The sequence below is a fragment of the Semicossyphus pulcher genome, unplaced genomic scaffold (assembly GCF_022749685.1).
Source record: "Semicossyphus pulcher isolate SPU_LCO1_2020_fin unplaced genomic scaffold, fSemPul1.0.p SCAF_4, whole genome shotgun sequence".
NCBI lineage: Eukaryota > Metazoa > Chordata > Actinopteri > Labriformes > Labridae > Semicossyphus > Semicossyphus pulcher.
In genome coordinates this window covers 31,944,987-32,014,873 of record NW_027211715.1, presented here as the reverse complement: position 1 = coordinate 32,014,873, position 69,887 = coordinate 31,944,987, and the positions used below count along the sequence as shown (strand labels likewise).

The 69,887-nt window shown below is 41.3% G+C and overlaps 5 protein-coding genes across 10 annotated transcripts; 4 read left to right on the top strand and 1 right to left on the bottom strand.

Moving 5' to 3' along the window:
* Nucleotides 1-31,365: 31,365 nt before the first annotated feature.
* Nucleotides 31,366-37,435, top strand: LOC138607017 (leukocyte elastase inhibitor-like). The gene is made up of 7 exons (XM_069679542.1): nt 31,366-31,754; nt 33,057-33,245; nt 35,403-35,540; nt 35,959-36,076; nt 36,180-36,322; nt 36,461-36,628; nt 36,846-37,435. The coding sequence occupies exons 1-7, from the start codon at nt 31,584-31,586 to the stop codon at nt 37,251-37,253; spliced, it is 1,335 nt and encodes a 444-aa protein (XP_069535643.1). The 5' UTR covers nt 31,366-31,583; the 3' UTR covers nt 37,254-37,435.
* Nucleotides 37,436-39,064: 1,629 nt separating this feature from the next.
* Nucleotides 39,065-44,106, top strand: LOC138607364 (GDP-L-fucose synthase-like). 2 transcript variants are annotated; one of them, XM_069679951.1, is made up of 10 exons: nt 39,065-39,141; nt 39,487-39,644; nt 40,204-40,318; nt 41,040-41,168; nt 41,250-41,323; nt 41,407-41,540; nt 41,727-41,858; nt 41,942-42,021; nt 42,984-43,083; nt 43,178-44,106. In XM_069679951.1, exons 2-10 carry the CDS (start codon nt 39,487-39,489, stop codon nt 43,231-43,233), a joined length of 978 nt encoding a protein of 325 aa, XP_069536052.1. In that variant the 5' UTR covers nt 39,065-39,141; the 3' UTR covers nt 43,234-44,106. The 2 variants fall into 2 exon arrangements, with proteins under 2 accessions (XP_069536052.1, XP_069536053.1); XM_069679952.1 differs by lacking the exons at nt 41,942-42,021; nt 42,984-43,083.
* A 170-nt stretch (nt 44,107-44,276) lies between these two features.
* Nucleotides 44,277-48,936, bottom strand: bmb (brambleberry). Its single transcript, XM_069680516.1, has 12 exons — nt 48,679-48,936; nt 48,088-48,216; nt 47,820-48,005; nt 47,518-47,740; nt 47,109-47,225; nt 46,826-47,005; nt 46,355-46,561; nt 45,292-45,442; nt 45,115-45,176; nt 44,879-45,006; nt 44,666-44,787; nt 44,277-44,562 (listed from the first exon to the last, which is right to left on the bottom strand). The coding sequence occupies exons 1-12, from the start codon at nt 48,934-48,936 to the stop codon at nt 44,433-44,435; spliced, it is 1,893 nt and encodes a 630-aa protein (XP_069536617.1). The 3' UTR covers nt 44,277-44,432.
* A 1,358-nt stretch (nt 48,937-50,294) lies between these two features.
* pycr3 (pyrroline-5-carboxylate reductase 3) lies at nt 50,295-57,318 on the top strand. Of its 2 annotated transcripts, none has more exons than XM_069680117.1 (7): nt 50,295-50,380; nt 53,396-53,489; nt 53,574-53,638; nt 54,401-54,580; nt 54,671-54,883; nt 56,752-56,844; nt 56,937-57,318. In XM_069680117.1, exons 2-7 carry the CDS (start codon nt 53,402-53,404, stop codon nt 57,132-57,134), a joined length of 837 nt encoding a protein of 278 aa, XP_069536218.1. In that variant the 5' UTR covers nt 50,295-50,380; nt 53,396-53,401; the 3' UTR covers nt 57,135-57,318. The 2 variants fall into 2 exon arrangements, with proteins under 2 accessions (XP_069536218.1, XP_069536217.1); XM_069680116.1 differs by lacking the exon at nt 50,295-50,380 and adding an exon at nt 50,540-51,197.
* A 1,621-nt stretch (nt 57,319-58,939) lies between these two features.
* On the top strand, nt 58,940-69,311 carry eef1db (eukaryotic translation elongation factor 1 delta b (guanine nucleotide exchange protein)). 4 transcript variants are annotated; one of them, XM_069680014.1, is made up of 10 exons: nt 58,951-59,024; nt 62,351-62,408; nt 63,279-64,558; nt 65,041-65,158; nt 65,449-65,520; nt 67,450-67,543; nt 68,301-68,413; nt 68,519-68,728; nt 68,835-69,029; nt 69,180-69,311. In XM_069680014.1, the coding sequence occupies exons 3-10, from the start codon at nt 63,279-63,281 to the stop codon at nt 69,216-69,218; spliced, it is 2,121 nt and encodes a 706-aa protein (XP_069536115.1). In that variant the 5' UTR covers nt 58,951-59,024; nt 62,351-62,408; the 3' UTR covers nt 69,219-69,311. The 4 variants fall into 4 exon arrangements, with proteins under 4 accessions (XP_069536117.1, XP_069536115.1, XP_069536118.1 ...); XM_069680017.1 differs by lacking the exon at nt 63,279-64,558; XM_069680016.1 differs by lacking the exons at nt 62,351-62,408; nt 63,279-64,558 and having other exon boundaries at nt 58,940-59,024.
* Nucleotides 69,312-69,887: the final 576 nt, after the last annotated feature.

Genomic DNA, 69,887 nt, shown 5'->3' with positions numbered 1-69,887 from the left:
AAGTTCCTCAAAGTAGCTTTAAATAAAAAGTCAGACAAAAACCTTTAAAACTTATACAAGTTATGTCTGTTTTTAATCGCTCTGTGTGCTAAATATTTGCTTTTATTCATGACAGACATTTTACAGAGAAAATATGAATGAATGAAAGAAGTCATGTCCTGGCGTTAGCAGCAGCTCATGGACCTGGAACACCCTCGAAAAAACGAAAGAATTGGCTTCTCCTCCACCGTTGTTATTCACAAAGTTAATATTGGAAGTCCCGCCCCTTCTTGAATTTGATTGGTCGGTGAGGGAGAAGAGACACTGACGAGCACGGCTCTGTTCCAAAAGTTTAACTATTTTCGATAGAAGAGCAACATCTGACGCAAGCTGATGCAGCATTATAGCTCTTCAGGTGCCAGAGGAGCTGATTGACAGACCCTCACAGATCTGGAGCACCTGGTCCCATTGTTCCACAGCTTTCTGTTAGACTCCTCTCTCTCTACCTGAGCACCTGTTGGTTTGATTTAGTCTTTTGTGTTAGTTCTCTCCTCACTCCAAAAAGCTGCATGTTTGCAAAATGTCAGCATCATTAGGCTCTGTGGAGTTGCAATAAGGAAGGTGCCTTTCTGTCTTGCTACCACTAGATGGCAGGAGAGGACAGCAGACCCATGCCTCCCTCTCTAAAGACAAACTCCTGATGACCACCTGGGACATGGAGAAAGGGTCAGACTCTGCTGTTCTCTTACTTTGAACCCCGACCTACTAACCCGTCTGCACACACATATTCACACGCATCCAACTAGTTAAAGTTTGTGACGTCTGATCTACTGTACACGCTGACAGATCATAAACAGCAACTGCAGTCTGATCTCACTCTGCCTGCTGTGACTTCATGTTGGCCTCAAGTTTAATTCAGCTTCATTTTCATGTCTGTAAGCGACACGTCCAGATCCTCGTATCCAGAGCTTCAGCTATTTAAACACAATGATTTCACTTCATGAACTCTTCACATAATGTAACAGGCCTGTGGCAGGCTAATGGCAATCAAGCACTTGCTGCTGTGTGTGTGTGTGTGTGTGTGTGTGTGTGTGTGTGTGTGTGTGTGTGTATTAGGCAGCACCACTATGTATCAGCTCCGGCTGGTAATGAGTTATGCAAACGGCTGAAAGTGGACACCGGCCGAGAGGCCAAAACAGCACATTCCCCCGGTGTCCTCATACCAGAGAGACGGACAGAGGACGAGACGGGGAGGAAGACCAGGTTTCATTGTCATTTTGTTTTTTTAATCTAATTCTCTCTAATTTTCTTTCAAATCACACAGTCTATGTGAGAGACTAAGACACTGTCAACTTTACGATGCAGTATGCACATTTATAGTAAAGACAGGATTAAAAAGAAATGCCTCTGCGACGCTCAACTATATGAATCTTGTTTATAGAGTTTAAAATAACGTCTTTTCTTCTGCTTCTTGTTCATCAAATTAAGAGTATAATTATTTGTGTTAAGGCTGCACGGTGGTGCAGTGGTTAGCGCTGTTGCTTCACAGCTAGAAGGTTCCTGGTTCAAACTCCAGTTCGGACGCAGCAGGCCTTGTTTGCATGTTCTCCCCGCGCATGCGTGGGTTCCCTCGTTCCCTCATTAGGTTCATTGGTGACTCTAAAATGGATGGGTGTGAGCATGAAAGGTCAGCCCTGTGATTGACTGGTGACCTGTCCAGGTGTAACCTCACCTCTCGCCCAATGACAGCTGGTATAGGCTCCAGCCCCCCAGCGACCCTGAACAGGATATGCGGTTTAGATAACGGGTGGATGATTTGTTTTAATAGCCAGCTGTCTCACCATGTTTTCTGGACCTTTTAAGTTTTCTTTTAGATTTTGATCTCTCACTACCTTTTGTTTATCTAAATAAACCCTTTGATTGGTCCTCTCCCTTTGTGTTAAAACCCCCGGGTATCTTTACGGGTTAGTTCTTCATGCACCTGTGAGTTACACTTGTAGGTAAATAGATGTTAAAATGTTTACATCAACAACCCTTGGGAAAATACGACTATGTCCTGAGTGTAATAAGAATCGCTAAGGATTTATTGATTATTTGATTAATTGTCAGCTATTGTCACCACATCTGACGGTTTCAGTTTCTTGATTGATTTGATGCTTTCCCTTCTGTGACACTGAAACACGATTCTTTGGGTTTTACGACTGTTGGTTGTTGACTACGTCCCACTGAGCTTGAGGAAATAATGATGAACACATATCAAACTTTATCCCTGTTTTAGACTAAATGTCTAATCTTTAAATAAGCAGAATAATTGATGATAAAAGCACTTTTTTTTAAAAGGTTATTTTTTGGCCATGTTTGCCTTTCTTGATAGACATATTGGGCGAAGAGAGTCGGGGATGACACGCAGCAAAGGGCCGAAGGCAGGAGTCAGACCTGCAGCTAAGGCGTCAAGCGTCACGCCTGCTCTGCCGACTGAGCCAAACCAGCGCCTCAAACACTTCGTTCTTTTAATACAAAGTATAATAGATATTTAAAAAAAATAAGGGCATCAATTTGTTTGCTAAACGGAATAATTTCAGAGACCTGAATGCTTTCATTGCACCAAAATTGCAGCTGTTTATGCAGCTTTATTTCTCATCTTAAACATCAAATATAAAGTCTTACAGATTTATATGAAGATTTCCAGTCTTTTGTCTTTTTAACTACAAAATGCCTCCATTGAATGACTCCTCCTATCTGGGAACTGCAGTTAAAACGTGATAACAAACACATAACAAAGACACATTATTTTGAAAGGTCATCCTTGTCTCGTTAAATCATCTAATCCCGTACATTAAGCTATCAGCGGCTCTGCTCCTCCGTCCCTCCTCTGTTCGTCTGTGTGCTAATTTGGTCTGAGCTATGTGAGTGTGAGAATCTGAGGCAGGAGAAGCCCTTCTCACATTAGTCATGCTCACGCACATTAGCACGAGCTGCAGTTTACTCTGTGCAAGCCTCAAACCATTTGTTTGTACACTTTGTAAGACATGCACTGGATTGACACCAAACTATTTTAACAGCTGAACCCTTCTTAATGACACAAACGCACTCGTGTGCTGAATCAAACTTAAAGTAGGTTTAAAAACTGCTCCTCCTGTTGCTCCGTAGCTTCTGTCACCTCACAGTGAGACATTTCAAGGGTAAAACGAAGCCTCAGCGCTTCTGTGTGTATTTAAATGTGTCCACTATTTGGTTTAATAAAAAAGGTGACTCCTAATAGAATCATTGTCTGTCTCTATGTGTCCGCCCTTGATTGTCTGGTATCCTGTCGAGGATGTACCCCACCTCTCGCCCTGTATCAGTTGGATCTGCTCCAGCCCCAAGTGACCCTCTGAAGATCGGCAGTATAGCTCATGTGTTGTTAAATTTCCTGCAGCCGATCTGTTCTGGATCAGCAGAGTGGAGGAGGAACGGCGAGAGGAGACGTAACTAAAACAATCACTGCAGTCACTGAAGTTCCCATACCTGTGATCGTCTGCTTCAGACCGCTCTCAGATCCCATCGGTTACAGTGGGACGCCGGTGAACGTGCCCGGCGGTAAGCGATAATCGACTTCCCTCCAAAACTTCCTTTTCTGCCTGCTGCATCGTTACAGAAAGAGAAGCCGTTCTCTTGTGATGTACTTGTTATTAACGGGTCTTACCAGATTTGTAAGAAGTAAAAATACAAGCTTTGTCAGGTCTGTCCTCAAGAGTCCAAAATGCTCGTTTGTTGAAAGGAGGTTGGATCGATCTGATGCATTCGAGGAAGTCAGGAAGTCAGGAAATCTGAACGCTGAACGGCTTTTGTGTCACAGCATCAAGGAATTTATCTCAAGTTCAATTTTTGATCTAGAGCAGATTGTTAGCTGTTAGCATGCAGATGTCTGTTTATAGAGATTAATAAGAAGCTAATCATCAGATGGCGCTGATGGGAGCCGGGATGGCATTACGGTGGATTACACTCCGCCTGCTTTTGCTCTCCACACGGACTGTTTATCCTGCATACGCTGCAGCCTGCTGATACGTGATTGGTCAATATTACTCGGACTACAAATTCAAATGGAAACCAGAACACTTGTCTTCCCAGAAATCCACGTCCCTGCCTACAGATTCTACATTTCTATCTGTAAATAGAGATCAGCTTCAGACCAACACAAAGAAGCTGTTCTGCTGTTAAACACGCCGACGTGTGGGAAGTTCAGTGTGCGTGTTTTGGTTAGCTGAAGTGGCTATGGCGGCTCCACTTGCTGATCTCTACTGTGCAGCTCTGGTTCCAAATGACGTCACCATCGCAAGATGGCAGCGCCTATCACAGGGTTATTTTGCCCTAAATTATTCTATAATGAGAGCAGATGGAGACGCGTTGTCCACCTTTACATACAGTCACTGGTTTCTCCTCACATAGATATAGTTTTTCACAGATGCTGAAGGCTAAAGCTGGAGCTGAAGAATAAAAAACCTTTAAAAGGTAGTGTGCTTTGGCATGAATGAGACAAAGCGACAGACTTTAAAGTAAGAAATCAGAAGTCAGGTAAGGAACAGGGATGTTTCAGCACCTTGGACACATCTCACTAAAACAGGACAAACATGTCTGATCTGTTATTCACACTATTTTATTGAGGTTAAGCTTGTGCTGGTGGACACGTTTAGCCTAAAGGGATTATATTGTCATGCATTAGAGCCCTAAACAGGAAAGAGATGATTTCAAATAAGAATTAAGAAAAACACCTTCATGCAGTCTTTTCAAAGCTGCACAAACAAAAGTAATAAACTTGTAATCATTAAAATAAAACATCTTCTCTGTCGCCGTCTGGCACAAAAAACACGGCGTAGAAAAGATAAATAGAGTTATAAATCAGCAGTAATGAGCTCGCTGTCAGCTGAGACAAGAACACTGAGACTAATAAAATGGAGCGAACACTGACAGCCTGTAACTGCTCAAAGCGCCACAGCTCTCAGGCTTTATGAGGAGTCAGTTACATCAGCTTCATGCTGGATTACGGTAACATAATAAACTGTTTTATACTGGACACGGTGTGCGTAGCCTCAGCTGGATGGTGCGCTGGAGTCGAGTGCTATCTGACAGAATTTAGATGTCACTGCTGCTGACAAGTTTGTGACGCAGGAAAAGGTGACGTGATGTTTTCCACTGGCTGCCGTGAGCGCACACACGCTGGATAGAGATGGGTGAAATACTGCCAAAAGCAAAGAGTTCAACCCGACAGCAGAGTCACAGGGATACCTCAGGTTAAAGGTTTACTGCTAGTATGTCTTTAATTCCTAGGAAACAGCTGCACACAGACCAGGGGCCGGATTCACAAAGCATTAAAGGACAAAAAATATGCTTAAGTGCAATTTTCTTCGTAACTTTAAAGTAAAGAGAAGATTATATTCCTGAATAAAGCTCTTCTGTTTTTTCCCCGAACTTTCTGTTTATGTTTCTTCATAAGGAAAAAGTTAAGAACACATGAGATTGTTGAAACAAAAGTTCTTAAATGTCTTCTTCAACTTTAAGATGACCCTACAAGTCTTAAACTTGTGACAGTGAAAAGGTTAGCCTCGACATTCATTCAGTTAAACATATCAATCGATCGAGTCACTGAATTTCAGTGTTACTAGGTTCACTTACAATAGCTGCGTTTATTCTAAGCTTAATCCAAAGCATGACCTGGATGACCGAGAACCTTCACAGACATTCTGTAGCTACATTTAGTTAAACATTTATGTAGCAAGTTAGCATGTCACTGTTGTTTTTGGTGAACATCTCATATCTACTAAAGTTAAGCTAACAAATGTAACATTTATAACAAATGAAATAACATTTTGGTCCTTTATAGTCAATAACGACGCCTAATTTACACACACAGCTCATCTCATATAAGAAGTTCGTAAGAAATGAGACTTTAATAGTAGAAAATAATTCTACTATTCTCACATTTACTCACGTATTTGTATATGCTCATTATTGTAATGTTGCACTATCCGCTTTGCTGCTGTAACACTGAAAATTTCCCCATTGTGGGTCGAATGAAGGATTATCTTATTTTATCTTATCTTATCTTAAGAACTTCCTACATTTGTTCTTACGAATCTTCCTCGTCTGATCTTAAGTTTCATCTTCAGAATCTGTTTGTGAATCCGGCCCCGGATCAGTTAATGATGCTCGACTTCATCCAGGAGCAGCCGAGTTCTGAAGCATGTTCACATCAGCAGAAACGACTTCTCTTCTCGGAGTGGAAGCAGACAAAAGACCCCCCAAAGACAACAGCAGCACTGCTGAGTGCTGAGCTTAGGGAGAGCTTAAAAACCAAGGATATGATAGTGAACCGGCAAAATGCAATTCCAAGAAGTCCTCCGTAATTTCAAGAGGTGTGGAGGCTAAAATGTAGAGATGTTCCAGTATCATTTTTTCTTACCGATATCGATTACAAGACCTGAACTCTGATATTTTGCTTGCTTACACTCTCATTTAACTCTCAGGTAGCACTGCAAAACAGTTTTTAGTTACAGTCAAATGATAATTTACCTGAAACCAGTTGATTTGTTGGGTTGGGGGGATTAGAAATTATATCGGATTGTGGCGTTGTTCGGCGTACTTGCCGGTACTTGAAAGCAAGAAACTACCTAAATGCAGAAAAAATACATGTTTTTACTGTACAATGATTTATAAAGAAGTCATATAATACACACAGATTCTAACGCTGCACAACCCTCTTCAACGCTTTTCTTTCTGATATCCATCTTATTGATAGTCCAGAAATATGTGCAAAATAAAAAGTCTGCTAATCTAAGTTAGCATGAACATCTGCGCCGAAACACATCGTGGTGTTTCAGCCAGTTTCTCTTCAAGTGTAATACTGATAAAACTCAGGGAATTTTCCAGCCCACTTTGGCGAATCTTTCTAACCAAGTGTTTCAACTTTCCTGCTCCTAAAGAAAGACAAACAAAATCTCCTTGCCGAAGAAACCAAGCACAAATAACAGTTTCGGTCGAGTCTTTAAAAGTTGCTGTACAAGAATGTCTCATCATTTCGTCGCTGTGGCATTAAGACGGCATTAAAGCAGGTGATAACTTGATAACATCCATTACTTCCGGTTCATGTGGGCCTGCAGCTTGTCAGCACCCTCCATAATTTACATCACGGCAGCTGAGTACAGTAAACAAAGATTTCTTCATTTACTACATTTTTTACAACCATTCTACTTTTAATTCCGCCTGATTGAACTTCTGGTGTGTTCCTAAATCCACCTGTGCACATTCTCCGGCTGCGTTACCTGTAAGTCTGCAGGCGATGTGGTCCTTCCCCTCTTCTTGACGGAGAATAATTTCCACAGACGTCCCCACAGGAAAGTGGCCACCAGACAAACACTCCCTAATATCCAAATATCTTTATCCTTCAGGAGATTCTCCATCTTCCTGTCCCTGTTGTCCTCCTGCCCTGACTCTCTCTGGCTCACTTCAGGCTCACTGCCACCTGTAGCGAAGGACTCTCAGGTGGCAACAGGTTGTTGACATGGGGCGAGACAGCGGGTGTTGATTATGAAATAGTCGGGCTCCTGTGTCTCTGCATTCAATGCTTAATCTCCTGCTCACTACAGGCTCAGACAAGAACAGGGTCTGTGCTGTGAAGCTGCCCACCCAGCCAACCAGTCACCCTCCACCCGGCGTCCTCCCTGCCTCCCACCCTGGGACCTAAAAGGAGAGGACACGCTGTCTCTGAGACGAGAACGGGACAGGTGGTGTTGGGTTCAGGGTGTCGTTGCTGTACGCAGAATCAGATGCCTTCTGCTGCTGCTGGTATGTTAGTGAGACCCTCGCGGTATCCTTTAACTTCAGACACAGCACTTCACGCATGCATGCATACTCCTAAGTATATCTGTCCTGCAGGAGAGGCTTTACCTCTCTATACCTCTCAAACACCCAGAGACTGTCCTGTGCATGAATCATTGCAGATGCATACAATGGCATACAATCACGCACGCATGTAAACAAACACCTGCATGTGTGTGGGGCTAAGTTTATCTTTTCAGTGGACACATGCCGCTGCTGCTTCTGTACTTGTTTTTAAGATCGCAGCACAGAGAGAGAGAGAGAAAGACAGGAGGACTTTTAAATTAAACATCTGGTATTTGTGTCAAGAATAAGCGAGAGACACGCAAAAACAAAGCAAAATGTTTGGGTGTGTAAAATAGTAAATGACATCTACAAAGAACTTTCTGCTGTTAAAACTGGAAAATTCAATCTAAAAGCACAAACAATGTATGTTCCTCCATATGTGTCTGAGTCTACAGCAGCATTAGATGCTCCTCTGTGAGTGAGACAGCTCTTATCTGCTAGGATGGAGCCGACGATTCATACTGGATAGTGGAACGTGACCGCTGCAGGAGAGCAGATCAGATCCCCCCTCCTCTCTCATGATCTGATAAACATGTTGGTGTACAGTTTGAAGGACCTTTACAGTTTACTGCTGAAGTTATAATCTCCATCTAAAGATTTTCGTGTAAATAAATGTCTGTAAAGTCTCTTTCTATCGCTGAATGAGGTAACACAATGGTGATTGAGCCTATGGCCCACTGATGAAAGCCTTTACATTTGCAATATTACAGACTGGGTGTCTGTGGCGACTTTCGCAGAAAAAAATCACAAGCGGCGCCCAGTTAGTGACGCGTTTTCCATCAGCCAGCAGTGGTCGGTCTGCCAGAGAGGGTAGGCGGAGCTAAGCGGCTGCTTTTCCGCTCTCTGCAAGTGTTGCGAGTAAACAGTAATCTACTATGGCTGAACAAACAAAGAAAAGATGGATGACTACAGATACAACTTCAACAAGAAGTGAAAATCCAAAGAAGAAGAAACAAACTCGACGCTCAGATGAAGCAAACAGTCTGAAAAGGAAAGCGACCGTCAGCCAGGAAAATCAAGAGTTACAACCGGAGCCAACCGTGGACGTCACACATGCAGCACTGTCCGCAATTACCGTTTATCACCATAGGTGCCGCCAAAGAGAACGAAACTGAGACCTCAAGATTATATTTTTAAGAAGCCTGATTACATGATATTTTTCATTGTTTATTTTATGTTATTTAAGTGTGGCAATGGCAGAACTATTCACTTCCTATTTTATTCTATTTCTGTGTTTATTGTTATGCACCGAATCACAGACGATGTCCTTGCATGTGTAAACTTCCTCAGCAATGAACCCCGTTTCTGATTCTGAGACACTTTTTGTGTTCTTTTAGGGGATTTTTTATAGATTATTAAGAGAAAAGATTAGCAAGAGAAAAGGACAAAAGGTTTTCCGAGCAGCATTCTTTTTTTGCTGGTGTCTTCAGAAATTCCTTTTTTTTATTTTTAAGATTCTTTAAAGTAGTTATTTTAGTTCGGTCCACTTTACTTAAACAGGCAGCAACAGCTGTGTGGCGGTGGGGGTTCAAGGGTCAGAGAGGTTGCAGAGCAGGATCCCTGTGAGGGAAAATATTCCACAGGGGGAATCTGAGGAGAACCTCTGCAGAGAGCGGAGGGCCGGCAGTGACAGCATTTGTTAATGAAGCCGGAGGATCTGATGGCAGGCCGGCGTGTTTCTGATAACAGCGTGGAACAGTTTGTAGTCGTCAAACTACGAGGAGAGTAAACTGGAGGTGTGAGGAGGACGGGGAGAAGAAGAGCAGACGGACAGGTGGTGGAGCAAAGGTGCATCTGCGGTCAGAGTTCAGAGATAGAGCGGGAGGTGAGAGAGCTGTTCACTGGCTCTGTGACAGGTTGAGGGTCTTACATTACACACAGGCCCCCCCACCGTGGAGCTGCAATATTTCCCTGAGCGCCTGGTGGTCGCTCGGAAAGCGCCGCTGATTTATTATTTTGACGAGACAGAAAACAAACAAAACAGATCATGTAGAAATGTTCACAATGCAAACACTTTCTGAAACTTTCTCCACCTGCTTTAATGGCCGACTGTAGCTACAACCTTTTATATATGTAGAGCATAACATGTACAACTATTGAAACACATTTGACTTCATATTTTATATTTAATAACTCTTGATGGGTGGGGGTGGGGTATTAAGAGCCCAAGAAGAAATTGATTTTATATTGATTTGCATTGGAAAAATAAATGTCCTGCGAGGGCCTCCGTAGATCGGACTTGTTTGTCCAGCACATCCCACAGATGCTTGATTGGATTGAGATCTGGGGAATTTGGAGGCCAAGTCAACACCTTAAACACCTTAAAGCACATTATCCTGCTGAAAGAGGCCACTGCCATTAGGGAATATCGTTTCCATGAAGGGGTGTACTTGGTCTGAAACAATGACCCCGTCTTTGGTTCACCGGTTTTCCTTCCTTGGACCACTTTTGGTAGGTCCTGACCACTGCAGGCCGGGAACACCCCACAAGAGCTGCAGTATTGGAGATGCTCTGACCCAGTCGTCTAGACGTCACAATTAGATCCTTGTCAAAGTCGCTCACATCCTTACAGTCGCCCATTTTTCCTGCTTCCAACACATCAACATCAACGAGGACTAAATGTTCACTTGCTGCCTGATAAATCCCATCTACTGCCAGGAACCATTGTAACAAGTTAATCAATGCTATTCACTTCTACTGTCAGTGGTCATAATGTTATGGCTGATCAGTATATATGCCTATAAATCATCCAACCATCCGTCTATTATCTATATATGCATCTCGGGATATGATGGGTGCATCCTCCGTGGCCGGGGAAATGGAGGCCGAGGGATTGGGACACGGCTTTCAATCATGTGAAGAAGGTTGAGGCCGTTCTAAACAACACGGATCATCCACTTCATGACACCTCGATGGACCAAAGAAACAACGGTGGTGGACGGCTCCTCTCTCTTCTCTGCAGGACAGAGAGATGTAGAAGATCTTTTGTGCCCACAGCCGTCAGACTTCTTCATTCTTCAGTAAATGGTAGATGAGATGCCAGACAAGTGAATTTCCCTTTTTTATTGTTAAAAATGTTTTAACATAATATCTGACTGTCACTTCGATTTCCTAAAAGTGTTTCTACTTTTAGAACCCTTATAAAATCATTATATATTTTAAAATGAGATGATTACTGATATAAAGCTAATTTAAAGTGACCTCAAAGCTGCAGGGTTGTATGGAATAGTTTGCTGATATCACTTCAGTTTCTTCTCATGGTTACTGACATTAAGAGCGCCCCATGGACGCCATCGTGTGGCCACAACATCTGTGCGCTTTGACAGAGCATGAAACATGTAATTCAGTCTCCTGTGGGCTTACTGTGAGTGGACGAGGTTCAAACAGACACTATAAAACAAGTACAGGTCTGCAGCTCCCTCTAGTGAGCTGGTAGCATTCCACCTGTCCTGGCATGTTGTGTGTGCCAACAGGTGCAGAGAGCTGGAATAGAGTCCGCTGTGAGTTATTTTAGTTCCCTTCATCCTCCCCTCTGCACTGACTGATGACTGTAGCTCAGGTCGGACACATGGCAGTATAACCATCAGAGTCATACAGGCAGGGTCTTCCATAAATACCTGCTGTATGATGGAGCTCATAAGTTTAGCATAGCTTAACATATGCGTAGTATAGCTTCAACTAGAAACACAGCGATAAACTTTATTCTTTTGATACAGCATCAAGCTGAGTGTGATGTAGGAGGAAAGGTGATGTTAAAGTTACCTGCTGGCTCCCTCCCTCCAGCTCCACGTGCTTGAGCTCCCAGAAGCAGCGCATGGTCTCCACCTTCTCCAGGTGCCTGTAGAAGGCCAGTCGGCCCAGGCGCAGGCTGTTGCTGCGGTTGCGGATGGCCTTCAGCCCCTCCATCTTCTCGACGATGGGGGACATGGGGATCGGTGGAGGTACGGCAGAACATGGGGGTTTGCCATTCTTCTTGCCGGAGACAGACTCGTTACACAGAGTCTTCTTGTCTGACCTGAAATTACAACAAATGTGTAGTGTTAAAAAAAGCGACTCTAAAATTGGCCGTAGGTGTGAGTGTGAAAGGTTAGGCTTGTTCGAGATGATCGGTCTGCGCAAAATCGACTTGTCCGATTTGCTCTGAAGACAACGACTGCGCGAGGATTTGAAGTCCCGCGGGAGCGAGGTGGCCGCAGTTCTCAGGGCCAGGCACCGCAGTTGCTCTCCACCGACTGCATCACTCCGTGCATGATGGGAAACGACTCGCTCTGGTTTGAATGAAGCGCTTATTGGCTGAAAAATGCTTTGACACCCCCCACAAGGAACGGATGAGACTTCTGTCTTATTCATCATCATTCATTAAACTTCCTGAAGTGTCAGACTGACACCAAACGGTTTTATGAAAGTACCGTCATTCACAATGTCATGCTTTACTCATTCCTCATGAGCGCTGTCTTAATAGACATAAATCCAGTGACGTTTGTATCGAAATAACAATCAAAAGCCCTGAGTAAAATATGATGAGAAATTAATATTAAATCCAATTAAAATAATAATGATAGTAATAATAATAACATATTCACTTGAATTGGTATTATAGATGCAGCAAACTTGTCAACAAAGAAATGTCTGACTTCACGACTCCTCCCCGACTGCAATCGGCTACTCTCGCCTGTTGTCGAGGCGAGCCGGCAGTCATCTCGAACGAGCCTAATGTCTGTCTCTGTGTGTCAGCCCTGAGATTGACTGGCGATCAGTCCAGGGTGTGACCCCGCCTCTCGCCCAATGACAGCTGAGATAGGCTCCAGCCCCCCCGCGACTGTGGACAGGATAAGTAATTGTGGCATCACAGCAGCAGGTTATCAAGTTATCCAATATTTTCTGACATTTTTCAGACTAAACTTGCTGATTCATTTGTAAATAAAAGTACTTTTTTATTGCAAAATTTGTTGGAACTTTGGTGGTAAACTTGTGTTTTGGACTGTTGATTGGAACAATGGAGAAACTAGTCTGCAGAATAATACAAACATTATCTTTTGTTTCAGCCATCAGACGCATATAAGTAACCTAATAGTGTAAATCTCTTAACACTAATACGGTGAATTAATTACTTTAAATATAAAGGTATTGCATCACATTGATGCAACAGTCTTGTAAATCCACTCCGACATAAAGCCGTCCTTGCCGCTGCTCTGCAACATAGTTTTGCTCTTGCCTAATGCAAACAGTGAATTAAAGGGATTTCTGAGTTCTCAGAAGCGGTATAGCAAAATCTCTCTCCTAATCTATCACCAACTTTAATGTACACCGTTGAAATAGCTGTGCAGTGAGTGCACTTCATATGCTTTGATCCAGCCGTGCTGGCCACCAGCACAGTCCGAACTGGATGACTGATGATGTGGGGGAGAAATCCGCCCTGACGCCTGCTGCGACAGCTGGCTTTCTGCTGCGCTCTACCTGTTGAGCCTCAGGGGGAGTCACGGAAGATCACTGGGGATATTTATACCTCCAGAGTGTAAATGTCCAACGTTTGCTTGACAATTACTGAGGTCAGAGCGTGGCTGTAGTTTCAGCACAGTGCTTGAGCTATAGCAGCCAGGGCCGTTCTTCAGCATCAGGGGCGTTCTCAGGGTAGGATTTCAGCAGCAGAGCTAAAACTGAAAGAGTGGACAGGGATGCACCTGTCACCGCTCCTTAAGGAGGCTTTTTTTAATTCGGACATTTATCTACAGATGTTGTATTTTTAATTTGTATTAGATTTTTCTATGAATAGGAAGGTGTGGCGTTAAATTGTGCAATCAAATTGTATTAATGTATATTGTTTAAAACAAAATACATGCAACAGTGAAGAAGATGATTTGAGTTTTTCCACCTGCATGACAACATAATCAAACAATTAGAGTTCCTGAAGGAAAGCCACAAAAATGTCTGAGTAAAGTGTGAAAATACTATAAATATTTGTGGAGGAAAGTCATAAAATCTTTACGACATGTAGCAACACTTCTACACTCAACAAGTCTAACATGAATGTGTAAACTCTTTGAACAGAATTGTTACCATGAGAGGCCTAATGAGGCTTGCAGAGATCCACAAGAAGATATCTCTGCAAAGTAACCAGACTCCAGTTAAATTCAGTAGCTGTCAAAACACAACATAACTGCTCAGTGGACTCTTAACAGTCAGATTGACCAACAATATGTTGGATTATAAAGACATTGGTGGATGCTTTTATCCAAAGAATCATGGCATTGTGTGCAACCTTCGCAAAGGGCATCTGCAATGACCCCAAATTGTGCAACAGACGACTGGAAGCAGAGCTTCAAACTAAAATGCTGCTATTACTCGAGTGCTACGTCAGCACAGTTTCAATAGCTGCAGCTTCATTTTCCACATTATAGCAGTAGAAAAAAAAAGAAAAAAACATGGGACATCAGAAAACACACTACATTTGTTAAAAGGGCAATAAATAAATAACTAAATAAATTCATTTCATAAATAACACCTTAGGCTGTTTAAAAGGCTAATGACAGTCTTGTCCTGCATGCCGGTAGCACGTATCTGCAGCCAGACAGGAGCAACAGGAACTGAAAGAGACCTCTTCGTTGTAGCTTTATACATCTGACATTAATTGTCTCTTCCTTTGAGGAGTGTGTAATCTTCAAACTAATCTCACTGCACAGAAATCACCTCCTTTTTTCTTTGCTGTTGCACGTTACTGGCACCTGTATAATGTTTGATACTATTTAAGGGACAATTCTGCACAGTGATTAGGATATTAAAGGACATTTTACGAATACATTTGATCTTTAGGGTTTTGAATACGTGCTTGTTTTATTCGAACTAATTCTACATTTAAGTTATCTTCTTCATATCTAGTAAAGAAGCTGACTACTTGTTCCATCACTTCCTGAGACACAACAGTTGTCTGACCTGACCAGCACTCAGCCTTTCAAGAAGTCTGGTGCCTGTTTTGACGGTGTCGGCTGCAGCTGAGATGACTTGCAGCCCTGGAGAGACCTGTCACCCTGCAGGCCTGGTGACCCTGGGTCGCTCACTTTAAAGGGCTTTATTTTGGGTGCTTCGGTAACACAGGGCGAGGGTCAAGGGTCACGCTATCACCAGAAATGGAAAACCTCCATCGGTGAAAAACCATTAGGAGGCAGGAGCTGTCACAATGCTCGTTTCCAGACGGACAGGAATTAAGTCTGAAGCGAGAGCTTTACGTCGTGGTCACTTTGACTCACTGTTGCTTTAACCACCCGTTACATAAGGGTCTGTGTTTAATGTGTGCATGCTCGCTAGTAGCCAGTGTGTCGCTGCCCAAGCAATGCTGTAGTTTGTGTGTGTTTACTTTGCTTGGTGGCCCCGAGTAATCCCCCTCTATAAAACGTCAAGGGGGGGTTCCTATCTGTCTTCTCCATCATAATCCTTCCGTGTAACTGATAGGAAGATCCGCATGTGTCTCATAACTCTTAAAGTAGCAATGAATCCTGCCGACCCTGAGGACCGAGAGTGTGTGTGCTGATGAGTAAAGAGCAGCAGAAAAAAACGAGGGATCCCCTTTAATGCCAAATGTGCCACACGAGTAAAGTGATGAGAGGGAGCATCACTGTAAAACTCGCCGACAAGCAGAACATAAAAATCTGCTGGCCGTCTGTGAGGGTTACTAAGGGGATGAAAAACACCCATACGCAGGATGAGCGTTGGTTTGTGGGGATGTTTCTGCTATTTCAAAATAATGTATGCATGTTCAGGACTGCAGCCAAATGCCGTATCAAAGTCCATACATAGCTGTGGCTTTATTGTCACCAGTTAATTGCACAAGGTACAAGCTGTGGACAATGGACAGTGTTAAAGAGAGACACTATGAAAGACAGACGCAGCAGGTGGAAATGCAACAGCCCTCTCTGTCACTCTTCTTTATGTCCTGCAAAGGAGCCAAAATGGTGCCAGGGTCATAAAGTGAAAATATACCAGATATACTAAAATAAGTGCTGCCTTTGCAGCTGATGTAACTGTCAGTCAGTGACTGCAGTTTATTACAAATACAGTTTAAAGGAGCCAAACTGGAATCTGTCGTGTGAAAACACCTGACACCTTTTTTAAACTTCATGGTAAAAACGTTCTCATTTATTTGCATTTTACGACATTTTTTCACATAAGAAAGACAAAAATATTCAACTAACTGAAATCAAAACAACTCAGCGATGCCAACATTTATAAAACACTCGTACTTCCTGTCTTAGATAACAAGAAGAAAATCTGTTTCATATCCATCCAGCAAAAACTGAGTCTTTGTCTTTAGCCTAGCTTAGCTCAAAGACCGCTATACAGTGTGGATTAACAGCACTAAATATGCAGCTGTTTGCAGTGAGAGCTCAGCTTTCCGCTCGTACCTAACATTAAAAATAATGTGGATCTTGTTTTATTGGTATTGTTTTTGTAGCTTAAGATGTAAATAAGTAAACAAGAGAGTTTGGGGCTTTTTCAAAGGTGATTTTTTTAAAGAAATTAGCTTTTAATGCTTTCAGTTTTTGAGATAAGCTCGGCGACACATATGAGTCGCTCCTTACCTTAATAGAAATATGTGTTAAAGGCTTTATGTTGTTTGATGAAAACAAAGAAGAGCAACTTTCTTTATGAACCAGTAAAGGTTTATGTAAGGCAAGGCAGGTTTATTTGTATCGCACATTTCATACACAAAGGCAACTCGGTGTGCTTTACACAAATAAAAACAACATGCTTAAACAAATTGAATATTGGAATGTTTAAATATAGTTAAAATTATTCTAAACGATACTGAGATAATTTTAAAGAAATATAAAAATGATCGACAGAGGATAAAATACTCCACAATTACATGACAATTACTCACAGTGGTAAAAGCATATTGAAACTACAGTAGAGTAAGAATAAAGTGCAGGTGCGGGTTCATTCAAAGGCACATGAAAAGATTTTAAAAAGTCTGCGTTTGGAGCACCTCTAATCTCTAGTGGCAGTTTGTTCCAGTTACAAGCAGCGTCGCAGCTAAACGCTGCTTCACCATGTTTAGTTAGGACTCTTGACCTGAGTCAACACATCGAAGATTCCTGTTGGGTTCATACTTTTTCACATGTCAGAAATATGTTCTGGGCCTGAAACGTTCAGTGACTTGTGAACGAGTTGAAACACTTAAAAATCTATTCTGTAGTAGATTTCAAAAGTAGGACATAATGGTATCATTAAGGTTTCTGTATTGTGCAATTAACAAACTAGATTTAAGTTAAAAACAACTAGAAATCATTAAATTTAAAGTGATAAATCATCTCAACATTTAAATGTAAATTATTTATTTTTGTCCGACGCAGCGGGCGGCCTGTCAGTCTGCATCTGAGCCGGTGTAGAATAACAAGCCAGGCTTGAATATTGCACAATGAGTCGGAGTGATCCGGTTCTGCACACTCAAAACTTCATGTCGTGAAATGATATTTAAGATATCATCTCACCTTCAGCTTTCACCTCCAGCTGCTCGCTAAACAGTCATTGCAGTCACTCCCAGCTGAGATAACATGAAGTGGTGAGGGGAGACAGTGCTGCTGCATGCATGTTTGCATGTGTTGTGTGCATGTGTGCATGAATCCCTGTATATTGTACATACTGTTGTAAAAGTGTGCAGCTCAGGTTTGTTTGTTTCATGGTACAGAAACAGCAACAGGGCAGATTAGGGGCCTTTTTTTAGGTATCAGTGTAGGATGGGGGGTCCAGTCCCAGACGGCCTCAGTAGGAGGGGCGGCCTCGAATGGACAGAGGGTGCTATCTCTCCCTCCGGGCCTCTGTTGTCCTGGTTTAGTAGTCGCATGGAAACAGCCATCAAAGCCTATAAACCATAGGAATGTGGGGGAGGTGTCCCTGAGTGTTGCTGCGTGCGTATGGAGAGAATAGACGACTACAGAACATTATCATCAGATCACATTTGTCTCCGAGCTGAGCTCAAGTAAAGCAAGCGAACATCAAAGTTCAAATATCAACAACAAAGGTCGGTAAATGAGTTTTATGAGGGCCTCAAGTAGATCTCCAAATTATGACTAAGGGACAAACTGTCCAACCACAACCTCGATCACCAGAAGAAGAATAACTCTTCTTCATTAGAGGGAATCCTCAAGTGACCACATAAACTTTTCAAATTAATAGGCGTCATACTGAGCATGTTGACTGCCCGACCCGATAATATCAAGTGATCAACAGGTTTATTTTTCTCCGTCTAAACCCGGCATTCCCTTCTCTCCGGCCGTGCCAGCACGCGGCAGCTTGAAAGCCAAGTCATGATCAACGTATCATCACCATTTCTCCCTGGAGTGTCCAATGCAAATAGTTGGACTGAGGATGTTAACGAACCCGGGCGACCCCGAAATTCTGCTGAAGGCGCCGTATACAAAACATACACTTAGATACACTGACACACAGCGTCCTGTATGGGAACAGTAGCATGCTACAGGCTTCTCCATTACATACACACGCATACATATCCACACTAACAAACATATTGAGTGCTCACAGCCCCTCCAATCCTTCGCACTGACAACAGCTCAGCAGCCTCTGCAGAAGTGTGTAACTGAAGAACTTCCATCGCTCAGTGTACTTTTCCATTTCGCCAAGAACAAAGCACAGCTCTTATTTTAGTCTGCAGCAGAGAGAGTTGCCTTCTGCTTTAAGCCAAAATAATGCATGAATAACTTTAATCTAAGAAGCCTAAAATTAATGAAATAATTAGCTCTTTATTTTATTTTGTTTTTAACAGGACAAGAAGATGCATGTTCTCGTCCAGTTTGTTGCTCCCCTAAACGCCTAAAAATGACACAAAGAAGGTCATCTTTTATCTGCTGTTATCTTTTAACAGTTTGAAAATTGGAACAACAAATTAAAGACTTCTGATTGTTTTGTTTTTATCTTCAAACACTATTTAATTTCTTTTTCTAAACTGATATTTCCAGCCGAGCCCAGAGTGAATGACGCAAAGTCAATCAGTGTGCTGTGTAACATGACAAGTGGCACCTTGCACCGGGCGTAAGCGACACCACAGGAAAAGAGGTGTTAGAATGCAAAACACGGTCATTATGCAGGTTCAGGATGGCTTTGCGTCTCTGAAGAATAACACAATTAATCATTGTAAAAATACCCCTTTTACCACTTCAATTAGGCAACAGTGAAAGTGTGTGGGAAGTTTGTTTAGAAGTGTAAATGTAGACGACTCACCCTTTGTAGTTGGGCACATTTGCAATCACCAAAAGCTTCTTCTCCTTTCCTCCCATGTCTCTCATGGGTGTGATGGAGTCCGTCTCTCCAGGTTTCCCCTCTTCCTCCACTGGTTTGTGCTTTTTAAGGTCCAGGTGCTGGATGCTCTGTTCCTCCTTGCACGACTAGGCAGCCGGGACAAACTGATCCAGAGTGACTCACAAACAGATCCGGACAGACAGCTCAATGGGAAGCTCTGGCTGCTTGTGGCTCTCTGCAGTGGGAGCCACAGACGCCCAGGGATAAGCACCAGATGGGGGCGGGTGAGAGACAGAGAGGGTGTGTGGGTGAAGGGGGGGAGGTTGGAGGGGAGGGAGGGGGGCAGTTTTGCTCTGGGACCCAGGGACCACAAGCAGGGACAGAGCGGAGGAAGTGTTCCAGGGAATGTGGCTTGTTATAGTGGAATGAAAGGAACGCCAGAGTGCCATGTGTCTTTACAAGAGGAGGGATGATAGACTGAGAGGGGGAGAGAGATACAGAGGGGGGGAGGCAGAGGGGGGAAAGATAGAGATTGGGATTTTATAATTAAGCATTTATATGTTGTTATTTTTTCTTTAAACTGTCATTAACAGTTTTTTTTTTTTTTCACTTTAAAGCAGTGAAAACAAACGGTAAATAGGAAATCTGAAGGAAATCTCAAAGTTCACTTATTATTTTTGCCAAAACCAAATACATTTCTAAAGATAATGGCATAATAAAAAAAATAACAGCAATTTAATGTCATGTTTGTGAACAAAAACAAATAGAAACATCGATTTTGAGCGAAAACATCATTGGGTGATTATTCTGCTCTTAAAATAACTTTCTCTAATCTTGCTTCTTAAACTTTATTATATATAAAAGGGAAAGTTCTTCTTTTTTAATGGGATGTATGTTTTTTTTTTTTCTTAATATAGAGTTTATTACCGACAGCAGATGGCTGTCAGCCCTGTTTGAAGAAGCCAGCTGGAGTTATGGCACAGAAGCTAGCCTACTGCTGCCGACGGTGTTTGGCACAAAACATTTTTTAGCCTCTAAAGAAATATCTGTGCTGTCCAAACAAAGAGAGTTCTTGTAGGTATTTTTATTTCATTGTGTTCTGTTGAGTAAAAATGGCAGCCACAGAAGTTTCCCCCTTCACCTACCTCACTTCAAAGACCCCCTCCAGTTAAACTCAAGTGTTTAACCTTGTAAACATCTCCATGTGGTGTTCTTCATGTGCTACAAGACACATCAGGGACAACATCAGCAGTCATCTCCATGGCTGGGCCTGTCTGCTTTTAAACTGCAGTGTACCAAGGACAGGCTGAACAACACGTTTTCAGATTGGCAGGTTTGAGACGTCACAAACCTAAGGAGCCAATCCTGTTAATGGACGTGGTGACGCTATGCATATCATTATGTGTAACCTATGGCAACCACTTTGGTGATGTGTGAGCCAGCTGTAACCGTCATCTTAATGTCTGCAAACTCATGACTGACTACTAAAGTTAACGTTACTACTACTAATTACTACATTTCAAGCCAACTGAGTTTGAACAAGTTGCCACTAAAGGATGGCAGAGACGTGTTTAGTTTTCGCAACGGAGGGAGTGGCTGAAAATTTGCATAGTGGGTGGGGCCTATGTAGATTCAGGAATTTTTAATGAGGGAGATGGAGGATTTTTACGAGGTAATTAAACTTATTTTGCAGAAAAAAACAGACACAATTTATTATTTAAAGCAGTGCATTGTATACGCCTTAAAACATGACTGGAGCTGGTCTTTAAAACACCCAAACTGTCCCTCAAAATAATTCTTTAATGCAGAAGTAGATAGTGTGAAATGTTTTGGAGTGGAACCTGAGTTTCTCCTGTGCACCAGCCTTTCGCAGGATTGTCTCATTATCATCTGTCGTCTTTATCTCCATCATCTGTTGTTGTCCCGACCTTCCCATTAGTGAGCTCGCTCTTTAGTCTCCTGTGCTGGCAGGAATCCTGCCTCCCTCCTCTGTCGCCCTCCTGTCCCTCGACTGTACCTTCTGCCTGTGTGTTAATTGGTAACACTGGTGCCTGTTGTTGTAGGGATTACCAGCGCATTACATCCGTCCAAGAGCGTCGCCCCGGGCCAAATGTTTGCTCTCCACTTATGCTTTATTTAGCTCACGGTCAATTTGATTATCTGGGGACAATGGTTGTATTTGGCACAGAAAATGTGACAGAGTATTGTGTACAACTTGTGTACGTCAAAGTGCATATGTGGATGTCAAACCGTTGTGACCTGTATTTGTCTGTGAAAATGCAACAGAGGGGCAGCTACATGAAGGGTCAAAAATATAGTTTCCATGAACAGCCCAATAACTCACTATGAGAGGAGATTAAACTTTGATAAAAAGACTTAAAAATGACTTGAAAAATGTTCTTGAATTATCTCAATCTGGAAAAAAACACAGGCCATAAAGAACCTGTTTGTGGAGGAGGAGAACCATTGGATAACGGAAATATAAATGTTACCTAATGTACAGCACAGACACTTTTAATAGAGCAAATAAAGAATTAAACTTAATCACCACAGTAAACATCTGTGGATTTCCAAAAACGACTGTAACACTGGCTAGAGTTTCATAAAGTAAATGGGAACACACAACTACTGCTAGCTAGCAGCTTCTTGCTAGCACTAGCTAATGTTAGCAAGAGGCACAAAGCACATGACAGAACTTATTTTCAGCTTACAACGCTTACTTACAATACAACAACAGCTTGTTAGGGCATTCATCTTCTTTACCCTCCTCCTCTTCATCTTTATTTCTCATGATAGACAACAGGAAGTCCTATGCCATGTTAGCAGTTAGCATCGTCAGTGATGGACCTTTTTCATTCTCCTGTGTTTCTTATCGATAACAAAAGTAAAGCAGTCCATTATAAACTGAATTCAGCTAATTAGCTGTAACAAACTACAAAACTACACAAACTTAATGTATTTCACAGAACTGAATTAGACTCCAAATGTTAGACTACAAATTAGTAGAACAGGTTTTGTTGATGTTAGCTTGCGCATGCCATCAGAATTGCAATAGTTAACAACCATCAACACGCACGTTACAGAAACATCATTACATACATTGAATTACAGTTTTATAAGCTATTAATGATTTGGATCACAAAAAATACTGTGTGGAAGGCCCAGCCTGTTTTGGTGATAATAATAGATCACTATCCACCTTCTAACATACTGTTGGTTACAGTTGACTGTCTCTATTTTTCGGATCAAAAAAACAATAAAATGTAATTATGTTAGAATTTTCAGATTAAATGATACAATGTAATGAGGAACAAATATCATGATTTACATCATACTAAAAAGAAAATCAAGCAAATCATTGGACAGTAAAATGCACAGCTGCTGGCTGGGGGGGGTCTTCAAGAACCAGCATGTCTGTCTGCGTTTACCACACAGACACAAAACATCTGTCATGCATTTATACACGCAGTAAAATACCATGACATACCATGAAGGCAAAATACCATCAACTAAAACATACGAGCTGTGAGGAAAAGTTGTCAGGAGAAATGATAAATATATAGTGTGTTTTCAGGACGATGTTGCAACAACAATCAGACCTTTTTTCAAGATGATTTATTAAGTTGTTATCCTTTTAGTTTTGTTCAAACTAAAGATAAATCTGGATTTATTTACTTTTTTCTTCAACCATTTACTTTCCTAATTATTACCAGTTAAAGATACACAAAAGCAGAAGACTATCAATTGACAGAACAATTTTAGGATTATAATAACTAGAAATTTCCCAAATTTTCCCTCCAGGGATCAAGAAAGGATAATCTTATCTTAAAAGAAAAATTTAATTGAACAATTTTGCAATTACTGATTGTGCGACAGGCCCGTGCAACACCATTTCCCAGACAGGAAGTCCTAAAGCAGACGCACTGGTTGACACGTGTACAGTCAGGTCAATTTTAAGAGCTGCGTTTACTGCGAGGTATTTTCAGCCTATTATTCCTCGCAGACCGTCTGGTATGGTTGCCGCAGAGTTTTAAAGATATATCATATCACAAATTTTTCAGAGGCAACCGACATCGTATGAAGTGTAAATCTCTCTGGCCCCGACTGCACGCGAGCTGCAAAACAAAAGCTGGACCCTTTGGAGGCGGACGGCTGACACACTGTACACTTGACACAGATTTCTGGAGGCCGCACTTAATCTTACGCGGAATCTCAATCAGGAAGGCAGATTCCTTGATGATCCCTGAGAAGGTCACAGCTGCGTGGGCACACAATGAGGCCGACATGCCAGCTGACCACGGCGGTCAGTTGCAGAGGCTACCTTCCTCAGCCGACAGAATTGAGGGCACCCGTGTTTGGCTTGATCTGAGGCGCATTAATGGAGGATGAGGATGGTCATTACAGTGCACTGACATGATCTCATGTCCAGAGACATGCCTGGTTACAGTCCAGTGATGATGGAGGGTAAATAAATAGACTGAGGGAAACTAGAGTTGGTGATTAGAGCTTCCTCGACTGACAGTTGCCCCTTCATATTGGAAAAAGATATACTGTGTGTAACAGAAGTAATTACCTGATACTGTGCGTGAGATATAAAACAGGAGCCCAGCACACAACTAAACTGAAAGCTTTAAAAACAAAACTATAAACAAGCAGTGGATCATCCAAACTGCAGCCTACAGGCCTGAAAAATACCAAAGTATAGAAATGCACAAGTGCCAAAAACTGCAGTTCATCGAGTGTCCTCTTGAGGATGGCTCCAAAAGTGAGTCAACCCCCTTTAATCCCCATCCTAAAATGCCAAGTAGTACTACAGATTTAAACATGTTTATAGCCTGGTACAAAAACAGTATAGGTCCATAGCTCCTTTATCTGTGCATGACTGTACAGGAAGTGAATTTTGATTTAAATCACTGTTTTAATATGGTTTATTGTACTAATTAAAAAAAGAAGTCTGGCTCCAGAGTGAAATTCGAGTCAGTGAAATTTGTTATTTTTATTTATATGAAAGCTCATTCTCATGTGTTGTGTCTGCACTCACCATACCAGTTTGTCATACATAGATATATCTGTAGTGACCTATGCATAGGACTCGGGAGAGTTATAGGTTTGTCCTGTGGATGTGATGCCAGTGATAAGCCCCGTTATTTTGCAAAGCCTTATTTAAAAGGTTTTTAAAAGGTGAGGCCACTGGTACATTTCTGGTCTTGGCTACGGTTAATGTGTTCCATCAAAGTAAAAGCAAAATGAGTAAATGCCAGTATAAATTGCTTCTAATAATTAGCTACATACCTCACCAGGTAGCCTTAAAGGTGTAATAAGTAGGATTTTTCCTGCATTTTGTCAACGACACATTCAAACTGGGCCCCTCCTCTTGGGCTCTTCGTCACCAGAAGCTCACTCTCACTCTTTCGTGCGAGAACACGCCCAACCCCGCCGAGCTAACACCGACAGAATCACGGTTACCTTTGCGCTAGCATGCTAACCGCCGGTTAGCTTAACCGGTTAGCTTGTCCTACCCAGTTCGAGGCACCTACCTGTCCAACAGAAAGAAGGCCAACTCTGCATCGCTCTTTCGCCATGTTCTCCGGTCTGAACGGGGCCCAGCTGCTAATGTGAACCACTCCCACACTCACCTGTACGCTGTGATTGGCTCAGGGAACCACAACAGCGCCCCTCCTGAAAACGTCCCGTGCAAAGCAGAACAACAGAATAGATGCAGAGGGAAGGGTCTCACAAGGGTCTGCACACACCAACACACATGTATAGAGGCCCATAAGTGATGCTTTATATTATGTTATATTTGTAAAAGCCTACATTTTATTTTTCTAGGAGAATCCTACTTATTATACCTTTAAGGAAGTTTACAAAATAGATGGAGAGCTCAGTGCCATGTTCTACAAATACTACAAAGCAGTGTTATGCAGCCCCTGAAGGACTGGAATTGGAAGGACCCTTCCTATGCACTGTTATGCCCCTGTAAAGCACGTTGAACGGCCTTGAGTCTGAATGTAGCTATATAAATAAACATGCCTTGCCTTGATGCATCCTACACTTTGTGTGTCTCACTAAACTGAAAGTGAGACTTAACTTTAAAACCAACTCGGCACCAAATTTTAAGGCACAAATGGCACACACGCACAAGTGTTAACTGTGTTCTTGGACAAATTTGTGCTGTACTGGATTTTCCCTGTGCGGATATCACTTATAACTATAGCATGTCAGCCCTTATAGCTGGTGGCACAAGCTGCCATTTAAGGTATATTCTGTAGCAGCAACATGACATGTAATTCTGCAAATATAGGAAGATCTAATTATAAAGAAACACTTTTGACTGCTGTGGAAGTGCTGAGCTGAATGGTCGGAGAAATCTGAGCAAACACCAAAAGAACTTGGACGCGGTGTTCAGCCTCTGTTGGTTCTAATTGGGCTGCTGAATTGCTGCAGAATCTGTATCAAATAAGTAACACCTTTAATTGCATCTAAGGGGAGTATTTAGTCCATGCTTTAATTTGAGTTCAGTATTATAAATATGCAGCTATGGAAACATATCTGGTGATATGTCATGAACCGTTCAGCATGGTACCGTGTGTGTCCAGCATGTATTGAGTCAGATATAGACATCAGCTGGGAACTAACAACCCATCACATCCCCTCTCTCTTACATTTTTTCCACATCGCCACCTTATTCTGTTTTCCCAGCTGAGGTCTCCTGTGTCACGGCTGCTGCAGCCCCGCAGGCCGGCTTTAGGGGATACAGGCCTTTATTTGTTTAGCAATTTGCGCTCCAGGAGGGGACCATTTAAGCCTGGGGTCCTGAGAGTTTATAACTGTTTATCTGTGAGTCAGGGCATTAGAGTGTCCTTTGTGTCCCTGCTGAAGGACAAAGGTAAAGCAAGGTAAACAAAGGGAAAAACCCCCTCATACACACACACATCTCTCGCCCCCGCCTTCGGCCCCTGCTGCTGGTGGCGAGCTGGCTTCATCTCACACTTGTACTTAAATCAGAATAACAACGATGAGATTTATAAAAGGTCAGACACTCTGCAAGCAGATCCTCTTGCACAAGTCAAGAGCAACATATTGAACAGAGAAGAGCGCCACCATCGAATTCTAGGTCAGTTAAAGGCACAGTCTGTAAAAACTCAAAGCACAAAATTGGACCCTGTTAAAGAGGGAAGAGTAAGATCAGAGGACAAAAGCCCTATTCGCAAGGGGACCTGTCAATCACGAGGTCACACCCCCTTTTTATTGCATCAAATAACTAATTAAAAGTAAACTTGTCAGAAAAATGAACACTAGGACATAAATCAGCATGATAAGAACTAACTATAATGACAGAAACCATGTTGGAGAAAAATGTATTTGATGTCTATTTTGATTTTATAGTTGGACTCATGTCCCATCTGTTAACATGGAGGAGGCGGGCTTTATGACCTATACTGCAGCCAGTCAGCAGGGGGCAACAGAGAGGGTTTGGCTTTATTTTTAGGGAGCTGTCATGTCGTCCATCTTTTTATACAGTTTTTGGTCTAAATCAATAAACTAATGATAGAAATCACCCCTGACCCCATCTGCATGCCATATGACCCCATGTGAGGTTGTGACCCCTGGGTTGAGGAACTAAAATATTTTTAGTCACCTGTGAAACAAGTAACAGCCGAACATCATTAAGCTTTGCTGGTACATCATTACAAAGTGGTTCTGTTTTGAAAACGGGTTTTGAAGTGCTTTACAGACACACTTTGTATATTACAGCTGCATTAGCTGCACATGCACTTTTTCACGTGAGTTCTGACATTGCCTCAAGGCTAACCCAGCCTCCATGTTCAGTTTCCGCTCCTGAATGACACAGCTGATGAGTCTGTGAACAGATCGGGGGCCTTGTGATGACGGAGCATGTTGACAGGACAAAAAGATGCTGCTGCTAATGGAAATGCCGACGTCAACCACAGGAACAGAACAGCTCAGAAAGACCGGCATGTGAGTTTCCCACTCAGCCTCAACGTCAGGCTAACAAAGAACAACATGTGGCGAGATTATATAAGGTCGGAGCAAATATTATTTACATGAGGGGAAAAATAAGATCATTTATTATAGAGCATAAAAACGTGCAAATGAGAAAGAATTAATAGGATGCTACAGAACAAGATTTAAAGAATTATTCCCTGATACCAAAAAAGCAAACATTCACTTGACTGCAGCTGCAATTAATTCATTAATGTGTCTTTAACTGAAACATATATACAAATGCAACGAGCATATTGTGTCCATTACTCCCTCCCATGTTAGCTTTGGGCCAATAAACTAACATGAATGTGACACATCACGTCAATCTGTCATGAATCACTCACTTAGGTCGCAGTGAACCGTTCCTCCGGCTGTCTTGCTTCTATTAATTATCTGTTTTCAAATACATAACTGGTATTAAATTATTCAAATTGAAATGTTTTTCTGTTTATCATAGGAAACAGGTCTGAAGTTTTACAATAGAAATAGTTCCAATGGCATCTTGTAAATGGTAGTAAGCATGTGCTTAATCGGTGTTATGATTATGAGGGGGTCCTTCGAAAATGTTCCTGGCCCCAAAAAGTTTGAGAACCCCTGATATAGAACACACAAGTAAGGTAAAACCATCCTTTTAAATTCAATAAATAGTGAAGTCCAAAATACAGAAGGAAAAATATTTCCAAATACCTCTATCATTCTTTCTGTAGAAATGTGGGATGTACCACAATCACAGGTCACAAACATTAGGATGCAGAAAGTGTAACCTGAAGAGCAGACAACTTAATATTGCAACTTAAATCAAGGACGGGACATCTTGCAATAACAGCACATCTCTCTGGCTCCCTCTAGTGGACAAACAGCGTTAAACATTGGCCTTTTGACTGTGCATTATGTGTTCATTCTGATTTTTGGGCTCCTACAGGCACTAATTTCCCAAATCATTTGCATTATTGTAAAAAAAAAAAAAGAATCATTAAATTTCAGCATCATTCTGTTGTGCATTCTCTTTTGCCTTCTAGGGACAAATTATAACAAATAACAAATGACTTTGGGTTACTCCTTTAATCTTTCTTTATGTCTTTTACTTTTCAGTTTACACTCTGTGCGAGGTTAAAATGTCCTGAACAGGGACGTTAAATTCTTCTTACAGCCCCAGAATGCACTTAAACTGTTTATGTTGTATAAACTACATAAGGACAGGACTGGTTTTCATTTCTCAAGACCCTTTGCGACTCACGTTCTTTTAGCATTAAGTACTAAAGGTTAAGGCTTGTGTTTTTAGGCGTGTTTGGGCTAATAAATCTTTGATTAGATATTTCCACACATGGATTCGGAAACTCCTTTAACATTAGAGTGTTATTAATTGAGGGAAACAGAAAAAAGAAATCAAACATGTTATTTGTAATATGTTATATTTTCCAACCTATGTGATTCGAGCTAAAAGAGTTTAAATATAATATGCACTACGCGGATACTAAAGTATCAGGTATTCATGTTTTTGCTGTACGATATTTAAACACAACTGAAGTTAAAACTGTAAAGTGTAAAGTAGAAAGCATAAGGAAGGCGTCTATAGTTGGACAGTCTATATGACGGCTCTTATGTAACACAGAAGTCTGCAGGCCAAGGGTCGCCATGAATCAAACGTTTATCATGTGTCAGTGGTTACCAAAGCTACGCTGTAAGCCTCCGTGACGGGTGGAGACAAGATGTAATCTCCACACTGTAAATCAAACAGGCACACCTTTCTACACATGAAACCTTTCAGAAGAGCAACCTCTGCGCCGCCTTGGCTCAGGGCGGTTAGATTTACCTTACAAGCCCATGTAATCTTTATGAATGAATACACGTTTATCCAGTGTGTTAAATGTAACTTCAACTGTAGTTTAGTGTTAAATGGGAAATCTTCAGCACCTGAAACAACAGACAAATATTAAAGTAAGCTAATGACACAATAATAAAGGCTGCATCAAACTATTCTTTTTTCCCACTGAAAAATAAAATTTGGATTCACTTTCACTGGTCTCAGTGTTCTGACAGGTGGTATTTTAAATTAGGCAGACATGAGGTATTTTGTGTGTGAAACCTGAAGACCTCAAAGTAAACACGAAATTTAACACTGAGTTTGTGTTCTCAATCTGGCTACATCCTGAACTCTGAATCCACTGAGACGCCATCGAAATCTTTTCTTTGTTTTTGCTGAAAAACAGAATTATGCTCCTGTCATTTTAAATAAAACTGTGGTTATGAAATCTGAGAGGCAGTGGCATTCTGCGGCTGTTTGAGGGACAGGGACAGCACCAGCTGTGGCCTATGCCATGGGACACGAGCACAGAAAGTTGTGATGCAAAACAACAACAGGGGCAACGCAAATATAGTGGTATCCCATGAGGGCACATTGTCTCACACGTCGGGGTGTGCGGAGGCCAACTAATTTTCCAACATGCATTTATCCACTGGAAGGGCACCCAGAGGGCACTTTATCATTGTTTATCTACTACCGGGGCATCCGTCTAATCCCCCATTAAACACACCACTGCTGAGAGGTTATGAAATAAGTTCTCAGTTATTAAAATAACTTGTACAACAGTGTAGAAACATTCCAAGTTAGAGTCAATCGAACTTGCCCTTAAATAGTCTTAAAACCTCCAAAGTAAAAGTAGTCATGGAGTCAATTAGATTATTGCTTCAATAATGTGTAAGCATCATACAACAGTTAGTTTCAGCTGAGTAATCTGATTGGAGAAGAGGCATTCCATGAGTGCTGATATAGAGCACAACATCACTGGGACTTTTCACTGTGTATCACTCCGCCTCAGCCAGGTGTTCTGAATACTGTTAATTAATATTACAGCAGACTGTGTCTACATTGATCAAGCTGGTACCTCTGAATCACACAGCAGACTCTTATTTTAATGGTTGATGATGAATGTACATGATTAAAAAAAACAGCTGATCTGTGGTAACCTGTAGACACAGAGTGCAGGAAAATGTTTGGGTTGCTAGGCAACAACAGTCCAGTTACAGTTAAGTTGTGGAACTTGGAGCAAAAAGTAATCTGTTTTTACAGTTTATTACTATGTCCCGCTTGTATACCTGTTATCACTGTTAGCAATATGACATGAGAGGGAGTGATGTATTGAATATCATCACGGCTGTGATTCGGTTGTAGGCACGAGGCCGCCGGCCGATAATTACAGCCATGGTGATATTCAGTAAAACGTCACGACCTCGAGTGTGATATTGCTTTTATACAACAGTTAAACAAGCAGCAAATAGCAGTAAACAGTGACAATCGACAACAGTTATTTTTTGCTCCACCCGCTCAACTAGTTCCACAACTTAACTGAAACTGGCTTTTGTTGCCGAGCAACCCGAACATTCTCCTGCACTCTGTTTCCAAAGGTATCAGCTACTTTGTATCATGTATATTTATCCGTTTGATTTAATTGATAAAGCAACCATTAAAATAAGAGTCTGCTGTGTGATTCAGAGGTACCAGCTTGATTAATGTAAACATACACAGTCTGCTGTACTGTTAATTAACAGTATTCAGAACACCTAGCTGAGGCGGAGTGATGTTGTTCTCCATATTGCCACTCATGGAATGCCTCTTGCCCAATCAGATCACTTGGTCAGAACTAACTGTTGTATAACACTCCATACTGTTAATACAATATTTTTGTGAAGTACTTAAAGCTCCTGTGAGATCAGGATTAATTTAAGTCTGTTTCATAACCAGTGAAAAACTCCTCACAGGAGCGTTAAGTAAAGTACTGAGTCACAGTTTATCTCTGGATCTGAGAGGCAAAACATATTTCACAGTGATCAAAATGATGCCATACGTTTATGAACTTTTATATTTTGTTTTATCAAATTACAATTATAATGACATTTTTTGTCATTATTTCAGTGCATCATGAGATCACAGGTGCACAGGAACAAAGGTAAGTCCTGGGGAATACTCCTGGAAATGTCATGGTATTAGAAGCATTTATATTGAAAGACTACACATATAACACATTTGGATTTTGTTTTGACATTCCCACCAGAGTTTTATAAACAGTGAATAAATTCAATGTTTGATTTACTTTAAATATTCTGAAAATTATACTGAGTTTGGTTTGTGGCCAAATAGAAATGTGAGATGGGTGGGGTTCAAGCACTGAGTACGGCCCTGCCTCCATTCATGTGCAAATATCGTTGAGCAAAAGTTTTATATAAATAATCGATCAATAAAATTTGAAGCACGCAGATTGTGCTAAAGCTCGCGTGAACTTTTTTCACAGCTCTGTATGGGTTCTTTTATTTTATCGTCCTCGGGATAATGGCGTGTTTTTGTCTCTAGTCTGCGACTTATCGCCCAATCACGCGTCACACCCACAGTGCGCTGCGGTGACGACCACAGTTCATGCTCTGTATAAATGGGCAGCAGTGGACATAAGGGTTTACCCACAACCACTGCACCGGCACTTTTCTCTGTTTTCAGGGGGACATTTCGGACTATTGCCTCGTTTTACGTTTTACTTTCACTTTCAAACGCGTTCGGTGCGGGCCAGAGGAGCGTGATTCAGTCTCTACGGGACAAACAACAGGTGGGTAATGCAGCGAATTAGCTCATACAGGCCTGATGTTGACACGCATAGCACACGCAGCTAAATCCCGACACGCATGGTGCATTGCGTGTTTCACACCAGCTAGTATGCTGTTTAAAAATGGACGTGTTTGTGTTCATTTCCGGGTACTTGAACGCAGCTTTACAGTTGAAGCTGCGACACCAATCAGACAGATATGTGGAAATGCATTTGACGCAGACTTTGTTTATAAATGTGGTCCGGCTTTTGAAATTAGAAGGTTAAAGGTTTAAAAGGTACTAAAAGAAGACCCTTATGTTTATATTTGTATATGTTGTGACACTAAGTGTAATATTCTGTAAGGTTTTTACTTAAATATACCTTAAACTAAGTGGTTAAGCCACAGTGATATAGCTGACCATCACAGTATCTTGGGTGAGCATCAAAAGTTAGGGCAACATTTGAAGATTTTAACACGAAAATGATTTAAATTGGCTGCATGTGCATTAATTTAAAGGATTTAAGGGCAAAAGAATAGTCCCCTATCAACTGTAATGGGTAAGATGGCATCACTGAATCTCAGGTACAACTTTATTGGTACAATAACAAAGAGGGAAACCTCCTTATGTGATAGATTTGTTCGTCTAAAGCGTAGTGCAGTTTCCCTTGAAAGTTATGAATATGAAAAACTTTCTTACAACACAAAGATTATTTGGGACATTTTCTAAAACATGACATTTAGCTTCAAGTAAACCAAAGTAGGCTTCTCATGACCTCATCTCTAGCACTGCCTTTAGATGATTAATAAATGGCTGTTACTGATGTAATTGAGGCCTCATAATGTATTTTTGTTTTGTTTTGTAGTACTAAAGGGTTAGATACAACTACTTTGTGCATTGAGGAATTAAGGTACTAATTTGTTCTAACCTACACAAGAAGTACAGATGAAAAGTTTGCTCATTAGCTGACTCAGTTCAGTATACACATCAATGTAAATGTTTCTGATTAATATGCATGTTCCCTGGTAAATTAAAACATGTAAAAACTTTAAAAAGTGCTAGAAAATGAGGTGTAATGCATGTATATGCACTTTGAAGGAAATCTGTGTTTCATAACTGTGATAACTTTAAGTTGTAATATCTTGAGGTCTCTTCAGTTGGATATATCAGAGGGAGGAACTATTCAGGTTACAGTTTGCTTCACATAAACAGTGTCAACTACAAGATGTGATTCAGGTGCCTCTGTTTACTTTGAAAATTGTCTGTAAGGACTTCTGCATTAAAAGGAATCTTACACATTTCATATGCCGCTTGCTCGTTACAGGAAAACCGTACATCATCAGTCATGGCCGCCATCAGCAGCGCAAACACAGATTTCGCCCTGGACCTTCTCCGCACTCTGAGCCAAGTGAACCCCACCAGGAACATCTTTGTCTCCCCGCTCAGCATCAGCTCAGCTCTGGCTATGGTTTACCTGGGAGCTAAAGGGGACACCGCTGCTCAGATGGCACAGGTAAGACACAACTTCTAGCATATTTATAAAAGGCTATTAAATGCTGTCATCTTGGCCTGTTTCCATTACATACTCCGAGTTCAGGAGTTCAGGCTTTTGTCCCAGGTGTGGCAAAGATCAAAAGGTGTGTCTTAAGAAAGGCGAAGTCTAATGTACTTTGACCTCAATAAATACCTCTGAAACAAGTCACGCATTGTTCACTGTAAAGCAGAACATTGTAAAAACCAGCAGTTGCACATTGAGCTCATGTTTGCATTTTAATAGAACTGTAAATCCTTGTTCTTTTCTCTCTCTTATTTTGATTGTTGACTTCTGTGAGCCAGCTTTAGTTGAAGATCAATAACAGATGGATGAATCACTTAATGAATGCACTAAACACAAGGGACTTTTACGGATGTTGTTGCTGGTTGCAGTCTGCGTTTCAGTTCATGACAAAGACATTGGATGTGGTTCAGATCAGGGCTTTGGGCAACTATTTTCTTTATTGACCTGGCTTTGTGCACGGGAGCACAGACAGGAAAGAACTTCCTCTAACACAAAGTTGGAAAAACAATTGAATAGAAATATTTCCAAACTGTAGCATTAAGATCTTTCTTACTCATATAGCTTCTCTCTAGTTTCCTGATTTCTTAAAATACACTTATTCACACACACTCGCACAAAATCCCTCAGGAGCAATTTGGGTTTAGTGTATTGCCCAAAAACATTTTGACATGCAGACTTGGATCAAACTGCTAGTCTTCTAATTAGTGGACTACCGGCTCTACCTCCTGAGCCACAGCCTCCCCAAAGTACACAAAATTACATGGACACACCTGTCTGCATACTTTTGGCCGTCTTTGTGTATGTTATGTAAAGAGGGCACATAAATGAGCTACTTTAAAACAAAAGAAACAACTAATGATTGGGATACGAAACAGCTAAAGAATATCTATCATGAAGCATAAAGGCTAATATTTACAGTCATACATATATGGTTTAGAAACCAAGGAAAGCAACACATAGGACTATACATCCTTGCTTAAAGGAACAGTTCTCCCCTGGAAAAAGCTGCTGTCAGTCAAAGCTGGTGTTCTCTGTCAATATCAATATAATAATAATAATCAATACAAGAAATAATATTTGAAATTGGCGCCATAGCTGTGGAGAAAGTTGCTCAAACAGCTCGTGGTTTCACATTCTGCCCATTCTACATTCCTACAACACCCAGCGTACATTGCACCACTCCCTCTGAAAGGAACGGCCCAGCGAGAGACCGTTTCGCTGCAGGCAACGGCTCAGAGCGGCTCCAAAATACAACAAGAATATACCGGTGGATTGTCTAAAAAAATGTTTTGGGTCTGCAGTCTACATTTCAAACCTGACGATTTTGAACGAGACATGACATCGGAGGCGGGCGTCCTAGATTGAGGAAGTGCAGTTTAGCAAAATGGCACTAGCTGCCCTTCATAGCATGATAGGACTGAGGTTGAAAATCGGCAAACTGGCCCTTTAATAAATGTGTAAGTGTATGGATTATTATTTGCACTGCATGGTCATAGGTTTACCTTCACATAGAGTTTCTCTGTTTATGAAATATAAATATAACATTAAATACTTCTAATATCTAAGGGGGGGTGGACAGGTACTTACTGGTCTGTCCCATGTTCATTGTGTGTCTTGTGATGTAATTGATAAATTGAAAAACAAAATAAAAAGACCTTGATCAAAAAAAAAAAAAACTTGTCTTGTTCAGAGTCCAGGGTTTGAAGGTGTAAGTGGTCGCAGGGATAGTTTTAGGGTTTAAATGGGGATGCGACATTCCTAAGTTTGGGAATTGCTGGCATAGAGGCTTGACAATATTACACATCATATAACTTGAAGATTTGTCTAAAAAAGTAAACTTTTTGAAGTCAGACTTTATCATCTGTTCTTTATACTCTACACTTCTAAAATTAGATTTTAAAATTTGCAATATATCACCCTGATAAAAGTATTGAAATAAAACTGTATGCTTGAATCGTAACCCCCGTATCGTGATACAGATCGGATTGTGAGTTTCTTACCAATACACAGCCCTACTGTTAAGCACAAGCTATGTTACAGTAACATGGCTAACAACATGGTAACAATTTTTTTTTCTAATAATAAAATCCGTTGTTTCAAACTGTCCCGCAGGCGCTCTCATTCGGCTCCGGTGAAGGCGTCCACGCAGACTTCCAGGCACTGAACGCCGACATCAACTCACCGTCTTCATCTTACATCCTGAAACTAGCCAACCGTCTGTACGGAGAAAAAACTGCCAACTTCCTACCAGTGAGTTTTCAGTTTAGTCCTACTGTTGTGTATTGGTGTATCTAAAATATGAATGTCCAGGATGAGACATCTTTGGGTCAGCATGATTAATGTTACAGACAGAAAAGTATTACCGTGATGATGAGGTGCGACAGGTGAGTAATCCACATTACTGTTTGCTGATTCTTGTCCTTAGTTATTGTTGACGTGCTCATGCTAAGAACCACCTATGCTCAATTAACTTCCTGCTCACCTGTGACCTTTTAACACCTGACCAACATCACCTGACCAGTGACCTCACAGAAAAGGCACATACCACCATCTAGTGGTCAATGTGAATAGTTCAATAAATATTTACAGACAACTATACTCATAGATACTCATATTGAATTAATAACTTTATATGACTGGATATAAAGATGGTTTTTGCTCTTTGCAGAATTTCCTTGACGCCACACAGAAGTACTACCAGGCAGATCTGAAGGCCGTGGATTTCATTGGAGCTCCAGAGGGCTGCAGAGAGGAGATCAACGGCTGGGTCGAGCAGCAGACAGAAAGTTAGCTGTTACGTCTTGATTGGACATAAAATCATCCTATATTAACTTTAAAAGCAATGATTTAATACGTTCTTCTGTGAATTGTCTGTGTACTTCCTTTCAGATAAGATTAAAGACCTTCTGAAGCCAGGAACCGTCAGTTCTATGACAAGATTGGCTCTGGTTAATGCCATCTACTTCAAGGGAAACTGGAAGAGCCGCTTTGATGTGGCAAACACCCAAGAGATGACTTTTAAAGTCAACCAGGTGAAAACTAAAGTTTTCAGGATTAGGGACATCAAGTTTAAATACGCTCAAAATGTGTAGCTAAACATCTTCAGAAACTAACTACAGGCTGTCTAACTTAATCTGTAACCTTAATTTAATGTGTTTCTTGGGCTTTAGAATGAGAACAAGCAGGTCCAGATGATGTACCAGATGAAGAAGCTGCCCTACAACTACATTCCCGAGCTCGGTCTGCAGATCCTGGAGCTGCCGTACGTGGACGAGGAGCTCAGCATGTTCATCCTGCTGCCTGAGGAGTCCGAAGACGGCTCTGACCCTCTGCTGAAGGTACACAACCAGAAACCAGTTCTTCGAAATGTACAACATAGTTGCACTGTTCTGCTATCATGGTATTATTGTGGTTTGCACTGGCAACTACAGATTCAAAGACAATGAGACAACAGCAATCAAATCAATAATTATAGAATTTGATAAGCAACAACAAGCTGATGCTAAATGTACATATGAGCTGGAGATGCAGTATAATGTGTTTCTTCTGTGCCAGCTGGAGAAAGAGCTCACAAGGGAGCGGCTGGACGAATGGACCAACAGGGAAAACATGGACATCCACTCTGAAGTCCTCATTCACCTGCCAAAGTTCAAGCTGGAGGAAGACTACGAGCTGAACGACCCTCTGGCCAAACTTGGCATGAACGACGTGTTCTGTGCGGCGAAGGCCGATCTGTCCGGTATGAACAGTGAAGGAGGACTCTTCCTGTCTACGGTGGCCCACAAGGCCTTTGTGGAGGTGAACGAGGAGGGGACGGAGGCGGCTGCAGCCACAGCAGGCATGGTGTCGTTCTGTATGTTGAGGGAGGAACACTTCACAGCCGACCACCCCTTCCTCTTCTTCATCAGGCACAATAAGACCAAGTCCATCCTCTTCCTCGGCAGGTTCTCGTCTCCACAGTAGACAGAACCAGCAGAGGAAGATGTCGGACTAATTCAAATAAAAAATATACATATCATTGATGTGAAGGCTTTCTTCTTTGTTGTTTTTCTTATTAAAGAACTGTAGATTTTATTTACTTATGCACTGAAATTATAGTTGTAGCTATTCAAACAACTAATAAACAAGCTCAAGTGTTCACTTAATGTGTCTTAATTCTTGAATACACTCAAACAGCCTGTGTAGGTGAAAAGTAAAACAACAGACAAGCTGATTTTGTTGTAAGAGCAGTAGTAAAAAGTGGAGTCAGATGTTTAGTCACAGTAAGGACTGTGGATCATCTAGGAAGCAGGACAATTCTTTGGAAAACAATTTCCTGTTGAGTTTATTAAAATGCCATTTTTAATGCCTAAGGCATGACAAACAAACTCCATCACTGCAGTTGTATTTGACTGGCAGCAAAATGTAAGACATATTTCAAAACCTCAGCTGACAGAGTCATACCTCTACGTGAGTGTAGAAGCTAAAGTAGAAGAAGATAAATGATTGTTGTTTGGCTGAACGAATACTGTCTCACTCGAACAAGGTCTTGAAAGAATAACGTAGAAGTACAAATAATTGGTACTCCTATGTATGCATTATTATTTTGATGAATTAACTACAAGACTACTACTACTTCTTTTACAATAATTTGTAAAATGTTTTTAAAGCATTTTTGAAGTCAAACACTCAACATTAAGTAATGCAGATAAAGTTATGAGACAGCATTCCTGCAAAAACAAATGCAAAAAGTCAGCGGCAAACACTGAGTTGATTTATGATTTCCTGTTAGCTCTGCGTGACCCCGATGAAGTTTAATGAAAAGTGAAAACACAAATCTCTGGCTGTATTTCTCCTTTTCTCCACTAGGCGGCAGCTATTGCCTACAATGTGTTTGACTGGAATACAATATTCATTATGTTCAGCAACATTACAAATATGGCTTCCTGTCCCTGATTTAGAAGCAGGTGGATTTTTGGGCCAACACTGACAAAATTATCAACAAAATAAAATAATTTTTGAAACATGAAATAATTATTGTCAAACTAATTCATCGACCATTTGTTGCCAGCTTAACACCTCCAGTCTTCTTCTGTAGAGAATATAAATATATCTGCTTTAGACTAATAGCATGAAGCATTGGCACTTTAAAAATAGATTTAAAGAATGATAATAAAACAAAAAAACGACTTTTCTGTTAAAAAGTTTAACATACGCTCTGTTATTTGTATAAGTCGATAAAGAAGAAAAAGTTGCTTTGATTTACAAAACCGGAAAACATATTTTTGAATCCAAAAGTAAAAGTTGGACATTGCATCAAAATATTGTGTTGAAAGGTTTGTTGATTAAAATGTTGCATTTTGATCATTGTTTTACATGTTTATTGCTTTGTGGCAATTAAAACACTTTAGGCTGTCTTTTTGAGTCATGAACGGCCAGGCTGTTTAATAATGATACTTTATTTTGAAAGTGAGGAACAGAAGTAGCGTGTTATATTCTAGCTTGACACCGGCTTCTGTCTGTGCAGTTAACTGCTAACGGGTGAGAGACGCCTACTTTACGTATTTGTTTAGCTCAAAGTTACAGTTGGTTTACGTCACGAACGTGTTGCCTGTGCGGGAGGAAAACACTGTAATAAAAGAAACTTGTAGTTTAGTTGCGACTTTCTGGTTTAATTTATTTAGCTACAATAATATAAGACTCTTCTGAAAGGAATCAATGTGACAGCGGCTCCCTGCTAGCTAACGTCAACTTTGGCTAATAACGTTAGCTTGTGTGGCTTGATTTCATGGTCACAACAAATCTTTTTACGCTTCTAATGAAAAGCCGGTAACAACAAAAAAGTTTGCCCTGGGATACTGTTATTACAAAGGTAAGCTAGCTAAACAAGCCACTGTTATTTAGATAATTTTGGTTACCTGAGTTTGGCTTGATATAATTTACTGTCAATGCTCTGTTTCGCTTGGTGTTAAAATCACATGAGCTTGTAACGGCATAAATATATGCTTATAACTGATCTGCTGTATGACGTGGCATTTACCTGAGCCTTTAGCTTAGCAAACTGCTTAATTGGGCTGCCTGCAACACACCCACCTGTAGTCCCAAATGAACTGCAGCTTTGTGTATTGAGACAGTGTTATTATATGTAAACATTTACATGTTGTCTTGTTTGTTTTATGCCTTTGTTTCAAATAATTTAGTGTCTTGCTTCTTGTAGATGAACGGTCAGAGTGATCACACCACTCCACTGAGGGTGTTGGTGACAGGTGGGTCCGGCTTGGTGGGCAGAGCCATACAGCAGGTGGTCAGAGAGGAGGGGGGAGCTAAGGAGGGGGAAGAGTGGATATTCCTTTCCTCCAAAGATGCCAACCTCATGTGAGAACACACTATTAGAAATGCACGATATTATCAGCACATTATTGGTATCTGCAGATTATGGCTTGAAAATGACGTATCGGCATCAGCAGATATGTAAAAGAAAATGTTACATACAAATAAATATTGCATTTGGTACATAACCTAAGTTGAAGTAGTTTTCTTATATTGCCCAGTGAATGTGTACATTTTAAAAAGCACTGTATTCTCTTATTTCTGCATCTGCTAGTGGGCCACTACAATAAGAGTAGGCATGATATCAATTCCACTACAGGGGAGACTTGATGTTCTCTGCAATTAGGTGGAAAAAAATGTGCCTTATATATCGGTATCAAAAACGGCAATCAGCAAAAAGGGTTGGAAAATATTGGCGTATCGGATATCAGCTAATATCGTGTATCCCTACTCCCTATAGCTGCTACTGGCACGCATTCATGTTTTTGTACTAATTCTTCTTTTGATTTATCCATATCAAGTAAAAATGTCCAAAGTTTATCATTGTTATCGACAAGTTTTGTCTCTGTAGTCTCCTTAAACTGTCATTGTGGCCTTTTTGCAGGAACATGGAGGAGACAAGGGCGGTGTTTGAAAAACATCGACCAACGCACGTCATTCACTTGGCTGCTATGGTTGGAGGGCTTTTCAAGAACATGAAGTACAACCTGGACTTTTGGGTAAGAGGATGTTGCTCTTGTTTTGTTTGAAAAGATGATTGCACAGTGTTGCAATTTATTTTAGCAGGCGCCTTTTCCCAAAGAGATGCACATCTGAGAGTTAATACAACACAGGCAACGATCGAGACAGGAGGGAACAAAGTCAGTAAGTGCCAACAAGCAGCTTCAAGTGCTGTAGGACACTGGTGCTGACAGGCAGTGCACAGGGCGTTTTTAAAAAAAAAAAAAATCATGATCAGCAACATCAACAAGGTCAATATAGTCATCATCATCGTCATGAATAGCCTTATCAACATCAACAACATCTCAAATAGAATCAATATCATTAAGTGCAGAGGTGTTCATGGAAGAGCTGGTTTTGGGTTGGCTGAAGACAAGTCGCGCTGTGTTGCATGCTCTGAAAGATAGGGTCTGATTTTCCTGATGTTGTACGGGGCAAATCGACATGACCGAGCAATCGAGGCCACATGAACCTTAAAGGTTAGCTAGTCATCAGTCATGACGCCCAGGTTCCGGGCAGACTTAGTGGGTATGAGTTCAGTTTGTCTAAGCTTGATATTGATCTGGGGTTGCATAGAGGGACTAGCTGGGATGACAAGGAACTCAGTCGTGGATAGGTTGAGCTGAAGGTGGCGTTACACTTGTAATAATAGAAAGTTCTTATAGAATGACTTACTATATATGTGCATGTTTGATGACATTGATGTGTCTGTCCCTACAGAGAAACAATATCTACATCAATGATAACGTGCTGCAGGCGGCACATGAGGTTGGCGTGGTCAAGGTTGTTTCCTGTCTGTCCACGTGCATCTTTCCTGATAAGACCACCTACCCAATAGATGAGACTATGGTAAAGACCCCCCTCTGTGAGCTGGCATGTATCAGAACATTTTTAGATAGAGACTAATTTTACTTTTCTTCTTTGCACAAGATCCACAACGGTCCACCTCATGAGTCGAACTTTGGCTATGCCTATGCAAAGAGAATGATTGATGTTCACAACAGGTGAGAATTAAGCTCTTGGCACATGTTCTGTAAATTTTGGCAAGAGGAAGAACAGTTTGTAAAATGGTGTGTCTGATTCACAGGGCATATCTCCAGCAGCATGGGCGCTGCTATACAGCTGTGATTCCTACAAATGTGTTTGGTCCCCATGATAACTTCAGCATTGAGGACGGTCATGTGCTGCCAGGCCTCATACACAAAGCGTACATCGCTCAAAGTAAGTTACCATCTCTTTCGTAAGCTAGCAAGGATGCAAAGCTGTTTTTGTCCCTCTTCATACTACACCTAAACTCAGGATTAAAGGCAGTATCAATGCTCTTTTTTCTGCTTTCAAAATATGTCTACCTAACTTGTGACTATACCTGTGCATAAATACTTCCCCATTATTTGTATGTACGATTAGAGGAGGGGAAGCCCCTGGTGGTCTGGGGCTCGGGCACTCCCAGAAGACAGTTCATTTACTCTTTGGACCTGGCTCGTCTCTTCCTGTGGGTACTGAGAGAGTATCCGGAGGTCGATCCAGTCATTCTCTCTGGTGAGTCCCCATACAGAGCATATCAATATTGACAGCTGATTTAAATCAGTACTGAAGTCCCTGTCATGTCTGCTGGTTTGCAGTCGGAGAGGAAGATGAAGTGTCCATTAAAGAAGCCGCAGAATCAGTTGTGGAAGCACTGGGCTTTAGAGGAGGAGTGGTTGTATCCTTTTAATCTTTTGAAAGGTGTTTAACTAGGAACAGGTCGTTTACTAAAGCACGTGTTACAGATTTAAGTTAGCTTTTATGCAGCAAGTGTTAATACCAGTTTTTTTGTTTAATAAATAGAATGAGTTATCGATACCACCTGGTGGTTCTTTTAGTTTTTACAGAAGAGGAAGGAATAAAAGAAACGTGACGCTTTCCGCTCTGGCTTAATCAACCAGATAGCAGGTGTGAGGAAAGCAGCTGAAGACGCCAAAGAGTTTCTCAGCCGTAAAACAAACGTTAATGAAATATAAGAAATAAAATCATTTCATTTAGTTAAATTCATTTTATTTGGTTTTGGGGTTTTTGTTTGCTTACCTTTGTGAATTTGAGTTTGGTTTGAGTTGTTGCTTTCAGTCGCCCCTCTCATCGGCATCAGTCACAACAACCGTTCAAGATCATCAAACGTGAGTAAATAAAACAACCATATACGTGTTGGAACTGCCTGTACGGTGTCTAAGTTAGCATGGCTATTGGAATAAATAGGAAGCCACTACAGCAAGGTTAATTGAATATCGTGCACTTGAGCTATCCTTCCTGGGTCAGCAACATTTTAGACATCATGGTTCAGCATGAAGGAGGAACAACAAATGGGGCCTTTATACGGTCAGTGTTGGGTGTGTTTGTTCCAGGCTACTGTAGAAACATTGCAAACTTCCTCTTTCGATTGGACACAAATAAAAACAGATTTATGAAGAGGATTTTCAATTTCTGCAAATAGATTTCCTGAAATCTCACACACTGGTCCTTTTAGATAAATGCCTGAAAAAGGTGGCTGTCTGGAAGAATTGCAATGTTATTTTATATTTTACACTCTTTGTGCAATATGCAGGTAAAGATCCTAAAGCCTTCATAAGTACACGATTATTCAAAATATTTCCATGAGTTCCCTGTAGAGTCCTTGACCTTATGTTTCAGTTTGATACCAGTAAAGCAGACGGTCAGTTCAAAAAGACAGCAAGCAATGCAAAGCTGCGCGGCTACCTGCCAGACTTCACCTTCACTCCCTTCACACAAGGTGGGACGGACTTACTGGTTGTTATTTAGATGTAATAATGAATGAATACGGATGCTTGATGAAAATTCGTTTTTTGTATTTTTCTCTCTTTCAGCTTTAAAGGAAACCTGCGATTGGTTTGTCGCAAACTATGACTCAGCCAGGAAGTGAAACCTCTGACGAACAAGTTGGTACAAAGTCTGTGCATCAAGGACCCGTTCTGTTGGAAGAGGAGGCAAAGGTGGTGATGAAGGAAGAAAACATGGTGGTTTATCTGCACAGGCAGGATGACTGTTACAGAATGTCCTGTCAGTTTGAATCTGTCTGTTCGCTCAGTCAGATGGACTGAAAATCTGCAACACTACAGTGTGGTTTTTTTGTTGTAGACAATACTCTCGAGGTTTAATGAATAATGTAACATTTAGGCATTTTATTCTACATGTGTTTAGAATTATGTAGAATTTTTTCACTTTAGTACCATTGCTTATTTGGATTGTTAATTGACTGCTTCAATCTTCAATCAGGGTGCTGGCACAATCATTAGCCCCTTACACACTGCCAGTTCAAGGCGGGATTATTAAGCCTCCGTTACGTTCCGTCTTCTACGTTAAGTGCACGGAGGCGGAATGGTGGGGCGAAAGTGGAGGTAGTAACAGAGACGAAACGCTGTCTGTGTAAACTGCAGAGCTGGCAAGGCAGAACAGGACCTTGTGTGTGTATATGAAGCACGCACTGTTCGTTTACACCTTGCGCATGTTTTGCTTCCGCTGCGTTGCTTGGTCCAATGTAAAATGGCAAAGGCTGCATGACAGCGGAGCTTCGTTACAGCGCTGAGGCTGAACCACAGTGTAAAAAGGGGCTATTTCAGTAGTACTAGTACAAATCTTCTCCAGAAGTTCATTTCTTTACTGATTAACCTTCGTTCTTGAAGGGTTTGAAACTTTAAATGACCTTGTTTCACTTTCTATAATGAGCAGGAAGACGGTTTATGGTACGTTCGGTTTAACTGATGGTTTGTATGTTTTTAAACTCGATTTATTTGCACCAAGCTAAATAAATATTTTATACCTGTTATTTTCTTTTGATGTCCACTTTGTTACTGGGAAACAGTTATGAAAGTCAGTGTAGTGATTGCATTAAGCTTCAGACTCACAGGTAAAGAAGAAATAATTTATTAACTTAAAAAGACAAAAGGTGAAGACATGACCATAAAAATCTAAAAGTACAGTTATAAAATATGCAAGTGTAGTGCTCATAATCAACCGATGTTAAAGCAAAGCAGGCAGAACTTACAATAACAGTTTAAAAGTGTTTTGCAGAGAAAGCCCTCTCGCAAAGAAAGATTACACAGACGAGGAGAATGGAGCGTTTCAGGAGTGCACATAGGAGGTGAGCCCCCCCTCGTGGACTCTGCAGAACTCCAGACCCGGCACGGCTCTCTTCTTACAGGCTTTTCCCGTTTTTGTGATGCCACTGCACAGCTGACGTCCTGACAGAGAGCTGCCACAGGAAAGGGGGAGAGAAAAATGAGACTTATGACGGTAGCAGTTACATCTCATGTTTAAAAGCAGTTATGTTTGATCAGGAAGTCTGTAACACTGACCTGTTGCTGACAATTGACGGTGCAGGACTCGCACTTCGTGAGTCGTTCGCCATGTCACGTGAATCGTTCACTGCATCAAAAACACCTCCCAGGTTCCTCAGGGGGATATCATCAACCAGAGCCTAAAAAAATAAGACCACCAAATGTATTAATAATTCATGATGAAGAATAAATCTGTAGGTATCCTTTATATGACATTTACTCGTTGCTCACCGCTGAAAGAACCGTCTGTTGTACGAGCCGTGGAGTTGAGTAATTGGGTGTGCTTATAATCGGGATGAATCTGGACTCCGGCATTGGCCTTCTGTGAGGGGGAGATACTGCTGATAGGCCAAGATCACCTGTATACAAAGATATAAAAATATGAGTGAATGAATCTGGTATGGCATTGCTGGAAGTCTTTTTCAAAGGTTGGCTGTTCCAAAAGGTGCAGTGCTGTTTATTCAAACCTGAAATGAAGCTGTCCTGATTCAACAGGTCGTCTTGTTCCAGGAAGCCGTCCTTTTCATCTCTGGAGGAGAACAGAACATGACAGAATGCATTAAATGGAAATTATACCTACAATAATTTTGACAATTTTAGATATTTTATAGACAAAAATAATTGATAATAAAAACTAGACTCACTTCTGTGGTGTAGAGGACGGTGGATATGAGTGACAGGATGACACATGTTGCTTCTGTGGCTTCACGATGTCACATGGGGCGAGCGGCAGAGGTGCAGCTGGCTTACCTCTAAACTGGAAGCAGGCAAACAACTGATTCACAAACCAGTGACCTGCAGGTACGAAAGTAAAATAAACAAGTCAAAGAGAACGTTGGAGACATATATTGCTTCGTGGTTTAAGCCTTAAAGGGTCAGTTCACCGATTTTCAACCTCAGTCCTATCATGCTATTATAATAATAAATAATGTTATTTATATAGCGCTTTAAAAAAAAGGTACTCAAAGGCATTTTACATGAAAGAAAGAACAGTAGCAAATACATTAAAAACAAAAACAAAGTACAAGACTTACAGTTAAATATGTATATATAAAGGTAAGAGGAAGTTAAAAAAAAGAAATCATAGGTTTAAAGCAGATTTAAATAGATGGGTTTTGAGTGTGTTTTGTTTATGGGGAGCTAATGCTATTATGGTTGAAAAAAAAAAAAAAAGCAATTTCACTCTGTGCCTTTGGAGGACTCTATCCGCTTCTCCAATGGGCCCTAGAAAACCTCCGCCAGACTACGTAAAACGCGTCATCTGGCGGAGGCCTGGGAGCTCGCTAAACTACACTTCCTCAATCTAGGACGCCCGCCTCTGATGTCATGACTCGTTCAAAATCGTCAGGTTTAAATTGTAGACTGCAGACCTGAAGATTTTTTAGACGACCCACCGGTATATTCTCGTTAATTTGGGATTCTGTACCGCCTTGAACCATTGCCTGCAGCGATCAATGTCCTTGACAGGAAAACGGTAGTATTTCACTCCAGCGTCTCTCGCTGCGCCTTTCTTTTCAGAGGGAGTGGCGCTATGCACGCTGGGTGTTGTAGGAATGTAGAATGGGCAAAACCATGAGCTGTTTGTACGACTTTCTCCACAGCTATGGCGCCAATTTCAAATATTATTGCTTCTATTGATTACAGAGAACACCAGCTTTGACTGACAGTGGCTTTTTTCAGGAGAGAATTGCTCCTTTAAGTTCGTACCCAGAGAGAGCGTGAGCAGCAGCAGGCTGAGGCCGGTGAGATCCAGCGCCGGCTGCTGGTTGACCTCTGCGACTGCGTTCAGAGGGACAGTGAGCAGCAGCATCGCTCGAGAGAAAGCTGGACAGCGCAGGAACGTCAGCAGGACTGCACACAGGACAAAGTATCCTGTGTGTGCAACGCACGTCCACATGGCTGTCAGGCTCAAACCTGTAATCACAAGAACAGAGGCAGCTGATATTAATCCATGAAAGGAGCAGCAATATGTATGTGGTTTCTGACTTCTTATGACTACAGAGGATGATTTTGGTAGATTTTTTCTTTTGCTAATTAAATACCCTTGAACCATAGAATGTAAAGAGTTTTATGCTTAGATTAATGACTGAAATGATGATCAATCATTGTTCATCACATAAAACATAATTTAATCTATTAAAACTACATGAAAATGAGATGATAGAAGGCCTATCTTACCTGCCCAGCCCAGGTAGCCCTGGATCATGTGAAGCCTCTCCTCGATGCGGCTCTGCATGTTATCCAGGTAGTGCAGCAGGAATCCCAGCGTGCTGTTCATGCGCTCCATTTTGTTCATCAGGTCAGTGTAGTACTGAGACGTCTGGTCCTGGTACTGCAGGAACTCCACCATGCTGTGGTCTGATCAGACACAGGGGGAATAAAGAAAGAAAGATAACACTGATTTGATCCAAAAGTTTTAAAATGTTGTGATGAATTTACACGAGAAACTCTGTTTTGTTACCAATTTTTTGGTAGATGTCCTGAGCTTGGTGTCTGACGTCTGAGAGGTCTTTGACGATGGCGTTGTGGCTGTCCTGCACCTCTGAGCCCTGGATCTGCAGATGCTCACTCACATTCTCTAAAAAGGAGGACAGGCAGCAGTGGATAAACATTTCATACTACATCATGTGACCCTAACTGGAGAGTTTAAATTAATTTTGAGGGGGCATTGTCCACAAATCAATGGTGGATTGCGTTCGTCTTGGATGGATAAATTATTAAAACAGACTGGATGTAATTAAATTCTCTCCACAGGTTCCTGAGATTTTTTCAGGACATTGACTGATGTTAAAGTAAACTTTGACCTTCGAGTATAAAATGTCATCAGAAAAGACAAAAGGCTAAACATAGAGGAGCACATAAACTCTCACCCATTTTCTTTGTGATGCCCTGAATGAGCTGAGCTACCAGTTCCTGTCCGGAGGCGATGAGGGCTTTCTCCTGGCCCAGACGCTCCAGGTTGTCCCTCAGTGAACTCTCCATCTGCCCCTGACCCTCGTACAGTTTCCCCTGTTGTTCCTGCAGAGCGCTGTGACCGTCCAGCAGCTTGTCCAGGGAGGCTGCAGTCAGCTCCCTCAGCTCCTTCTGGCCCTCCTGTTATTACACACCATGTCATCAAAGCAACACAGGATCGGATTGTTTGCCGCATGCTGTGCAGAAACCTGAAATGTACCTTCAGGTCTTTCATGGCGTCCAGTTGGTTTGTGGCTGTGGAGATGAGCGCGTTGACGGTGTGCTCCGCTCTGCGTCTGAAGAGCTGCTGCCGAGTTGCGTAGCAAACTGAGCGCGCTCTGTTGCTCACGATGTGGTAGGCGTTCCATGTGTCTGAATCCATGTCTGCTGTGCACTCTTTTATAGTCTGAAACATCAACTTGAGATGTTAATAGAGCTCCACAAAAACCACAACAAAAACGTATTTTTGTCAAACCTTTTTATTTTACCATTTCGTCCGTACACGCGTACGTTTTCCTCCCTTCCGACTCTGACTGGCAGTTAAACAGGACGACTCCCAGCTTTGCTAGCTGCTCCTCTGAGAGACTGTCACAGCTCGCTTTCAGCCGGGCCACCACCTGCAACAAAGGACAGCGCTCCAAATGTTGAAGGCAAACCAGTGGAAATGAACTCAACCCCACTAAGGTAAACAAAGCTTTCAGGGCTGCTAACATTTGAATTTAAAGATTTAAAGCAGTGTTTCTCAACATTTTTAGGACGTACATTTTTCTCAGGTTGTTGTGTGATTGAAAATCCACAATTTTAACAAAGATTTTAAACATCCAACTTTTCAAATGTGACCATTTCCCCGCTTCTTTCTGCTTTTAACATTTTAATAAATGTAATATTTTGAGGTTTCCCAGACTGTTTATATTCACAACCTACAACTGGAGGTCATCCCCTTAGGTTCCTAATTAATAATCACTGTATTTGTTAGTTGCAACCTAAGATATTATCATACAAGTCCACACACAAGTCTTAATTTGCCATTGTTGCATCTACGAAACAGTCAATTTTAAGGCTAAGATGCTCAATTGTACCCTATAATGGCAGCTGTCTAACGGGCTGATCTCCATATGCTTCGCATCAGCCAGAAACTTCTCATCAGCTGTCGCCATCTCAAACTGAGCATCCTTTGCGAGAAGAGCTGGGGCTACTGGTGGTGGAGGTGGTGCTGCTGCTGCTGGAGGAGCCTCCGTCCGCCTCAGCCACTCAAACAGCCCGCTGACACCTGGACACTGATAGCCCAGCATGATGGTCAACAGGAAACACAGGTGATGGATCAGGAGAAAACCCATGCCTGGAAAAAAATATAGGAAATTATTAATAATATAATTCAGTTTTTTGAGACCTAAATCATAAAATTTGCAACATTAAATAACAGCAAAATATGCTTACATACACTTTCGAAAGTTGCTATATTTTTTGGTCTTGAATAATGTCTATTCTCCACTATAAACCAGTTTGATCATTAGGAAGATAAACACAACAATTACCTTTGTTTCTGTTGCAACACCCGAATCTTATCTTTCTTGCATTTTACACTTTTTACATTACAGACCAAGTGTCACCTAACTTATATCAACCTCATGGTGTTTATTGCACTTCCTCTTAGTATTAATTCAACTTTTACATATACTTTCCCAAAACAGTTATTTTCTATGATCCACTCACTGTACAAGCTAGCTGAAGTCTACAGAATGCAACTGCAAATTATGTCCGCTAGGTGGCGACAAAAACAAAGCCACTGAATGATTTGTTTGAATGATTGATTGAAACGGTAAATGCAACATTCTGGATTTGGCTCATAAATATGAACTTAAGGTGTCTTGTTTGAGCAAGCAGGATGGTGCAAAAGTCGTTGCACGACAAGATAATAAATATTTAATTCATTAATGTATTCATATGTTTCAACGGAGGACAGCACTGAGGCTTGCCCAGGCATGTCTGTTCCACTGCACAAGCTCCCCAACATCGTTTTTACTGTTATCATTAAGTACAAATCTTATTTTTACTTAAAGCTTAACTTACGAGGAAAAGACGCAGCAAAATATAATTTTAAAGGACGATATTCGATTCAGAATAAGGCAAAAGCGTCTTTTTATTGTATTTTTTCTGCTTGTTTTAACACCGGGCAGCGAAATGAACAAGATTGTCACACATGCCTTATTCTTCAGTGTGCAAAATACTTTTAAAAAGCCATTAAGAGTCTTAATACACTGCATCACTTTTTAAAACATTAGTTTAAGCAATATGTGCGAGTAAAGAGACTGCAAAATAATTAACTTTCGAATGGATGCACGCTGGATTAACCCTCATTGTATCTATTTTAAAATCACGTACCTGTTGTTTAACGTTTGCAGGAGGGTGTTTGGTACACAGCTGATAGTAATGACAGGTAATTTTTGTGTCAACCTCTTCTCCGCCCTAAACGAGGAGGACGCAGCCAATCGCATTACTCGCATTTTTGGCGGTGACGTATATGAGATGTGTTTGATTTATATCACAGCGTAAACTCAACGTTTACTATGCGGGAACATGTTCGGAATGTGTGACTGAGGATGCTAAAGGCGCCGCCCGGCTGGCACATCAGCATGGAGGTAGAAACAAACCCATCGATAGTTCACTGGACCTCAGCTGGTTGGTTGGTGTCGATTCTCCGGGTGTATCCAAACTGACTGACAGATTAAATTTAACGACAGTTTGAGTTTTTGGACATCAGCAAAACTGGAAAACCAACAGGTGAATAAATATCCTGCCATCAACGTTTGCCGGTGTTATTCACAGCATCGCCTGACATCGTGTTTATGTCACTCCGTGTTAGTTTATGGTTGTCCAGTCAACAAGGCACACGTGCATTGTATTTCTAATCTAATCTGTGCTGGATTATTTTCTCGCTATGCCTAGCTAGATGCAACAGCAGAGCTGATGTGCTTCTGGTATTAAGGGAGGATATTAATATTTTATCGACACGATTTTCAGCTATTTACGGCTAAGATTTAAGCTCCACGGCAAACATGCTAGCACCAAATTAGCAACCTAGCCGTGTGAACATTCTACCGTTGGGCTAACGTTCTATTGCTCGCGAGGCTACGTTGCCATAACAATGGACGACCCTGGTATGAAGAAGCAGAATTGGGATGTAAAGGAGACGGAGTTATTTCTGGAAATCCTCAAGGAGCTGGACATGAAGAAGTGCTTAGACGGTAGGAAAGTGAGGAATACTAAACTCTTCAAAGTGGCGCACAGGAGAATGACAGCGGCAGGTTACCAGAGATCTGTGGACCAGTTAAAGTTCCGCTGGAAACTTCTCAAAAGTGCTTATTACAAGTGCAAGAGACAGCCAAACTCCCCGGCCCCGACTAAGATACAAGGCTGGTGGAGGTATGAAAAGACAATGGTCGCTATCATGGAGTCCAGACACCCCCTGGTCGTTCCTGGGGTCCATTCTGACAGGAATGATGAAATGACTGAAGACTCGGATGGAGGTGCATCCGTGCTGCACTGGCCGCAGCCCTGCCCGGACAATCCCCCTCAGAACCTGAACCTGGATTTAATTGTAGGGGTGACACCGTGGGTGCGATGTAGTCATCAGATCATAACTGTGGTTTCATTTCGTTCATGTGTGGTCCAGATGCATGCATTCATTACCAGTTTGTGTCTGAACAAGTCTCTGGGTTGATGTGATTTAGACTCATTCATAGTTGCGTCTAACTAAAACTAATGCAGTCAAAATGTAACGGTCCTGAAATAAACCTGGCCTTCAGGAGTTTTAATGGTCAGATTTGATTCAACTTACTGGTCATTTTGGAGCATTGCTGTGACATTTTTTGTCTTTTGCTACAGTGAGCAAAGGCATGTTGTTGTTTATTGTAGTCCTTCTAATCTAGTTGTTTGTTTATATTAGAAACACTTCTAGCAAAGTATAATGCCAGTCAATGTAATTTAGCCCTTTTATTTAAACAGGGTACCATAAAGTGAATCATGATAATATTAATTAACTTCATTTTTACAGCACCTTTCATACAAGAAATGCACATCAAAGTGCTATACAATCAAGAAAAGAAAAAAAATTAAGATAAAATAAAGAATTAACAGCTTTTGGACAAAAAACATAAAGTTCATAAGGTGAAAAACTAATGCAGAGCAATTGTATAAAACTGCATTAGTTTTTCGTTGCACCCAATGGCCTGGCAATTTAGTTCAATTGACTCTAGTACTTAAACCCAAGTATGTTTTCTCTAAATATCTGCAGGTCATTTGTTTGTTTTCACCAATTGTCTTTTCATTTTTCATCTAAAAGGGTTAAAAAAAATGCTGATGCACAAGCTCTTAGAGGCTAAATTTGCATCTCCAAGTTACTTTCTTTTCCTACCAACAGTTAAAATACCAAGACTTGCTATTAACAGTCAGAAAATGGATTAAAGCAGTAAATTCATAAGCAAATGATTTACCAAATATTAAAAACTTAGATTGCATGAGAATCATAAAATCTGTTTACTCCCAGCTTTAGCTGTAACCTGCTTTCTGGAACATCAGATTACAAGCTCGGTGGATAAATCTGATTAAGTCTCTCTGCTGCAGAAACCAGCTTTCTTGGCCCTGTAAACTCTTTTGAGGATTAAGGATGCAGTTGCACAACAAAAAGACCTGGCACTTGGAAACTAGGCTGCATGAGGGCAGCAGATACAATGAGAGGCAAGGCAGGGAGAGAAATCAGATTACTGACCAACTGTCGATCAGGATTGTGCACGTTATCTGATTTCTTGCCTTAACCAGATTTCCCACAGTAATCTGGTTTCTTTCATGCATGTAAACACATTTACCATACACAATACATCTCTTTGTTACCATATGGTGTTGGTGCACAGGCACAATTGATCACATGCGATATAAGAGTCCCAAAGCCACGCAGAAAAGTATTTTTATATCTACTGCTGTCTTGTAAGTGTATGAATAATAGATTGGGGTTTGAAAACGGCTGTTGATCTTCTATTTAATTTGATGTAACGCTTGAAAGCGTCTCTCTCCTTTGCGTCAGATGATATTTATTTATGTCAGGAGATATTCTTCAACTCCTTTAGGGATATTTACATGAGAGCAGTTGCACATTAAGTTAGTTCATGTTGCTGCTTTACTATAAAAGAGCTAAGAGTAGAGGCAGGGTGAACACAGTTACGAATGTTCTCTCAAAATTCAAAGCATCTCAATTCATTTAATTTATATACAACTAATTCCTGATTAAAAAAAGAAATTTGCTTCAGTTACAAAGATATTTTGATGTCTTTGGCACTACAACTATCTATTGATTGTTTTGTCTGTAAAGACTGAGCAAATTGTGAAAAAAGCCATCTATCTTGCTCAGATTAAGTAATCAAAATTGCTACAACAGTTAAAACTCTTAAGACTTAAATTTACTATCATATGACAGAGAAAAGCCTTAATCCTCATATTTTAGAATTAAGCGATTAAATATTTGGCACATTGCTTGATTAAAAAATGTCAGTTTTCAAAATTATCAAAAAAGGTGCAGAAAAACTTTCTGCTTGCTGATGTAAATATTTTTTGCAGTTTTACAGTAACAGAATTTTAATGAATGTGTGATATCGACTAATTCCATTGTTAGTGTGGTTAAAACGTGTCATAGTTTTGTGTTGTAGTTGTCTTGTGATTCTCACTCCTGGTCTTAAGGTAATTGTTAAACTTGAATGCGGCATGTTGTTGATGTTTAACTCTTGAATCTGTTCTCTCCTTTAGATCAAAATGGACCCTGACATGGACGCCCAGCTAAAGATCGGGTTCATCGGTGCAGGGAACATGGCCTTCGGCATCGCAAAGGGCATCCTGTCTGGTGAGTCAGGAGAGAGTTGTTGAAACAGCCGACAGGGTTTATGTTAAGGTGTTAACAGTCTCTTCTTGTGTGTCCTTCTTACAGGAAATGTCCTTCCTGTAAATGTCAAAGTGAGCGCACCCTCCTCCAGGAACCTGGGACGCTTTCAGGTGCTTTACTTTTCTTTCTGTTCTCGGTTGGATGGGCTGGATTGCAGGACAGAGAGCAGGCATTGTTAGGATCACAGTTCATGTTGGTGAGATCTGGTTCCTTGTAAGTGGGAGGTTGTCCTGCAAGCTTTTCTATTCTAATGTTGATCATGTTCTGTGGCTACAGAGGCCTGCAGGGTACAAGTTAGTAAGTCTCATACATATATAAGTATTACATACATTTCTCTCTCTCTCTCTCTCTCTCTCTCTCTCTCTATATATATATATATATATATATATATATATATATATATATATATATATATATATATATATATATATATATACTAATTTGAATTTAATACAAATATATAGATAAGTTAAAGAATAAACAAAAAAAGTAACATATTAGGATCATTATATTGCCATGCTGATGCAATACGTTATTTATTCAACAAACAATAAAACCAAAAATATTAATTTAACCATCATCACAACTTCCCAAAGGCCAAGGTGATGTCTTAAAATAGCTTGTTTTGCCCAACCATCCGTAGCTAATCTAAATATATTGGATTAAAAATGATAGAAAGCAGGTATTATTTAGGGTTTGTGTGTGCTTAGAAATGATGACATATTTGTTATCAAAATAGTTTTTTCAGATACTTTATTCATACATCGTCAAAAACAAGATGAACTATGTATTCATCTTTTCCTGTTAGTCTAGATCGATTTTGTGTCACTAGCTGGATCTGGGTCAGTAACTTCCCTCCCGTTGTCTTTCAGGAGCTCGGTATTCCCGTCACTCACTCGAACATCGAGGTGGTCTGCGGCTCAGATGTGGTTTTCTTGGCAGTCAAACCCCACCTGGTTCCTCTAGTTCTTAGTGAAGTCTCTCAATACGTTACTGACAGACACATTATTGTGTCTGTAGCAGCAGGAGTAACCCTGGCAACGCTGGAGGAGGTGAGTGTACTTGACCACCACTTGACCAACCATGAATTTTAAAGTAAATATGATGAGTAATGTTGTCCTGTTTTCTCTTTAATTTCCAAGATCCTGCCAGAAAATTCAGTCACCATCCGGCTGATGCCAAACCTCCCCTGTTTGGTTCAGGAAGGAGCTCTGCTGTTTGCACGGGGATCCCGCGCAAAACATGAGGATGGAGCTCTGCTTCGCTCCTTGCTGCACCGCTGTGGTTTGGTGGAGGAGGGACCTGAGGCCTGGATCGACATTCACACCGGACTGAGCGGGAGCGGAGTCGCTTTTGTAAGGCCTTTAACAGACCTGGTATTAACATGTGGTTTTCGTGATCGGATCACAAGGTGACATATGTCCATATGCTGTGTAGTTCATATATTTCACTGATAAACACAGAGCTGTGGAGGAGCATCAGGATTCATGATCAAACGGTTTAATTTCACGTCATCACTTCAGTCCGTACTCACCCACTCCCTCTCTTCCTCCCTCTGGGCGCCTGCACAGCAGCTCTCCCCTCTCTGAGGCTGTTCAGACCTGGTATCAACATGTGGTTTTTGTGAATGGATCACAAGTGGACAGCCACAGGTCTAAACACACCCAGGACGGATTGAAGACGCATTCAGATCCCATCACTCAGGCCACATGCGGAGGTGGTCTGGGACGCATTTATCCACATACGTCTGGTAGTGTGAGCGCACGTGTCCTGGGCCACATTAAGCACAGCCCACACCCAGACCTCTGCTTTCATTCCTGTCTGATTTCTCCATTGTGTCTCATAAAAATCATTTCGATCATCATAGTACAATGATGTACAAAGTACAATAATGCAGTGCGGGGAGGAGACCGATGCTCCGTAACATGGATCTGTGTGTTAATCGTGCGGATCTTTCCGCCTGTCCGTCTGTCGCTGTTAACAGCGACTCCAGTCTGCTGTGTATCATATATTTGATCAACACAGAGCTGTGGAGGAGCATCACGCTTCATGTTCAAACTAAGTTTTATATCATGTCGTCACTCTTGTCCGCGATCGCCCGCTCCCTTCCTCTGTGCTCGTGCGCAGCAGCTCTCCCCCTCTCTGTGCCGTGAGTCTGCATCACACTTTCCTTCATATTTATATTATTATATAAGTCTAATCAAGGAGACTGAGCCTCTGTGTTTATTTGCATACAGAGCGGGAAAGTGAGAAAGTGGTCACCGAAGATGCATTCGAGGGGCTTGTTAATGCTAGGAGTGAACTGCAGGCTTAGAGCTGTACACTTGTGATCGGATCACACAGGACAGATGAGTAATATGAAATGTGAACAGGGCCTCCGTGCTGTTAGTCCCCATCGTGAATGAGGCTCCGTGTTCATTTGCATACAGAGCAGGAAAGTGAGATCTGTTCACAAGTGGTCACCGGAGACGCAATTGGAGATGCATTGAAATGCAAAGTGTGAATGCTAGTACTTAGAGCTGACCACTCTAAGTACTAGTACTACATGTTAATACCAGGTCTGTTAAGGGCCATTGATTGATAATGAGATTCAGATTAAGTAATTTATTTGAAGTAAATGCTATTAGCAAACTGGTGACAGTAGCTAACACTGTTGTTTACACTTGTTATTATATGGCATGCCGTATAGCCTGCAAAGCATTTAACATGACATTTTCTATACTTTGTTAAATCCTGTAGTGTTAAGGTTCTTTTTTTTCTGCTAGAATCAAAAGTTCATTGCTGTTAAATTGATTCATATACAATGTTCAATTAAGTTTGAAATTAGGTACATTTTGTTGGATATTGACAGCTATATGGTGGATTATGAAATAGTGAAAATAACTTCTATAACACTGTAATGACTCAGCAACTCAACCATAAAATATAAGTTTCTACAGCATTTACTAAATATACATTAATTAAAAATTCCTGAAATCCATTCTGAATGTCCCAATTGTTTGGATTAAATGTATCCTAATCCTACCCAAAAGTTTTGAACACATTCTGGCGGTTTAATCAAAATGAAAACAAAACTGGATTACCAGATATAATCTGATTTCCTTTTTTTCTTTTGAACAACCCATTTTAAAGATTTGATCCAATCCTGTATCCAAAATCCGATCAGATTACTTTTGAACAACTGGGCCCTTGTGATCGGGATTCATGTGATCCCTCTCTGCAGGTGTATCTGTTTGCTGAAGCCCTGGCAGAAGGAGCTGTTAAGATGGGAATGCCGAGTGCTCTGGCACACAGCATCACATCTCAAACTGTTCTGGTAAGAGTATTGTCTGTGTGGATAATTTTATTTATGCCAGCACAAAGTTTGAACTCACTGTCACTAATGTGGCTTCTGTTCAATGGTTACAGGGTGCAGGGAGATTGTTACGTGACTCTGGGAAGCATCCGGCTCAGCTCCGCTCCGAGGTCTGCACCCCAGGTGGGACGACCATCTACGGGCTTCACACCCTGGAGCAGGGAGGCCTGAGGGCGGCGACCATGAGCGCTGTGGAGTCTGCCACAGAACGAGCCAGGGACCTCGGCAGAAAGTCGGAAAGCAAGAAATGACATTTGCCTTTTTTGATAAGCACTCAATGGACTGAACTCGAGCCTCACAACACACTTAAATTCTGGCTCCAACAATCACAACGGAACACAAAGAGAAAACAGGACTTGTCACTTTTTTATTTGGTTTTCCCTTAAACAAGTGTGGATCTTCTTTTTCATTTCTTTGACCAGAAGGATTTGTTGTGAGGTAAAAGGAATTTTTGGCCTAATCCCAACATTGGTACTAAGAAGTAAATTATTTGATCATGACCTTGTAATTTATTTGAATAAATGGCTTCTTTAACATGCAGGCTAATAATCCAATCTTTGCTGATACAGGCTGTAATGCACTTAAGGTGTCACACAAATTTGATTATTCCCATAGTTGTGAAAATTGTGATCACAATATAAGATGATCAATTTATTTTGGTTACATTTATTGAAGGCCTTTACAGCCTGTGAGCTTGAATATAGAAGGAAACAATGATGCGATATTCACTGTAGCATCACAAGAGTCCAAAAAGCAACTTATTTTTGACTTAAAGCCTGAACAGAAAAGATTGGTTTATTATGTGCATGTAATGTGGAATGCAGAATGAAAGTTAAATGTGTGGATGTATTTAATTAGTTATGACAAAATATTATTTTTAATGTATGGCCAAGTTAAGCAGCAAACTTTAATTTCAGATAATTTAGGATTATCTTGGTTGTGCAGCTGTCCCAGGTGTAGATCTAGACGCTGACTGAATCTACGATGCCAAGTGTGTATAAGGGGTTTTCATAAAGTGTCATGTGAACCGGCTCCCTTTGTGCATTGCCTTAAATTGTATTAAAGGGGCGCTGAGGTCTTACTGCCTGGGTCCAGATCTTTTTTTAGGTTTTAAAATTCAGGTGTAAACTGGTCTTTGGCAGCCCGAATTCTCATTAAGTAAATAAATGGTAAAAAATTCAAAGATACAGGGATCACACAGAAAAAGATGATGGTGATGGTTGGATTATAAACCAATACTTTAAGGTTTTGAACTGTTGACCAGAGAAAACTAGCGTATCGAAGAAACTTTTTTTGTTTGACAAAAAGTTAATAATTATCCAGAAAATAATTGGAAAAATAACCAATTATTAAAATAATCCTTTATTACATCTGTTATCTTACCACACCATACATTTAGTAGCTCTTCTGGGACTTTTGATTACATACCATGATCTTTATTAGCTCATAGATTGGGCCCAGCTGTCTTTATTTTACATACTCCTTGAAACCTGCACAGATTTATGGGCAAGAGGTTTTCTTAACTTTATCCATTGATATCTCAAAAACGGCCAGATAGATGTTTACCAATCAAGCTGCATTTGAAATATCCATTTATCTTTGTTCTTTTGCGATTTTACCTGCAAAGATAGCCCTTACCAATCTTTTTTTTTACAAAACTAGTGAACACAGGACCCTTGGAAGAAAGCTATGACCCCAATAAATCATCTGGCACTACACTATCAAGTGTAAGAGTTGAGGAAATATGTAAAGTTTTACAGCAACACATAAAATGTCATAAACAGTAAAAGCTTGTCACACTTGGACAAAGGTTGAACCTGGCAGAAAGTTTTCCTTAAAGCGAATTCATCCTAGTCTAAATTATGTAAAACACCTACTGTAATAAATGACCCTTGGAGGTCATTGCTTATAAATCTTATTTTACCCTGTTATTGAGTGTCGACAATACATTAGGTTTAACATGGGGCACCAGGCAACATTAATGATTCATAACTCCCCCTCCCCCATCCTCTCTGAGGATCACCGCTGCTCCTTGCCTCCTCCTCCTCCACCTCTTCCTCCTTCCCGTTGTCACTCACGGCTGGAGAAGCACGTTTCATCCACCGGCCTGGTTTCACACCGAAAAGACAAATTAAACAGCAGTAAGTAACGTTAACGCTGACTGACAGTCGTGCTTTCATTCTGGGGATTACTGTTGGGATTCAACAAAACGACATATTTGTGAAATGTATGAATATTCAGTGTTGTACAGCTTGTGTTAGCCGAGGCTAGCAAACGGCTAGCTAGCTGAATGGGACAGCTTGCGAGAGCTAACGCTAGTGCTAATGCTAACGCGGCTGTCACGCCGGCTAGACACCGGCTTCATTGGCCGCTCTTATACCTACAATGACATTTTAGCACAAAAGTCAAAATGAAAACTAATAATGTAGTGTTATTAAGATACGCACCGTTATTTCGGTGTCCTATTAAAGGCTAACCACCCACTGACATAATTTCGTCCTAGCTACTTCTAAGATGAGAGATGGCTAAAAGGTTAGCATGGCACACCTTTTGATGATGACAGCTGCGCTGAAGGGTTTGAACTTGCTTTTCATTGTGTGACATCTTGCACGACAGGCTTTTCTGAATACATATTACATATGTATCACTCTTAAGTGAAAGTTGTGTTTGAAGTTTAAAGTCTCTGAAAGAGCATATCTCCATTAACCTGATAAATTCAGATTTGGGTTCGAGGATGAGTTAGTCCTTTTGTGCTGATGGAACAGTATATAAACTCAGAAATGAAAATCAATTTAGTGGTGTAATTATCAATGGTAAATTAAGCATCTGCCTTGGGGACTATACCCCACTCTTCCAGCATCTGACCCTTTTGTGCAGCAGCTAAATTTGCCCCTTATGTGTCAATGGGATAAAACATGTATTTCATTACATCAGCCAGCAGTACTCAAAGGTGCTGAGAACAGGAGACAAGATATTAGATACTTTTTTAGGGTTACTTGAAATTTGAAATAAGTGAACGTGAATGTTGAGAGTTGTCAACTTATAAGACAAATATGTCTGCGTTCTCTAATTTCAGTTTAACACGTTTGAATAATCTTGCTTTTCTGTTCTCTGGGTAAATTGATTATCTGTTAGTTGTGGACAAAATAAGAAATGAATGATGTCATCATTACAGGTGCAACGATTAGGCTAATCATTGGAAATGGGAACATTTTTGTCATTTTCTGAATTAAATTCCTTGGAGACGTCACTTTGGGCTCTCGATTGATGTGATGGGATTTTTTTTAAACTTTCTGACATTGATAGATTAAATGATTAACTGGCTAATAATAAAAATATAGGGCAGATTAATAGATAATGAAAATAATGGTTAGTTGAAGCCCTCATCATCGTAGGTTTTTTCCTGTTGGACCAATCATAAAAAATAATTGACATATAAATCTGTAATTAAAGTAATCAGCTACAGCCCTGATTACCATCATATCCCACGAAAAGACCAAGCTAACAATGAAATGATCCCACAACAACGATTGTCTGTGTGTCTAAAGATATTTCTTGTTACCGAAAAATGATTTGGCTCACTCCAAATTCCCGTGCTTCACCCCCCATACTGTTTTCCGGACTTTGTGAGTGTATTGACCTGATGTCTGCGATTGCTCATGGCTTTTAAAACCCACAATTTGCCCAGTCAACAAAGGGCCCCAAGCAGACCTTCGACAGACTTCCAGAGAGTCCGCTTGGGGGGGGGTAAATTACAGAATTTACTCATCTTATAGGCTTGACATTGTAGTTTACTTGTAATGACTATAAATGACAAAATATATTTTTATGAATGCATAAAACAATTACTGAAATCATCTCGGCAAGAAATATTAAACCATATTTTAGTAAAGAAACATAAAAGTATCAGCTCTAGTCTCAAGGCCTCTCTATCAGTGGCTCTTAAAGCCATGCAGCCTTGCAGACTTGACGTGATAACAGTTTACTCAGCCTTAATAACACACCAGTGAGCCATGTTGTTGCACTGGGTTGCAAGTTCCTTCATTAGTATAAACATGGGCACTGTAGTTTATTTTTAGTCAATCCCTACACACACACTTCTGCTGCCAGAAATACTCGCTGGAGCACCAAATGTTTATTAATATGCTGCTTAAAATAGCTCGCTGTTACCTCCTGTTTAAACATTTGCATAAATTACAGTTCCCACTCCAGCTTTTTTATGATTGCTTAAATAATAAGAAAATAATAAGTTCATTTATCTGTGAGCAGACAAGCAGCAGACAAAGTACTGAGAGATGGAACTACAGCATTATTGGAGTATTCAAGGGGAATGCTGAAAATAAGAATATGTGGCAAAGAAATCCGGCACATACATGCATTTACAGTTGCCAGTGTCGCTCATGGTTCTGCAAAATGTCTGCTCTGGATTTGATCATAAAAAAAATATAGATATACCTGACCAGTTTATTTCCTGACCGACCTGACCTGACCTGACCCGACAAACCCTGAAATAAAAGTTACTTCTAAAAGTAGGCTACTTCTCCCGCTTAACCTTTATCATTTCTTATACAATATATTGTTCATATCTATCTGCTTTTAAACATTAAATATTCTAAATAGTATAAATTACAAATAAATAATGTTTATAAATGTTAAAGATTTCTATTTTCATAAATTTTCTTGCCCCTAATTTTTAGCAGTTGTGACTTGAGCTGCTGCAAAGTGTGTCTTAATTGAGTAGAACTGTAACAGTCCACCACATGTAATACACTTGACAGCTCTTACTTTCTTGTGTTATGTCCACAGCTTCAATGAGGAAGGCCAATTAATAATAATAATAGCATGGAACCCACAAAATATGTTCCCCGGGTCGAATCATTGTCCCTAGGCTCCAAAAACACCAGTGAAGTCTAGTCTGCGTACAAGCGAGCTGTAATCTTGGTTTTAATATCACCACTAATGTCTTGATTATCTTATTGGATGTCAGGATTTTTGATGGAACTACTTTAACAGAAAAGAAACATTTTTAACAATGATGGGGACAAAAAAACGTCCCTGGTGCCTTCAAGTTGAATTGAAGGGGAAAATCGTACAAACGGGAAAAGCTCTAAGATGCATCCAAGTTCTTGTTGAAATCGAAGGCTCTGACATTTAACACAACTCCCCCTAGCAAGGTTTTTCCATATTAGTCATCCTCCTAGACTTAAGGGGTAACTGTGTAAAGCTGTTGGAATATGGAGTGTCAGGTTGAGTGGTTTACTGAGAGAAATATTTAACACGTAGCTTCTTTCCCTCATCTTGCACTCAGAATTTGACAAGTGAGTATTCCTTTGTAACGTTGACATTTACCTTGTTTTGTTTGCCTGTGGCCCACAGTTAAACCCCTTTGTATCAGTTTCATTGTTTTGCAAGATGGTGATTGTTAAATTTCTTTTTTTTAACGGCTTGCGGTTAACTGGATGAAAAGAACGTGTTGAGCATTTGACTCTGTTACTAGTTTAAGCTCAACACATTTACAGAGGAAGGTGAGTTAAGAGCTTGAAATTTTTTTATCTACATTAAGGAGGAAATGCCTTCCCGAAACAGTGTTCAAATCCTTTTTCAGTGTTCTATTAGTTGAATTCAATATTACTGAAATCCACATGTTGAAACATCAAGGGAACGCATTTCCTGTATTGCAACAGAAAAGTGCAACGTCATACCCTGCTGAGTTAATTAGTTTGCTTGCACGAGCATGTTGTTTTGTTTATTCACACGTTTTAACATTTTGCCTGAGAATTGTCCAACCTTTTTTCTTTTTTTGAATGCTCTCGTGTCATTGTGTTTGTCAAGGTCTAGTGTCTAATTTTAAAGCCCGTATTTATAGTTTTTGAAAATAACTATGTTAAGTGTTGTAAGACATTGGAAAATTTACTAGAAACACAAAAAATTGCATGATATATTAATTTCCTCTGAGGGTTTGTGGAGCTATTTAACCGTTGCATTTTGATAATGAACTTGAAAGCAGCCATTGTCAACTTTGACAACTTTTTCACCCGAGTCATGTCTTTAAAAGCAATGTTGGGCTGTAAGTCAAATGTACCTGTTTGTTTGGGAAATCATTGCGTAGCAGCAAGACTAAAACCCTGTCAAAACCTTCACTAAACTTTGTAGTTTATATGCATGGGTTTCTTCTAATTTCCTGCATGCCTGTTTGTCTACTCACGTCTCTGGGACTCATTTGTAGATCCTATTTTGTGGTGTATTGTCATGTGTCTATGTAACAAAGCAAAAGTTAGATTTGACACAGATAAATGTGTTAATCCCTTTGTGTCTCTAAACCTTCCTGCGTCCCTCTAACTAATCCAAAAGCCTGTACCTGTTATTCTCTGTTTTCTTTCTGCTACGGATCAAAGATGATGTCTAAGAAGATCTCCCAGTGCTCTGCATTGGATCAGTCGGAGCACGATCAGCCTCCCGGCCGTTGTCCGGTGGACCGGTCAGTGAACGCAGCACAGGGGCGTAGGAACAAGACTGAATCAGGTCAAAGAAATGGAGAGTCATCGTCCCCAGAGAGCGGCAGCTTGAACGGAGATGGAAAGCGCAGTGGGAAAAGCCGCCGCCGCAAGAAACGCTCATCCAATCCTGAAAGTCGGCCAGAAGGGACTGTTGAAAGTAAAACCAAGGAGGAAGAGAAACCAAACAGAAGGACCAGCCAGCCGTCGGACCCTCACGCTGGGCTGGTTGGCCTGCAGTCTGAGTGCGCTAACGTCTGGTTTGAGCGCAGCATGTACGAGCGCGCCGAGAGCCTCTACCAGTGTTGGTTGGCGAGCTCCTCCAATGGAACCGCCCCATCAAACCGGTCACCTCCAGCCTCAGGGAAGCACTCAAACTCTCCATCCACTGCGGCTCCATCTTCCTCAGAACCGGTGTGCCACCATAGTGATCAGACAGCCTGCCATCATGTCGTCCAGGCCGTGTGGGTGAACAAGACAACCTTTGACCAAGCAGAACGCCGCTTTGTTGAAGTATCCGTGCAGCCGTCGATTCCTAACTCTCTGAACCTCCCTCCTCCACCTAATCGCTCCATCGCACCAAGAACACCTGATGAAGGGTATCAGTCTCTAGCCCCGACTCCTGCAACACCTGTCGTCCAACAAGCAGTTGTTACACCAACCAATCGACAGTCAATCAACGGACTTCCCCGCATCCCAGTCGAGCTGCTGAGAGACGTCTGGTTGGAGAAACCGCTGTACGACCGCGCCGAAGCCACTTTCTACCAGAATCTATATGGGAACAATTCCTCCAAACGCTCCAGCTGCGCCTCCACTTCTAGAAGTAGCGACCACCCTCAAAGCCTTGTAGAGGAGGAGGAGGAGGAAGCAGAGGAGGAAGTAGTGGTGGAGGAGAAACGGGTGGTCTTGCAGGGCAAAGCCGAAGTCTTCCACGCTCTGCTTCCAATTCAGGAGGAAGAGGAGCCAGCAGAGGTCCCAGAGACAGAAGAAGAGACGGGGGAAGGGGTCCGCTACTTCGTTCACCCTGACAGCGAGCGGGTGTGGCTGGACAAGTGGCGGTATGATGCTGCAGAGAGCCGTTTTCATTGCTACAATGGAAGTGAAGCAGCAGCAGTGGTGGTGAAGAAGGGTCGGAGGTCAGAAGCGGCGTCTGTGGCCTCCAGCGCCCCCCTGAGGGACAAGTATGACAAACACCGGGAGAATGGAGCTGCTCCAGATGTTTCAGTTTCATCTTTCATCGTATTTATTTCACTTGTCATGCGTTGAATGCGTGGACAATTTTCTTTTTCCTTCGTCTTGTTTTTTACTTCATCTTGGTTCATTGATTCTTTATTCCTTGTGGGTTGTTTTTAAGTTTTCCTGAATGACTGACTGGATGTTTTTGTATGAACCATCGTTGCGTTTTACCAACTTTAATTCATTTAACGTTTATTTTGTGTTGTTGCCTTTGGGTAATGTGTCTGTGGGTAGTGTAGATAAAAGAATAACATATGATTAAAAACTAATTAATTAATTCAGCTAATTAATCTAATGTTCTGGGTAACTTTCTTATTAAGAATAGTTAATATAAGTAGTAATACAGATGTTGTTTTTCTTTTTCCCTGACCTCCTGTGTCCTGTTCATACATCCCTCTCTTGTCCTTCCTTGCTCTCTCCTCTGTAGCACCATGACTTCAGCAGACTTTCTGGCCCAGGAGAAGATCTGGTTCGACAAACCTCGCTACGACGAGGCGGAGAGACGCTTCTACGAGCGCATGAACGGCTCACCACAACCAACTCAGGTACACACACCGCCTCAGAGTCTCAGTTTGTCTTATTTTTTGATTGTCATGTCAGTATTTGTTTATTCTAAGTTCTCTTTTGTGCGACTTTCTTTTGCTAATCCAACAGTTTTCTCCTTAAGTATGAAAGGAACAGTGGTAATTAATCTTGAGCCTGTTGCAACCTCTCCACACTGGTTCAAAAACAGCGTGAGACAAGGAGAGATATGGGCATATTTACAAGATTAAAATGCTGAAATGTTACAAAGCAAAGGGTTTTTCAACATTGACTTGTATGTATCTTCTTCTAGGATGCTGGAGCCAACAGCATTCTGCAAGACATTGCTCGGGCCCGGGAGAACATCCAGAAATCTCTAGCAGGAGTAAGTACATGCCGTGTGCGGCACCTGCCTCTTATCTCTCATGCTCCACTCATCCTCAGGAACTGTGCTCTTCAATTATAGCACATTGCTTTAAAAATGAGGACAGTGGGATCATCTTGGACATTTTAAGTCTGTGCACAGGAAATGCTTACCATAAAATCTGGAATATAAGTCGCAGTCTGGTTCTAGGGGAAAAAGGTTTTCAAAGCTTTTTAAACGTGTTTACAAGTTATTTCAACACAATTTATTTTCATCTGAAACACATTTAAAACACCACTGATAGCCCACCATCTGTTGAGTTTGCAATCCTGCTATCTACCGATGCAGTATGTGAGCTCAGCCCACGTTAAAGTAATAATCTCTTAGGCATTTAAATAAATGCCTAAGTCACAATCTATCGCCAAATGAGTTAACACAATGGTGACTGAGCCTATGGCCCACTGATGAAAGCCTTTGCATTTGCAGTATTACAGACTGGCTGTTAGTGACGCGTTTTCCATCACCCAGCAGTGGTTGGTCTGCCAGAGGGGGTAGGCGGAGCTAAGCGGCTGCTTTTCCGCTCTCTGCAAGTGTTGCGAGTAAACAGTAATCTACTATGGCTGAACAAACAAAGAAAAGATGGATGACTACAGATACAACTTCAACAAGAAGTGAAAATCCAAAGAAGAAGAAACAAACTCGACGCTCAGATGAAGCAAACAGTCTGAAAAGGAAAGCGACCGTCAGCCAGGAAAATCAAGAGTTACAACCGGAGCCAACCGTGGACGTCACACATGCAGCACTGTCTGGATATCTGGGAAGTGTGCTCCTGTAGTTACCGTTTATCACCACAGGTGCCGCCAAAGAAAATTAAACTGAGATCTTTGAGATTACCACTTTAACGTTGATTGTTGTGAGGCTGTCGGCTGTACCTCTGATCATGACGGCGCATGTCCCTGACAAAGCTTTAGCTAGTTCATAGCGCCATTGTTTAGGTAAAATACAATAAGACAATAACAAACCTCTCTCTGCATTTACAGTGTATGTACAGTATGTTGAGCGCACAGGTATATAGGACGCAGCCAGGGTCTAACCCTCCTGTCTACATGTTGATAGTCATGAGATTATTTGTGTATTTGAAACATGTATTGTTGATCACCTTAACATTACATTTGGGATAAACCTGCTTGGAAAGGAAAGTACATGTAAATATGGTTTGTTTTCTTTTTGTCACCACTTAGCTTACAATGATCCGATTCAACATGTTTCAGAATCTGTAATGAAGGCCATTTTCTGTCTATTGAAACATTCAGAAGAATACATTACCATATTTACAACAGGAAGATGTGCTTGGGCGTCTGTTATTATACATAGGCACGACGCCCAGGTGGAGATGTTACCATGGCACCTCCCATCTCGATGGTGTTACCTTGCTTGTCCTCCTTCAGCAGCATGTTCTTCATTCAGTTGTGTTCCTCCCTCCCTTATTTCTGATGAAACCCCCTCCTGTCCCCAGCTGAAGTCTACACTGTGTAACAGAGGGTGTGGTCAACCTTCCCTGAGCCAACAGTCCCAGTTTGTAAGTGCCGCCCCAGCCTTGTGTGTCCCCGAAGCCCCCTGCTCACCAACCACGCTCCAGCTCATTAGAGTTCAACCTTTATCGTAGCTTTTTTTTAGCTTTTAGTTGATATTTTGTGTGTGGAGTGTTGCAAACCCAATCCAAGTAGCTGCTTTTCACTGATATTTCTGTCAGGCTCCCGTGTTCCTGTGTGTGGCTGTAGATGCTGCTGAGAGGAGACACTGGCTGTGTGTTGTGTGTTCACATACGAGTCTGCTAAATAGTCCTGGGTTTTATCAAAGGACTCGCTCGCTGGTTTGGCTTTCAGATGTTGCTGTCAGTAAACTGTGTTGATTTTTTCCCCCCTCTGTTTGTGTCTTTACTGGGAGCAGCAGCCGCAGCAGAGCAGCAGCAGTGCCGCTGATCAAGGGGAACTCGTCTCTCGCATCAAGGGCCTGGAGCTGGAGAACCACAGCTTAAACAAAGGTAGCTTTGTTCGTCCACTTTGAAAAATATGGATGCTTTTTCTTTCCTTAACAAGCTTGAGAGCTAAGTTGGTGTCTTTTGAGTATTTTTAGAGCCACCGTTGGCAGTTTGTAATCGTCACATATAGTGCTGCCACAATGACTTCAATAGATCACTTGCAAGTTAAAAATGTCAAACATTTTGGAGCCCAGCTTCTCAAGCACACGGCTCTGCAGTTTTTTTCTCTCTTCCATCATTACAAACAACATTCTTTAAAAACTGTTTGGCAGGCCACCTAAGTGCAAGATAATTCCTCCGAGTTCGGAGTGAAGCGATCACGTGATATGAAACTTTGTTTGATCGTGAAGCCTGATGCTCCTACAGCTCTGTGTTTAACAGTGAAATATATGAACGACACAGCATGTGGACATATGACAGCGTGTCGAGACGGACCTCCGGCTCAACTCATCTACTGCATGTGGAGATTTTTATGTTTTATAAAAGTTCACGGAAATACGGACAGATCGCGATGTTATTGAGTCAGGGGCAGAGCATGAGAGAGAGAGATGCAGACCGATGTCCTCCCTGCGCTGCATGATTACAGTATTGACGCTAAATCTTATCCAAGCTAATAAAAAATTATGATACTCATAACTATAATTTACTGAAATCATCGTCTCCCCTCCTTTCTCCAATGCAGCTGCCTTTGCATGTTTTTCTTTCATCTTGAATCATGAATATCGTGTGAGACTCATCGACTCTGCTCCTGTTTCTTTAGTGGTGGAAGGTTTACGGGCTGCTCTCTCCAAACTGGAGTGTCGAGTATCAGTTCTGGAGAAATCTCCTGTGGCCGTGACCCCGGCTCCCGCTGCTTCAGTTCCCTACACAAATGTAAGTTCACATTAAACTTTCTTCATCAAGTCAGGCGTCCGGTGATTTCATTTACCTGGACTTCTTTTACCATAGGCCCTTATGTAAGCATTTGATTGCTTTCAGGGCACAACAGTCCAGCAGAAGACCAGCGCCCCGGCTAACAAGGTAGAGGAGGAAGAGGACGATGACGATGATATCGATCTGTTTGGAAGCGATGATGACGACGAAGAGGCAGAGAAAATCAAAGAGCAGAGGTTGAAAGAGTACGCAGAGAGGAAGGCCAAGAAGCCCAGCATCATCGCCAAGTCTTCCATCTTATTGGATGTCAAACCTGTGAGTCTGCTTCTCTCCTACAGAAGTCCCAAACTGAAGATAAAAAACAGGCTTTATTCCTTTTTACAGGTGGATACTGACACCTATATTCTTCCTCATTTTGTAGTGGGATGATGAAACGGACATGGCAAAGCTGGAGGAGTGTGTGCGCTCGGTGCAGGCTGACGGCCTGTTATGGGGCATGTCCAAACTGGTTCCTGTGGGTTACGGCATCAAGAAGCTCCAGATCGCATGTGTGGTGGAGGACGACAAGGTGGGAACGGACATGTTGGAGGAGGAAATCACCAAGTTTGAAGACTATGTAAGCACTCTGAAAAGATTGTACTTAAAGCAGTAACTCGACAAACCGTCTGAAATCGTGGTGTCTGTTTAGAGAGAGCCTAGAGGACATTTGACATCGCAGGTTTGGCAGCTTAACTTACTAAAGTTTCTTCTTTTTGTTCTGTTTCAGATCCAGAGTGTCGACGTAGCAGCGTTCAACAAGATCTGATTCCAGTGTGTCTCTTTGTGTCTTTTGTCATGCCTTGTTTCTCTGCTGATTGTGTCAACGGTTAATAACAATAAACCCAACTCTTGCACTGAAGCTGTTGTCTGTCTTGATGTTTGACAAACGGACATCTTGTGTGAGATTTCAAAGTTCACCCAAATAACACCAATGTTCTCTCATCATTTGGAAAGCGATTCCGATACCTGACCAGTTCTAATAAATTCATCCATACGCAAAACATAAATACTTTTAATTGGACAACAGCACATGACACAGCAAATACTGCCATCTGCTGGTCCCCTACTGGATCACATCAAACCAGTCGCCAAGAATCTTGGCATCTGCACACAACTTGTACAATTGTGTTTTTATCATCTAATAAATATCTCCAAAATTCACTTTATTTTAACTTTTAAAGACACAGAGACGATTTTACATGCTTTCATATCATCACACCTCGATTACTGTAACAGCCGTTTTACCTGCTGAGTCAAAGATCCATCGATGGACTTCAAACTGTACAGAACTCAGCTGCCAGGCTTTTAACCAGAACCAGAAAATACGACCACATCACTCCTGTTCTAGCATCTTTACACTGGCTCCCAGTATGTTTTAGAATTCATTTAACTGATTACTTTTAAGTCTCTCCATGGCCTTCCTCCCAGCTCTCAG

What these genes read in the sequence shown, in the direction of transcription:
- LOC138607017 (XM_069679542.1), top strand. Translation starts at nt 31,584, where the DNA reads ATGGGCAGCAGTGGACATAAGGGTTTACCCACAACCACTGCACCGGCA. An exon ending in AAACTGCCAACTTCCTACCA is followed by an intron (nt 35,541 to 35,958) that starts GTGAGTTTTCAG and finishes TGCTCTTTGCAG; the next exon opens with AATTTCCTTGACGCCACACA. An exon ending in GCTCTGACCCTCTGCTGAAG is followed by an intron (nt 36,629 to 36,845) that starts GTACACAACCAG and finishes CTTCTGTGCCAG; the next exon opens with CTGGAGAAAGAGCTCACAAG.
- LOC138607364 (XM_069679951.1), top strand. Translation starts at nt 39,487, where the DNA reads ATGAACGGTCAGAGTGATCACACCACTCCACTGAGGGTGTTGGTGACA. An exon ending in CGATCCAGTCATTCTCTCTG is followed by an intron (nt 41,859 to 41,941) that starts GTGAGTCCCCAT and finishes GCTGGTTTGCAG; the next exon opens with TCGGAGAGGAAGATGAAGTG. An exon ending in CTTCACTCCCTTCACACAAG is followed by an intron (nt 43,084 to 43,177) that starts GTGGGACGGACT and finishes TCTCTCTTTCAG; the next exon opens with CTTTAAAGGAAACCTGCGAT.
- bmb (XM_069680516.1), bottom strand. Translation starts at nt 48,936, where the DNA reads ATGGGTTTTCTCCTGATCCATCACCTGTGTTTCCTGTTGACCATCATG. An exon ending in ACGCGTGTACGGACGAAATG is followed by an intron (nt 48,006 to 48,087) that starts GTAAAATAAAAA and finishes TTGATGTTTCAG; the next exon opens with ACTATAAAAGAGTGCACAGC. An exon ending in GGACATCTACCAAAAAATTG is followed by an intron (nt 47,006 to 47,108) that starts GTAACAAAACAG and finishes GTGTCTGATCAG; the next exon opens with ACCACAGCATGGTGGAGTTC.
- pycr3 (XM_069680116.1), top strand. Translation starts at nt 50,745, where the DNA reads ATGGACGACCCTGGTATGAAGAAGCAGAATTGGGATGTAAAGGAGACG. An exon ending in GCGGGAGCGGAGTCGCTTTT is followed by an intron (nt 54,884 to 56,751) that starts GTAAGGCCTTTA and finishes CCCTCTCTGCAG; the next exon opens with GTGTATCTGTTTGCTGAAGC. An exon ending in TCACATCTCAAACTGTTCTG is followed by an intron (nt 56,845 to 56,936) that starts GTAAGAGTATTG and finishes CAATGGTTACAG; the next exon opens with GGTGCAGGGAGATTGTTACG.
- eef1db (XM_069680014.1), top strand. Translation starts at nt 63,279, where the DNA reads ATGATGTCTAAGAAGATCTCCCAGTGCTCTGCATTGGATCAGTCGGAG. An exon ending in TCCAGAAATCTCTAGCAGGA is followed by an intron (nt 65,521 to 67,449) that starts GTAAGTACATGC and finishes TACTGGGAGCAG; the next exon opens with CAGCCGCAGCAGAGCAGCAG. An exon ending in CTTCAGTTCCCTACACAAAT is followed by an intron (nt 68,414 to 68,518) that starts GTAAGTTCACAT and finishes GATTGCTTTCAG; the next exon opens with GGCACAACAGTCCAGCAGAA.